Genomic DNA, 72,089 nt, shown 5'->3' on the forward strand with positions numbered 1-72,089 from the left:
TGTTTGCCTTTTCCCCTTGGCTCAGCGCTGAGCGTGAAGCAGACACTTCGCGTTATTGAGTTACACTGCATTTCCCTTTCTGCCCTCGCTTGAACTAATAAAGAGTCCACAGCTCTGAGAAAATTCACTAATTGGGATCATGTTTATTCTGTTATTAGCAACGAACATAATACATTTGTTTAAACTCAGGGCTTGGTAGTTTACGTCCATCATTAATGCATCTCGGTGTAATATGGTTGTTTAGGGCACTTTGCAAAGAATTTGTAGATATTCCATTCTAAGGAAACCACAGGATAATAGTCAAGCAAAAGGGAGTTTGTCCAGAGCCATGGATGCTGGAGTAGATGTAGGTCCCATCCTTAGTCAGGGACTGCTCCACATCTCCCAGCCTCCCTTGCAGGGGGCGTGGCCATGTGCCTGAGTTCTGGCCAAGGGAAGGTGCATGGCCTCAGATGTGGTCTGCACCGTGTCCAGTTCTGGCCAGAAACCTCTTGGGTCATCCCCTCTTACTTTCTATTTTTAGTAATTGCAGGGGATTCAGTGGAAGACCCAGAGGAAAACCTTTTTGTCCTTTTCAAAGGGTCAGATAAGAAATATTTTAGGCATCTGGTCTCTGCTGCAATTACTCACTACTATCATTGTAGCGGGAAATCAGTCACAGATAATGTGTAAACAAATGAGTACGATGTTGCTCCAATAACACTTTACTTACAAAAACAGGCAGTGGTTGGATCTGGCCCACAGGCCAGAGTGTGCGACCTATGATCTAGAGGATGGTAGTAGCACAGGAGGCAGGGGCCTGGGATCCCTGACGCCACTGAGGCATCATGTTTTCAAAAGCAGCTGCCCCTTCTCTCTGACTTTGGAAGCAGGGGGGTATTATGATTCTGCTTTCATTCTATGAGGGGAGTGAGGCACAAAGAGATGAAACAACTGCCTCCATTGGAAACCAGGCCTGTCTTGGACACAATACCATTGTGGGGCATTTTGCAGGCTGGCAGTAGAAATGTTAACACTCCCTTCCATAACACATGGCATTCTAGGGCAGTGAGGGCGAACCCTTTGAGCTCGGCATGTCAGCATTTTGAAAAACCCTAACTTAACTCTGGTGCCGTGTCACATATAGAAATTTTTTGATATTTGCAACCATAGTAAAACAAAGATGTATATTTTTGATATTTATCTTATATATTTAAATGCCATTTAACAAAGAAAAAATCAACCAAAAAATGAGTTCGTGTGTCACCTCTGACACGCGTGTCAGAGGTTCGCCATCACTGTTCTAGGTGATTCTGTGAGGCAAGAGAAGGGTCCTGTGGTTCACCAGGTGTTCCCTCCAGGACTCACGGACTCCAGCAGAGTAAGGAGTCGTGGCTGGAAATGCTGCTTCAGGCATGTGTGTTCCCAGCGAAGCCGGGCCTCAGTGAGAGGGATGGGCCGATGATGGCCCGCTCTGGACGTGCTGACTCACGGCCACACTGAGGCCTCTGGACTAAGGGACGTATGGGAGGATGGGCAGCAGGTTCATAGCTGCTGGAACGATATGCCTCGGTGGTTAATGCGGGACATCGGTGAGCATGGCATTATGGGGAGGTAGTAAGGCACATCCCTGATGAAATCTGCCTTTTCCCCTGAGGCTAAAATTTACCATCAGGACACAGCGGTCTGGGCACAGCACTGTCCAATGGGGGGAACCCAGGAGATGTTGGGCTGGTGACAGTTCTCACCACAATAACAAGCAGAAGAGGCACTGCCGTGAGCTGGCCTCCACCATCCCTGCCTGGGGACCAGGTGGAGGAAGAGCCACGAGGTACCTCCTTCCCTGGGATAAACAGAACAGAATTGATGTGTTGTCTCTATTGTGGTCCCCATTCTCCTGTCACTGGAACTCCATCAGTCGACTTCTGCATACGATTCTTCTGCACACAGTGTCAGAATGTAACTTTCGGTTTTAACAGTAATAAATAATACCAGTCCTATGGTTCCTTCTTTTCCCCATACACAGGCTGTGACTGGATGCTTGGCCTTGGACAGTCAGCCCAACACACTTTCCATCTCTACCTGCTGATGCTTTCTAGCTTTAAGAAGCTCTTCAGTACCAGGGAAACGTTTAGAGACTAGAGTGGGTCCTTGGGAGCTGATCAAGGGCCAGTCAGCTGTGAGTTACCTAAGCGTCAAGGGCTTTCCATTTAGTTTAACCATTATGTACTGTCCGATTCATCCCTGTGCTTGTCCCTTCACTGGAGCCAGTGAAGTAGAGATGAATCACACATGGCCTCTCCCCCAGGGGAGCTCCCAGCCTAGTGAGCAGATAGAAACACACAGGGAAAGAGAATACGCTCAGCTGGACCTGGCAGAGAGGCTATGGGCAGTCAGGAGAGGTCCTTGCCTCTGGCTTTGGGATCAGAGAAGGCCGTCTGGAGGAGGACATGCCTTCATCATGCCATCCATCATACCGTGCATTCATTCATTCATTCATTCATTCCTGAGCCCTTACTGTGCTCGGCTCAGGGTTGGGTGCTAGGGTCACAGCAGCAAACATATCAGACTTGTTCTCTGTCTTCATGGCGTTTCTATTAGAATCTAGAGGAAACTCAAGGAAGAAAGAGGTGATGGGGTGTGGAAGAGGGAATGGCATTTAGCTAGGGAGAGAAATACAGATAAAATAATGCAGTGCTCTTATCCGTGTGTGCAGGGGACTACCATGACTTTTGAGCAATACTATGAATCAACAGACCAGGAATATCTAAATCTAGAAGGAATTTCTGTGACATGCAGACAGGTAAAGGCAGGCTTTTCAACGCCACTAGATCAGATTAGAGACTTTACTTCCTTGTTTCCTATATTTACCCCTGTGTTTAGAACAGCAACTAGTAGGTGGTCAATAAATTCTTGTCGAACCATTCCATGAATTAATGTTGGGCGTAGCTGAACAAAGTCTTTGAATAGACAATGCTACTTCCAACTCCCAGAGAGCAAAGCCAAAAAGTCTTTAAGAATGAATGAATCTCAGGGATGAACACTGAATTAGACCTGATATCAGCCACATGGCTGATGCCTTCCATTTGCATCTAAAATGCTAAATGCCAGCAGAGATTTGTGGAGTTCCATGGTGATGTTTATGGCTAGAGCAGCTGAATGGGTCTATGAGCAACTTTCTAAGATGTCCCTGTGGTCCCAAATATTCAGAGAATGAACAAAAACTCAAGTTGATATCATTCATTCATTCAACAAGCATTTTTGGAGAGCCGTTGTGCAGACGCTATAGTAAGCAGATCCTGTCCTTTGGTGTCCTCCCTCTTTGGGACGTTTCCCTGGACCTCTTATTCCTTCCCAACAAAACTAACCCCTTCGCTTCTGTGCTACTTCTGTGCTACTTCTGTCAGTTTTGATCTCTTTTGTAACTTATATTTTTTCCTTCTGGGTTCCCCAAGGGTGTGAGCTTCTCCAGGTCAGGCTCTCCATCTTATTCAATTTAAGAGCCTCCAGTGGCTTGGTGAAGACTCTGCAACCTTCAACGGAAGAGTCACAACTTGGCAGGGGAGACAGGCATTGAAAGCAACAATGCATCAGCATCTTCTCAGGGCTTTAAGGACTTCCAGGGCATTATGGGAACAGGAACCGAGAATGACTGGGTTTACCTGGGTCATGAGTGGTGTGAAGGCACCACAAAGAGTTAGGAGATGAAGAGGATTTTGCTGGGAAGAAAAGGTCCCGTGAAACAAAAGGGAGTTTTTGAAGGCGTACAGCGGTGCTCACCGTACGCCTGCTGGGTTCACTCCCCCTACTATCTGGTGGGTCTGGGAAATATGCTGGAAGCAGCAGACCTGGAGGTGACATGTTTCTTACTCCCCGTTGTATCTGACAGCCCATTTTACAGGGGAGGCGGGGACCCTGGGCTGAGAAAGGGAAGTACACAGCAGGGCAGAGCTGGATGCCAACCATTGATTTTGTGCGCCTGCCCTCAGATGTAGCTGCCTCCTATCGCCTGTGTTCTCTTGCCAGATGTGGTCCTGGAGTTTCCGACAGGAGGGGAGAGGATTTCCTTTTGGATGCTGTTCAAATGGGTCAGACACGCTGCTTCCTCATCTATTGCTGATGTGGAGGACTGGCCAGCTGGGCCCTTGGATTTCCAAGACATATCTGAACAGCAAGGGAAGACCTAGTCTCCCCTAATCATAAAGATTTCTCTCTCTCCCTCCCTCTCTCTCCCTCCTCAAATTTACATGAAAAGTAGACAAGTTTAGACTGAGTGGGACCGGGCCTTAATATATAGTCAAAGAGACTGGGAATGAGGAGGCTCAGGATGGCTGTAACCGGGAGAATTGTGTCTTCTAGCAAGCTGTTAATCAGGGTCATGGTTGCTCTTTACCCAAATGCATACCTTACCACACACACACACACACACACACACACACACACACACACACACTATACTGCACCTGGGTTGGGTCCAAGGTTGTTCTTGAAAAGTAAATTAATATGCAAATGAAAGTACAAATTGAATTATGCAAACAGATATGAAAATAAGACAGTAAGAAATAATTCACCCTCCACCCTTTACAGAGGTGTTGCATGAGCAGAGTTCTTTGACTCTTATCAAACTCCAAATAAGAATCTTATTTTCAGGTCTTTCCTTTTATCATCCCTGCCCCGTCCTCCCTCTAGAGGCAGGGCCATGAGAGAATGCTTGCCTCCATTAGCTGGGGGGGGGGGGGGGACTTACTTTTTGCCAGATCCTATTCTAGGCATGTGGCATTGTTATCTAATGCAATGCTCACCACAACACAATGAGGAATATGCAATTATCACTGTCGTGGAGGTAAGAAAACAAAAGATCACATTGTTGAATGGCCATTTCCAAGGTCCTTGGGCCATTAAGAGGTAGATCTGGAATTTGTATGTGACTTGATATTAGGCTAAATCGACAAGATCAATACCTCACTTGTCTTTCTATTTTTGGGTTCTGCTTCCACAGTGTGAGGGCTTTTCTCCCCTCCCTCCCTTGATGCTCCTAAGATCTCTGTTAGCTTTAGAGACTATCACTGTCGTTGTCCACATCCAGGAGGAAAGAGAAATCTGCGCACAAAAGGTGAGGGTCACTTCTGTTTCCCAGAACCTCTACCAAACCCCTCGCTGACTGGCTCACGTGCTAATTGGCTAAAGCCTCTGATTGAAAAATGGGGAAAGGTGGATGGTCCGCCTTGGAAATTAGGATTCTGTTAGGGTGAGGAAGGGGGGCCTGGCTGCTGTATAGGCATCCACGGATGCCTGCTCTAGCGTATTTTTAAGACCCCAATGGTGGGAACATACTTTGGGAAATAAATTACAAAGTAGAAGTTGAAAGAGTTCTTAGCTTGCTAGAGTGACACCATATAAATCCAACTCCTCTGAATAAATGAACCCCTTTTTACTAATGTATTGGGTTTTTCACATGACAAAATGTATTCATAATGCCCAGTTTGAGTTCCACAGTATTACTTAGATGTAGGTTTTGCTATCGCCATTTTATGTGATAAGAAGAAAGGGCATTAAGAGGTAAAGTCAGGGATCAGGGTGGTAGGAACCCAAATTGAGGTCTAAAGATACCTTCTTCACCAGTCATCTCACTAAAACACTGACTCCCATATTTAAATACTAGAATTCTTTCCAATCTGTCCAGAGCCATTATAACTGGGTGATCGTGAAATAATCTAGTCGAAAAGCAGTCTGGCCCCCCTCTTCCTGAGTGTCCAGGGCATTTTGAGGGTCAGAGCCGTGTGCTGGTAAGAGCAGACCCCAGCTTCAGAATAGGCCGTGGGTTCTGATCCAACCCAGTGGCTGTGTGATTCCAGGCAAGTTATTCAATCCCTCAGAACTGGGTTTCCTCACCTTGTAGAGTGGAAGTCATCATACCTACCTCATGCTTTGGGGAATGAATAAGTCACATATTGAGAATAAAGAACTCAGTCCAGTGTCTGGTTCATTGTAGAAATTCAATGAAATGTGGAAACTTAGGGTAACTGTCTCACTTTGCTTGGGGCGGAGAAGGTTCCTGGGATGGGGGACTCTCAGTGTTACAAAGCAGAACATTTCAGACAACTGGACTCCTTAGTCACCTGGGTGATATCAGTCCCTGTAATTCCTGGAATGAGATGGCTGGGGTAAAGAAATGCTCCTATTCTTTACTTGAGTGATTTGAATTAAAATAATAAATTACTGTTTAAGCCTGGACACTACGAGGTTTCTCAGCTACATATGGATTGCTGGACTGCAGAGCCATGTGCCCCGCCCCCCCTGCCCCGGCTAGAATCTGACATGTTAGCTGAAGACTCCCACTCAGGGAGCTGGAATCAGTGGATGTCCTTGGCAGGTGTGGACGTTTCCTGACCTGGGAGCAGAACTCTGGATGGTCGTCAGGCTGCTGACCTTGACGGGTCCTTTTCCTTCTCTGAGTCCGTTTCCTTTGTGGAGAAAAGGAACAAAACTGGGCAGCAATAGCAAGATATATTTCTCTGGTTCTTTTAGTTCATGGACACTTTCTTATATCACTATCTCATGCAATTTTCATGACCATTCAGAGGGAGGTAGCATTATTCCCTTTAGCATTTGCTATCCCCAATTTATAGATGGGGAAAATGAGGCTCAAATGAAACAGAGTGTCTTGCCCAAAGCTGCACAGCCAGGACTTGACCTTGATAGAACTCAAGCCTAGAACTTCTGGCTCTAGAGCTCATCTCTTTTCCAGTACATCCCTCTGCCTTGCTGAGCAGAAAGGTCTCTTCTTGCTTCACAATCTTATGACACTGCAGGCCAGATGTTCTACTTCTAGTCTAAGCGATGAAGAATCTCATGACCAATGTCCTAAACTAGTGCTCCTGGGCTACGTGTCTTTTGTGGGGGCCCCGCTCCATTCTCTGTCTCCTCTTTCCAGGCATGGGAGAGAACTGGCAAGGGTTCTTCCCCCATCAGAAGGAAACACAAAAACTTCTCTCGCCTCTGGAGTAAGAAAGCCGGATGGTTTGTGGTCACTGGCTGCTCTGAGCTGAAGTTAGCAGGATGGAAACAAGTTGTGGACTGTGACTTCGGCGAATTTTTAATTTAGCAGAAACCTGACTACTCATGTATGCATGGCACATGTTCCCTCTCTTCCCCAGCATGCGCAGGCATACACACACACATACACACATACACACGAAGCTAATTACGATCCAAGGAATCCCCTGGAAAGCATGGTCAATTGATTCTCAAAATACCTCCGTCAACAAAAGCAGTGCCACACTTGCCCAGGATTCTGAGAAGTCAGCAGGAAGTCTTGTCCACGAATTCCCAGCTGCAAAGTAAACCCTTCCTTCAGTACAACACTTTTTATGGTGCCATAAAAAGGAGGGAGGTCAATAGCTCTAGCTAGTATCAACAGAACCAAGAAAATACAAATTCTACACTGTTGGAAGGGCAGGAATACAAGGAGCCTTGCCTTAATAAATTTCTTGAAAATCTTAGAAGGAGGCCATCTGCTTCTACCCCCAAAAAACCCCCACATATGAGCTTTGCCTATGGAACGCTTGGTACTTCCACTGGGAGGGCCAACCCTGGGAGCCCAGACAAAACGTTTCTGTGAGACAGTAATGAGGTGCCTTGTTTTGTCCATTCTTTTCAACTACGGACCTTTGAGACTCATTCATTGAACAAATAGTTCCTTGTGCAGCTGGTATTCCAGACCCTAGTAGTTTAGTCTGAATAGGGAACGGGGACCCAGCTCCAGCAAGGCTTTCTGAGCAGGACTCCAAGCTTGACAGGTGGGAACCACCTCAGTTTACCTCTGGTTTATATCTACATCATCCCATTGCCACCACCATGGCCATAACTGAACACATCACCATGCTTCCTGAGTCAGCTTCCAACCTTCATTCTCTATACACAGGCAGAGGGATCTTTCAAAAATGAACATGTGGTCACGACCCTCTTAGCTTGAAACCTTTCCCGGTTCCTCATGAACTTCTTATCGGGGGGATTATTTTGTAAGTTAGATAAATGTCTAACCACTATACTGAATCCCCAAACTAATCTACACTAATAAAAGAGAAAAATGGTAATTGGCGTACGGCAATACCTTTTTCATTGGCTAATCAGGGCTATATGCAAATTAACTGCCAACTAAGATTGGCAGTTAACTGCCAACTAAGATTGGCAGTTAACTGCCAACAAGATGGCGGCTAATTTGCATATGTAGGCACAATGCAGGGAGGTGAAAGGGAAAGCAGGAAGAAGCCCCCTGCCACTGACAGTGATCTGAAACCCAGGGGGGAGCTAAGAGCTGGGGGGCAGGGCAAAGGTGGCCCTGGGGCCGCCTTTGCCCTGCCCCCCAGCCATGATCGGAGAATCAGGCACCTTTGCCGCCCTGGCCAGTGATAGCAGGAAGTAGGGGTAGAGCCAGTGATGGGAGCTGGGCACGGTCAAAGCTGGCAGTCCCAGGAGCTAGGGGTCCCTTGCCTGGGCCTAAAGCGAAGCCCACGATTGTGGCCCCCCGCTGCCACTGCAGGTCCCCGCTGCCTGGGCCAGACACCTAGGCCAGAGGGGTTAGGCCTGGACAGGGGTGGAGCCTGCAACCGCGGGGAGCTGGGGGTCCCCTGCCCAGGCCTGACACCTCTGCCGGAGGCCTCAGGCCTGGTCAAGGGGCCGATCCGGTGATTGGTGACTGGAGGGTGATGAGGGTCAACTCCTCTGGCTGAGGCATCAGCCCTGGGTGGGGGGCGGAGCCGGGGATTGGGGGGATATGATGGTCCCCTTGCCCAGGCATGATTCCTGGGCCAGAGGCCTCAGGCCTGAGCGGGGGCCAGAGCCAGTGATCCGGGGGAGATGGGGGTCCCCTGTCCAAGCCTGACACCTCTGGCGGAGGCGTCAGGTCTGGGCAAGGGGCCGATCAGGCGATCGGAGGGTGATGGGGGTCAACGCCTGAGGGCTCCCAGTATGTGAGAGGGGGCAGGCTGGGCTGAGGGACACTCCCCCCCCCCCCAGTGCACGAATTTCGTGCACCGGGCCCCTAGTCTATAATCATAAAGCATAATATGCTAATTAGACCGGACAGCCGAATGACCTTCCCGATAAAGCTGTAGCTGCAAGGGCCAAGCCCCTTGCACAAATTTCGTGCATTGGGCCTCTAGTATAATCTTGAAGTCACAGTCCATAACTTGTTTCCATCCTGCTAACTTCAGCTCAGTTGACATAATCTTGAATGTCAACTCTAATTGAAAACAATGAAAAAAGAGCAAAGCACCAGCTCCTATACCAGCCTGTGCAAGTTGTCCGGCACCTGCTCACCTGTCCAGCCTCATGTCCTCCTTCTCATGTCCCTTCCTTCCACAGCTGCCCTGCTGATCTCCCTGCAGTTCCTGAAATACATCGTGCCAGGTCCTTGCATGTACTTGTTCCAAGGGATGTGACAGCTGTGTCCCTGCAGGTTATGCACGGATGCCTTTGTGGCTGCAGGCATGGGCGTGTGGTGAGGAACAGGGCAAGGGACACTCTGCTTACCAAACCACTTTGAGCCAAACTTCTTTCCCTCCTTCCAAAAAGTATTTCTTGATTCATGTAACTAGGGAGGCAACTGACTTCATGCATAGAGAAGTCGAAGGCCTTCCCTAGGTTGGCTGCATTTATTTACTACTTTTGAGGGTGGATGAAAATGTCATCAATGATTACATTAGAATAACAGGTAAAAACTGAAATAGTCCCAATGATTGGGAAAGTATGTCATCCTCTCCTCTCCTCCCCTCCCCTCTCTCCTTCCTGCCCTTCCCTCTTTCTTCTTGTATGTGTCTCTCTCTCTTTTTAATCTTCACCTGAGGGCATGCTTAGAGAGAGGAAGGGGTGAGGTGGGGGGGGGGGGAGAGAGAGAAACACCAATGTTGCTCAGCACATGCCCCACAAACCAGGTATGTGCCCTGACCAGGAATCAAACCGGCAACCTTTCGGTGCACAGGATGATGCTGAGCCACTGTAGCTGGGCTCCTGTGTCTTTTTGGCTGCATTCTCAGTTAGAGCTCCCACAAGGTGGCAAAATCCTCCTCTCACAACTCCTTGTGTTCTGTGGCCACAGCGAGGGATGCTCTGATTAGCCAGGCCAGCATCCCACGTCCACCCCTGGAATCACCCCACCTGAACGACAAGAATTGTGAGTGGGGGTGGCGTGATTCCTCATCTGGAAATTTAGGTGCTTGTACCCCATTGGAAGGAAAGGGTGCTGACAGTTAAAACTATGCATGTGTGCACACCTTTTACTATCTGTAGGCATGGACTGATGGTGAGGAATACCAAAAGGCATAATACAATTACAAACTAAATGCTGCACATTGGATGCCTTCTATGAAATGGGAGAGCCTTTTGTTTCAAATAAAATATTTCACGTTATACAAAAATTCCAGCCACTGTTAACAGAAGTAGAAACCTGGTGTGGGGTATATAGAAACTGCACTATCTTGGTGATTTTCTTGTAAATCTGAAACTGCTATAAAATAAAAATTTATTTAGAAAAAGTAGCAACCAATAGAAAAATGTTTCTTATTCCAGGAACTCAAAGGCGTATCCCACAGGTGTCAGAGAAACAAAATAAAATGAGGAAGAGAGAGACGCTGTCACTGTTGTTGGCAATAAACTCAGAGCAAACCACTTTTGTAGAGGGTAGTGGGAGCTGGAAGAACTTTCAAAATTCAGTCCAGTTTACTGGAGCGTAGGAAACCCTCTGTTCTGATTCTGTACACTTGTACTTGTCAGAGAAGGCAAAGTAGGACTTCTGTACTTCAGTTTCCTTTGTGCATGGATGCATTTATGTCAGGTGCACTACTTCCTGCAATTCTATTACTTAATTATTACATAGCCTGATAAAGTAAGAGTGCAAAAAGAGAATGGATATATCAACGAAATTTAAGCCAAATGCTCTGGAAAGATTTGATAAAGACAATTCGCTAATAACATTGCTGTTGAATTAGGTGGAGATAACTGTGAATGAGTGGGGGAAATTTATAAGGATGTCCATGGAATCTGTACTCAGATTTCTTTCCAATTTTTCCACTGTGGGGGAAAAACTAGGACTTGCATACAGTGCATTAATGGATATATTACACAAGAAACAAGATTTGATCTCTAATCACTGAACCCACAAATGGAAAACCCTGTCCTCAAATTAAAAGCTTGGTGACTAAATGAAGAATTATATATATTCAACTAGAACCAAACTCATAAAAGCTATTCACCCATTTTAACATATTCTCCCCTGAACCAGCCAACTTTTGGATGAATTCATCCTATATAATAAAAGGGTAATATGCAAGTTGACCCTAGCAGCAGAACGACCAGAACGACCACTCGACCAGTCACTATGAGGCGCACTGACCACCTCTCAGTCCCTTCCCTTGGCCGGCAGGCTCCCATCGCCTGATGGCAAACAGGGAACCAGGGATGGGTGGCGGGAGATGTGGGCGGCACCAGGCCAAGGCCCTCGCCCCGTTGGTCAACCCACACACAGCGGGTGACCCGTGGTAGGGGCGGGGCCAGCAAGTGGGTGGGAACAGCCGACCTCTTGGTCCTTCCCCCTGGCCAGCAGGCTCTGATTGTCCGATGGCAACAGGGAACCAGGGGTGGGTGGCAGTGGGGGGCGAGGCCGGATGCCGGCAGCTGGGGAAGATGGCCCTGATCTCAGGCCAGGCCTAGGGACCATGCTCACGCACGAATTTTATGTGCCAGGCTTCTAGTATTGAATAAAAGGGTTCTATTTTGGGGGTGACTTGCAACAAATAAAAACTCATTGAAGTCTTTCCAGCTTGCAAAATCTCTTCTAGACTTGGTGTATTTTCTCTGACTGCAATCCGCTTAAGGATCGGTGTGTTATTTTGAAAGCCTGAGGCAGTAATTCAGAGAGATACAGAAACTGTTGGCTTATAAACAATACAATTCTACTTTTTTATTTTCCCCCTATCATTCGTTTTTTGGGAAAGTGCATTGTTTCTTCCAAACGAGTCAGTGGAAATGAGAAAACTAGATCATTTGAGCTGATGTGAATGTTAGAGACATATGGACATTGCAGAAAAATCTCCCTGCTCTTATATGTTTTAGGCGCTTCCTACCATGGGCTTGATTCTGGATTTTGAACCACTATGTCTGAAATTTGTTTCATGGATCATTTATCTGCAGATCACCTAACGGACCTGTCTTATGCTCTCTCCTCACCATCCTGACTAATCACTGTGCTGACTCTCTCACCCCCAGCCCCTCTCTCTCACTGAGAGGTCCTTAGAGAATATGCACTTCTTTGAAGGTCTGGATTTGCTGCTGTGAAAATAATGGCACCTTTGCAGGACTGTTTCCTGTGTGTGTACTGTTTGTTTGGCTACAAGTGTTTGCACATACATTATCTCATGTGAGCCACATACCAAACCTCCTTACTTCCCTTTTATAGTTAAGAAAACGGAAATTCAAAGACGGGAAGTAATGTGTTTGAAATTCCTTAATTGATAATCAGTAGACTTGGTATGTGGATTAGGAATTTCTGAGTTCAAGTCCAAAGCGCCTTCTTGAAACACCAACACAAACATGAAGTATTCCAGGTTTATTTGTTCCTTCTGGGTGACTCCCATCATCACAAATATTTGATTGCCTTTTCTTAATTCGTTTAACAAAGACTTTATTGAGCATTAATTGTATGCGTGGCAACTGACTAAAAATAGATGTGGGCTGGGCTTCCCCCTTGAATCTCCCCCTATGTGCTCTCCCCATGCACCCCAGCTAGCATTTGAAGCTCAGAGAAGCATAAATATCCATGCTAGCGTGCTGCCATTGATTACGTGCACAATGGCTGTAAGCAATATGATGGTGTGAACATGGGCTCTTGATAATTGCCACCATTTCCTGTGGAGTGAGGTGTATTTATTTACCACATTATTATTGCAAAAAAATGCACGCTATTTTGCTGGAAACCATGCAATTAACTTGTACCTCACGGTGTTATTTTAGCTTGAGCTGCATCTGGCGACTTCTGAAGAGCTATTAGCAACAATGCAGAGCACTCCTTGTGGTTCTATTGGCGAGAAGGCTCATAGGTTGAGTATATTTGTAGTTGATCATTTTGGTGCCAACTGTTAGTATTAATTTCAATTTACGGTGGACTTGTGCCAGAGAATACATGCCTCAGTGTGGAACACCACTGCTTTCTCTACCGATTCTGCACACGTGTTGTCTGCTCACTCTTTCAGGGTCCCCGTTCAGATATCAGCTGGGTTTGCTCCACATAAAGCACCAGCTGGACCTATCCTTCATAAACTGTGAGGTCTCTATGCAGCTGCAGAAACGCGGGAGGACTCTGTGGAGGAGCACTTTGCACAACCCATTTTTTTAAAGATTTTTTTTATTTGTTTTTAGAGAGAGTGGAAAAGAGAGGGAGGGAGAGAAATATCGACATGAGAGTGAAACATTTATTGGCTGCCTCCTGCACGCCCCCTATGGGGGATTGAGTCCACACCTGGGCATGTGCCCTGACCAGGAATTGAACTGGCGACCTTTGGGTAAACGGGACAATGACATTCAAACAATTGAGCCACTCCGGCCAGGGCTGCGCATCCTATTTTTAAAGAGCTTCTGCATTCCTTGTGTGAGGGACTGAATCATTTTATTCTTCTCTGAATTTATATATTCTTCTCTGAATATATATCTTTATTGATTTCAGAGAGGAAGGAAGAGGGAGAAAGAGATAGAAACATCAACAATGAGAATCATTGATCGGCTGCCTCCTGCACGCCCCCTACTGGCGACTGAGCCCACAACCCGGGCATGTGCCCTTGACTGGAGTTGAACCCGGGACCTCTCAGTCCACAGACTGATGCTCTATCTACTGAGCCAAACCAGCTAGGGCTCTGAATTTATATTTTTAATGTCATACTCCTATCATGTAGAACTTGGGAAACAGAGGGAAAATTTTATCCCTCATTTTGTTTTACTCAGTATCCATTAACATTGGGTATATTTCCTTTCAGCAATTTTTTTTTAAAAAAAACAAACATATGTGATTAAAAAATATATCAGTAATCACAGTAGGCAGAAAATTTGATACCTTTTTTCCCTCACCTTATGGTACATTTTTATTTTCTTGTTCTCCACGATAGTCTTAAAAGAAAGCTTTGGAAATCAAGTGGATTGGCACTTTTCCCCATTTTTTCTGGATGAGTACAGCTAAAAACTCTGGACCTTCTACATAAAACAAACGTAAGCGGAATGAAAGATGGAGGAAAGAGGGCAGACCAGCTAGAGACATCAGGACTCAGTGAGGGGCATTCAGTGGTCCTCTGGGTTTTCTGTTTGCCTCACATCCCAGACTGGGTGCTAGAGAAGCTGGCATTCTGGATGCACCCATGGGTGCAAACCAAAAGGCCCCAAGAACTGATTGTGCTCTCTAGCCAGATGACCAGAAAAGGGCAGGAAGCAGTGGTTTTCGAAGTGCTGAAAGACAAGAACTGTTAATCTAGAATTCTATATCCAGAGGAAATATCCTTGTAGAAGGAAGATATTCTAAGGTGAAGGACAACAAGGAAACTGTCTAAATGAATTCCTCTACACAGAAAGTAAAAGACAAAGAAAAAAGGATTCTTAAAATGTCAAGGAGGAAGAAAGAATAATGGAAGGAGTAAAAACATGTGTCAATGCAATAGAGTTTCCTTTTCCTCCTGAGATTTCTAAATTATGTTTGATAGTTGGGACAAAAATTATAACACTGTCTCATGTGGTTATCAATGTATGTCTAAGCAGGAAGTATTTAAAACTATTATGGTATTGCCCTGGTCAGTGTAGCTCAGTTGGTTGGAGGGTTCAATCCCCAGTCAGGGCATGTGTGGGAGGCAACTAATAGGTGTTTCTATCTTTCTCTCTCACATGAATGTTTCTCTCTCTCTCTCTCTCTCTCTCTCTCTCTCTCTCTCTCTCTCTCTAAAAAAAAGAGAAAATTATTATGTTATTGATGAGAGAGGAAAAAAAGAAGTAATGGTGGGGTGACTATGAAGGGGAGATATTTGTGGTGATGGAATAGGTCTGTACCCTCAATGCAATGGTGCTTACAGGGTTCTGTGCATGTGATAAAATGGCATGGAACCACACACACACACACATCACACTCTTCAATTTCCTAGTTTTGATAAAGTTTGTGATGGTTTGATATAGTTTTATAAGGTTTAGGGACTGGGGAAACTTGAATGAAGGATTCATGGAACCTCTCTGCACTGTCTTTCAAATCTGCCATTTAGATAACTAGGAATGACAGATTGTAAATCTGTAATTATTTCAAAATAAAAAAAAATTAAAGAATGAAATGCATAGCAAATAAACACATTTTTGTGTATCCATACAATGGAATACTACTACTCAGCGGCAACTTGGATGAGTCTCAGATGCCTCATACTCAGTGAAGGAGAGCACAGACATTTATTTACACCATCGTTCCATTTGTACAACGATCTGGAGCAAGAGTCCTATCCGTGGATTCCCGGGGGTTAGGTTGGCTACTCGGGGGAAATTTTGGGGTGATGGGAATGTTCTGTATCAGTATTTGTGGTGATAACACAACTGTCAACATTTTTAAAACTTATACAATGATGTAAATTCCTCCTCCATCAACTCAGTTTAATAACGACGAAGAGGAAGCATAATAATGCAGCCATAACAATGGAATATTCACGTTGTTTTTCATTTGTCACCCTCCCAAAGGGCGCTCATAAATACCTGACAGCAAACAGCTTTGCTTCTGCAGGCACTGGGCATCCTTCCTGCAGCCTGTGTTCCCAGAAGTGGAATTGCAGGAGTGGATGCAGAGGAGGAGAGGGGTACATGTGAGGGACATTTTTACAGCCTTCCAGAAATAATGGCAGACTGACTTCCCAGAAGCATGCTTCCTTTTAACCGGTTTATGCCCCTCGGAGGGCATGGCGGCACTTCTTTCTCCACTCCCTGCTGGGACAGCAGCTGTCACTTGGTTCCATGTGTTTCCGGTATCTCTTGAAAAGGAAAGCGTTTTATTTACTTGAGGCTTTGCAGTGACGGCAATAGGACTGGGTGGACAGAGCTGAACCCCTGCTATTTACAGTTCACGAAAGGTCCCCTCCAACATGCACGCTCATGTCCGACAGTAAATAACGAGAGTGTGCGGTTCTGGTCATGACACCCCATTTTCTTCACCAGAATATGGGTGACGTCTGTAGACAGGGAGGTGTCTCTAGCCTGGTTTTGGAGTGGGAACCCCCTTTTTATCCTTCTTCGTCCTCTGCCTGCTAGTCTCACGTCATCATCCGATTGCATATATCTTCCTCGTGTACATTTGAATGATCCCTTGGTTTTTGGTTTGGGTTGATATATCAGATTAATTCCCACTTTGTCTCAAATACAATTCAATCTGCCACGCACTGCTCCAAACACACACATTAGGGTCTCATATCTTCACCTACTCTTTTCCTATAGGCATAGCGATAGCTTTTCCTGCTTGCTATTGTCGGACATGGGAAACACCCTACCCCAAGGAGATGTGGCTTTCCCTAATACTTTCTTTCTAATTGAATTTATTGGGGTGCCATTGGTTAATAAAATTACACAGGTTTCAGGTGTACAATTCTATAATTCACTACCCCAAGTCAAGTCTTCTTCTCCTATCACCATTTATCCCCCCTTTACCCTTTAATAACCCCCACCTCCCTTCCCCTTTGGCAATCACCATACTGTTGTCTGTGTCTATGGGGCTTTTTTCTTTATGCTTAATCCCTTTACCTTGTAGCTGCCCACCCCACCCCCACCCCTCTGACAGCTGTCAGTCTATCTCTATGAGTCTGTTTCTATTTTGTTTCCCTGATGCTTTTATTGCAAGATGCACCTGCTGCAGTTGCCTTTGGAAGTGCTTTGCCTCTGCAGTGACGGGCCATGTTTCCCAGCCTCTTCTGGCTTGGGGCCGAATATGAACTATTCCTAGGTGAGCCTTACCCTAGAAAACAACCCCCTACTTGAGGAGAAGTCTTCTACTGCCTTTCCATTTCCTCCCCTACCCTAACATAGGGGTATGTTTGCACTTACTTTATCTCATTTCATTTTTAGCTCACTCTCCCAGGGAGATGCTAACATCCTGTTTTGCAGGTGCCAACTCCAATGACCAAGGGCTCCCACACTGCTGGGAAGTAGCCTCTAAACAAGGTGTGACCCAGCTCTCAGGAGAGCTGGCCGGGTGGGCTTCACCTGCACTCAGGGGAGATCCCTGCCGCTGTCCTGCTCTGGCCTTGCCTCACTCCCACATTGGATTTGAACTCAGGTCTCCTGATGTTCATGCCTTCCTTCTGCCACAATAGCACCTATGGCAGGCCAGCTCCTTTCTAGGCTTTTGGTTTGGGTTGCAACAGATTTCTTCCAGGATGACAGAACAGACCATATAGCATAAACATTATAAATTAATAAACTATGTTGTATGTGAGAGGTGAGTGTTATAGAAAAAAAATAAAAGTAGAGGAGAAGGGGCCAACAAGGGTGCTGGGGCTTGTGGTGACTGCAGTGTTAAACGGGCTGGTAATGATGAACTTCACTGAGAAAGTGACATGAGAGTAAACTCTTGATGTCTGTGTGAAGAGCATTCTGGGCACAGGGGACCTAATGCAGAATGTGAGCTGTTTGTGGCTGAGTGACGAGGGCAGGGTTGAAGGAGCTGCAAAGAGGTTAATAGGGAGGCCAGATCACGAGGACTCTCTAGGCCACCTTAGGACAGAAATCCCGTGCCATTCCTCTAAGCCATAGCCAGCAAGTCCATGGTCATGAGCAGCTTTATGCACTATCCTTTACAAGAAAACCATCATTTAACCAGTCAGTGTGGAAGTCGCTGGCCAAATCCTGCTGCAGAAATATTCTAGAAACCTTCAACCTAATTTCTAGCAAGACTTGGCATCATTTTGACGCTGTTCAATCAACCCAGTTATGAATTAAACATTCAAAGTTGTATTAAATATACGAAAGACAGGAGCCAAAACAGTCTATCAAGCAATTGTACATATTTGTGCATTTACGAAATGCATATTCATGAGCGCTATGTAAATATATATTTAGTCATTTCCTCCTCCATGTGAAGAGCCTCCGGTGAACTGCAGATGGTAACTTTCTTGTGTATAATTATGTGGATGACACAGTAAACCATTTTGAAATTGTTCTGAGGAAAAGATCATTATCTGCTTGGACATTTCATGAGTCTGGTGCTCTTAGAACTGGGGGGGAAGAAAGTTCTAGAATATGCCTATCCTTGGGGCAGGAATTTGAGAAGGAAATGACAGTTGTCCTCAGATAAACACTCCCCTGCATCAGTCTTGTTCCCCCAGGGAAGTGGCTTTCACACTATTTTCCATCAAGAGTCGAAAAAAGGAAAATGTTCTAGGGCTATGTGCAGCTCTGATGGTCCCACCTTAGCTAGACCATTCTCTCCTGCTCACACACTGGAATGCTAGGGAGCAAGAATATGAAATTTTGGGGGTTAATATTTAATTCATGTTTATTTAAAAACGTGGCCGACTTTAGTATGGTATCTATTAATAGTCACATGACTGACACTCCATCATAACCGCTCATGACAACTCTTGTGGGTCCTTCTGCCACATTTGAGGACTTTCTGGATAAAAGAGATTGTTCAGAGAATACTCATACTAATCTTGTCTTTGTGTGAAGATTTATGTGGAAATCTTTCTGGGAATCAGTATTTTCTAAAGGGATCTCTATTTTCTATGGTCTTGGTATTCATATAAGCACTCTGCAAAGATTCTGTAAGACCCAATGTATGGGGGTATGTGCACTTTCTCTCAGAAACTCAGTCTCCTCCTATACCTTCTACAAGTATTTTGAGGAAAGGGATATAGAGAGATAGATATAGATATAGATATAGATAGATATAACTGGTTGCCATATCTACATATTCCTGAACCCTGACTAGCTGACTCTACTGCTGTGCATTCTTGACAGAAATAGGCAGAAATTTGACACTGTCTATCACTGGTTATCATTAGATGGGACCTTAGCCGTTAGGCGAATATTTGGTTAAGCCTTGAGAACTCAGGACGACTCTAGAAGCAGACTGAGCATGGGCCATTATTGCTTGGAGTCTCTCTTTGGAAGATGAAGAGATTTTGATCCTGTAATCAGTTAGTGGTAAGAAACCACTCGTGGATTGGGTGAGCCATGTGGTTACTCAGCTTGAGGCAGCCTTTCTGGACCTTCCAATCTCATTCAAAGTACAAGCCAAAGTCCTCATGGTGACTTACAGGGCCCTTTGTGATTGGTCCCCTGAGACCAATGACTTCATCTCTCACTGGTCCTCAACGCAATTGTCTCCACCCCACTGGCCTCCTTGCTGCTCCTGGAAGTACCTCAGGTCCTTTGCATTTGCTGTTCCCTCTGCCCAGCGTGCTCTGTGGGGCTACTTCCCTTACTTTCTTTCTGTCTTTATGAAAAAATGACCTTTTCCGTGGGGTCGTCCATGACCATCCTAGTCAAGATTTCATTTCCCAACTTGATCTTTGCTTCCCAGCACTTACTGCTCTTGAACACACTGTACTTACTCATCTTGTTTAGTGTCTGGCTTCTCACTGCAACGTACATTCCACGGGAGCAGGGACATTTGTCTATTTTGTTCACTGCTGCATTCCTAGCATCTTGGATAGTGCCAGCTGCATGGTAAGGTTCAATATTTACCGGAGAAATCAGTGACTGCATGCCTGAAAGCAAGGAGACTTCATAGGGAAGTGGCAGAAGGAAGCATTGCTGATGAACCTAGGTTGTATTTCCTGTCCATGACCCATCCCTGTAAAAGCCCTCCATTCTTAAGCAGGTGGGTTTGTCTTTTCTACAACCAAAAAAAAAAAAAAAAATCTCTAAGCGAAAGAAACAGAGTCAAACCAGGAGGCTATCATTGTTTTCTCAGGAAGCCTTAGAGGATGGGGTTCCCATGCAGGGAACCGTTTTGTGGGCTCCCTTCTCTGCTTCCTTTCCCAGGTAACTAGGTCACAGACAACTGGTGCTTCCCCAGGTGGCGGAGGGGAGCATGCGCAGCAATCCCCGCCTCCTCCCTCTGCTTTCCGAGCCCTGGGGACCCGCCTCATGATTTCATCTGCTTGGAGGTCTGCTGGCTTTTCCACTCTCAGAGGTGGTGGTGGTGCCGCGGGCTGAAGCCTGCTCCGGCTCCTGACGTGAAACATGCTTTGATGAATTAGTGCAGCCTGGCCAGCCATTTATTTGAAATTTTACCCTTGGTTCTTCCCCTAGCAAACAATTAGGGAGCAGCAGTGGCTTCCTGCAGGGGAAGGCCAATGCCTTCTGTTCTCGGCGGGCAGCTTGGCCTTCTTCCAGATGATGAATGGCACGGACCAGGGGCTCCGGTGCCCTCAGCTTCCAAGCAGCCAAACAAGTAAACATAGAAATGCATAAAATAGAATGAATTGAAACCACAAACGAGGAAATCAGTTGAGGTTACCCCCAAGCCCTGTGACTGACACGGAGGCTGGGACATGCATTCTAAAACTCAGCAATGCCGTGAGCTGAAGAGCAGTGAGTGGCCACATGAGTAATGGGGCTCAGCGACAAGGTAGCACGTCCTCCTCCTCTGGGGGAGCAGCCCAGTCCACCCTCAGAAACTCCTGAGTAAGAGGAAAGCGTCTCTTTAACAGTATTAAGGGACAATTTATTATGTGTCTCCTTCCAAGGAAGCACAATGTCAGCGCAGGCCCATTGCATTTGCATTAGTTCCAGACAACAGTGGCAGCAGAAAGGGACACTAATTTATTTCAGAGCAAGCACAGGTGGATTGAATGTCTACTGGGACCGAGCCAGGGGGGACTTAACCCACGCTGGGCTCTCCAGGCCTCAAAATGGGACCGTGGTTCTAGGAGAGGTCCTACTGGCTTCTTTGGTTAAATTCAGCTTCCCCGAACCCATGCTCCTCAATCACTGGATCACATAAGCTCTTGCAGGGTGGAAGGGGTGGAAAACATTTTGTTTAGAAATAGAAAATCTGGCCCAGCTAGCCGGTGTGGCTCAGTGGATTGAGCATCGTCCCACGCACCAAGAGGTCACTGGTTCGATTCCCAGGAAGGGTACATGACAGGTTGCTGGCTTGATCCCCAGTAAGCGGGGGAGGGGGCGTGTGCAGGAGTCAGCCAATTGATATTTCTTTCTCATCAATGTTTCTATCTCTCTCTCTATTCCTTCCTCTCTACCTAAAAATCAATAAAAACATATTTTTTTTAAAAAAACAAATAGAAAATCTGGTTTTATGTCCTGGCCCAACAAATCCCTTCCTCAGTGACCTGAGCAAATAATTTAGTCCTTTTTTATTTTATTTATTTATTTATTTATTTATTTATTTATTATTGTTTTTAATTTAGTCCTTTTTAGAGTCATTTCTTTTTTTTAAACGAGCTGCCGGGCTTCTCCTGAGGATCCAGTAAGCAAATGTATTAGAGGGTGCTTTGTGCATTGTGTAAATGCCATTGTTTTGGGGCGACAGCAATTTGGGATTCCTAGCAGAGAATTTATCTTAGAAGAATCATTCACACAGAGGTAGCCACCATTCCCCCTTGAGCCCTGGCGATAGTGAATTGTATTGATGTAGACAGTATCTGGGAGGCAGCTCTTCTAAGGTTCTTGTTTCGCACATGGAGGAACCAGGCTTAGGGAAGGACGTACTAGTGGACTGAGCATCATGGGGGAAGGGGTGAATCTGATCTGAATGATCTTTATTCTCTGGTCCTTGTTGGTGTGCTTCAGTAAGTGCTGTACACAGTAAGTGCTCAATAAGTGTTGGTGGAAGTGAGAGAAGTCACTCTCTGTCAAACATGACCAATATTTCTGTTGACAAGAGTAGGTTGGAATTTTTTCTCTTTGATCCACATTCCAAGTATCTCTGATTTACATATCCAACATTGCAGGGAGCGTGGTTACTGGTCACCTAAGTTGTTTTGAAAAGGAACATGGCCCACGTAAGCTAGCAATGTCCTGGTAAAAAGCCTCTAGTTTGAACTTCTGATGGCAATTCCTTGAAGTCTTGATGAGCATTGCATTCTTTTTCAAAAATATTTTTTTATTTTTAAAACTTACCTTTATTATTGAAAGTATTACAGATGCCCCCCCTTGGCCCCCTCTATCCCTCACCCACTGCTCCCAATCCTTCACTATACTATTGTCTGTGTCCATGGGCTATGCATATAAGTTCCCCGGTTAATAACATTTCATTCTTATTACACCATCTTTCAATAACAATTTTCACATACGCAGCAGGACAAATCTACAGAACGTTGTCCAACACATGGCTTTCTTTAATTCTCTGAGGGGTCTGCTGAAGCAGGTACGATTTTCTCCATTTCTCAGAATAAAAACCTGAGGCTCTGAAAGTGAACAGCCTGCTTAGTATTAATGTACAGGAACTGCCAGGGCTGGAACTTGAACCCAGAACTCTGGGTTTTAAGTGCATTTCATTAAAACTAGCCCATAAAACACCAACTAGACACCCTTTGCTTCTGTTTCGCCTCCCTTCCCTTTCCTCTCTTTCTCCCTCCTTGTTTCCCAAAAACTCTTTTGAAGGTGGAGCTAATGACTTCTGCGCACGGAAACAGGTGAGAAATGAAGGGACAAGAGTCGGTTTTTGAAGAGTTGGCAAGAAGGTTTGCAGGTAGAAAGGTCATTCCAGGTGATCTGTGTGAACACTGACTGTGACTGTCGCCGGCCTGCAAGGCTCATTGACAAGCACCCAGCTGCCTGGAAGATGGGAGAGAGAGAGACATCTCTGTCCTGGGCACTGCTCCTGGGAAAAGCCTTCCCTCCTTTCACAGGACCGAGGCTCTCCAAGTCAATGCCTTCGCTTTCCCCTCTCTCCTTGGCGTGATGAATGAAAGATGAGTGTGACACATCCAAGTGGAATTTGCAAATTGCTGATCCTTTAAAATCTACTTTTGTAAATACCAATAAAACAAGTCTGGACACTCATTCCTCAGCTCAGGGAACTCAGTCAACCAGCAGCCCCCGAGGAGGGAAGCTACTCCCTAAGAACTTTTGTCCTTTCTCAGAGCTCACCTGAAACTGAAACCCAGCTCCCCAGTCTTCCCCCCTTCCCTGCCTTGTTTAGATTCCAAGTCAGTCTGTAATCTCTTCTGATTTTCCTTCCTCTGGCTGCCTTCACTCTGTTCAAACAGCAGAATTGGTTATGCTTGCCAGAGGGATTATTCTACTCCAAAGTGTCAAAGTCTGGAAAGAATACCTTACAGGCACTCAGCAAGGATGTGTTCAGTGAATAAGTGAATGGATGAATGAAAGAATGAATGGAGAGTAGCCAGGCTCAATGAATAAATGAGTGAATGAATGAATGAACGAATGGACAACAGCCAGGCTCTAACACTGGCTCTATCATTTACCTGTTACCTGGCCTTTAAGAAAGGTATTTAACCTCTTCACCCCTAGGTTTCTTGTCTTTCCGAATTGTGTGTGGCAACTAAAAATGACTTTGGACGGAAAAGGGTGGGGACAAACAGCAAATCATTCAAAATTCCATGTGTAAAAATAAACACATCTCGTCTGTTCACTGACTTTGTGGAATCTCTTTCATCCAGTTAATGCCTTCCTGTGCTGGAGGAAGCAGAAGGAAGAAAAGCCAACACAAAGAATTTTGCAAAGTCGCTGCCCTTGACTTGAATTTCTTTCCCACCCAGGTTCTCGTTTTGTGTCCCATGCTCTGTTCTGTAGAACGTGGACAGAAACGCCCGGATCACTTTCTACCGAGGCCTCCCCCGCTCTCATAGCACCTTTCACGTATCTCCCAGTGACTCTTCCTCCACTGCAGCCAGGGTGTGGCATGTACCTGCATAGATGGCTGTTTGCTGAATGAACGGAATGGTCAGGGGTGGGTGCTGTGTCTGCTGGCATCCCGCGGTGCCGGCCTTTGCAAAGGATGCTCATGCAGAGAAGGAGAAGAGAGAACTTTAGGCAAGGACACTCTCTCCTGTGCAGTCAGAGCAATGCCCACTCAGTGTGCTTAAAAGGAAGAGTTTGCTGCAGACCAATCTGCACGTGGTGTCTTGTGGTGGCTCCTATATTCTAGTTGGTAGAAACAGCTGGGCTGGCTGGCTAAGAGTCTCTAGAGATTCTGATTCACTAGTTTTGAGGTGGACCCTGGAATAAAAAATATATTCTACATACCTATTATCTATCTATCTATCTATCTATCTATCATCTCCTGTCATCTAATCTATCCATGTATCCACCCATCTACCTATCTATTGATTCATCTATGCATGCATGCATCCATCCTACCCCCACCCCCACCCCCATCTTTCCAGGTCATCTAAAAGTGTGGGCACCACTGTGGAGAGAAAGGAGCGCTAGAACTGAAGCTTGGAGACTTGGGTTGGAGTGATGGAGGCTCGGCCACTGACTAGTAACTGGAACAGTAACTTATTTTCCTTAAACCTCAGGGAAACTGCCTGTAAAATGACCACAATAATCTACCTCCCAAGGCCTCCCAGGGGCACAATTAAACAATATCTGTAAACAAGAGAGACACATGGTAGGTTCTCAGGAAACGTCAGTTGCATCTGAATATGCCTGGGAGGGAAAGTGCAGGGAGCCCAAGGGTTCTGGGCTGTTCATAACCACGATGGAAGAGTAACCGACGTGGATCCAAGTAGAGTGTGATGACTCATAGGCTGTGCTTTAAATTGCCTGGAGTATGGCAACACAGAACGGTTCCTAGCCAGCGAGTCTGTTTCCCAGGGGAATGAGGAAATCCTCCTTTGACACTTGTCAGTTCAAGCCAGAAGTAATAGGATCGGCCCCCAGAGAAGTCACAAGCAGAGAGACCTGTAAGTTCCAGTGAGAAACCCTCTTGCATGGGGAGTGGGAGGGAGACCCCTCCTGGAGGTGCTGCCAAAGGGCACATCCAGGTTGTGGGGGGTTGGGGGGGCGGTAGGAGAAGGCTGTATGGCAGACCAGGGTGGCTGCAGAGAAACAATTAGATGCCTGGGATCCAGAGAGCAGACCTCCCTGTCTGTGTCCTCACGCGGAGCTGCAAGGCTCGCTGTAACCATATGATTTGCAAGAAACAAGTGTTCTATGGCAAAACTGATGTGACTCCATCAGCCAGAAACATTCATTGTGCGCTTGCAATGTGCACATGTGCAAGGAACTCAAAGCTTCTTAGCCTGAACTGGGTGTTCCCCTGTTTTTCTCCCTTTGGTCCCCTCTGGTGATTCTGGGCACGGCTCTCACCTCATTGGCTAGAAATCAGTTGAGTTCGTCTTTTTCGCTAACCTATTTTTTTGTTGTTTTTATTTCTCCAGTACTTAGCACATAATAGCTACTGAAGATGGTCAATTGAAGTAGCCTCGATGGAGCTGACCTGTGACTATGAGCCAGGCGCTTTTAAACTTGCCTTACGCATCCCTGTGGCATCTTAGTGCGCTGGGAATTATTTCATGTTCTACAGTCAACATGGACAGCATCCCAAAAGCGCAACTGTTTTTGAAAAAATTGGTGAACAAAAGGCAAGGAACGTAACCCTGAATTATAAGGAAATATGTCACAATCTTGAAATGAACCTTGCTGGGTTGTAGAGGAGAATGTCAAATTTGCATGAATTTTGAGATAAAAAACATGAAGTCCAAGTCCCCCTTCTTCTCCTGTGACTGCCCGGAATTGCCAGATATGCGGTGTTTCCTGGATTATGTTGGCAATCGTGTGTGGGCAGCGACGCAAAGGCAAGGCCTGTGTTTTGCTCCCTGATGAAACCCAAGCATCAGGCACAGTGCCCGGAACATAGCAGGTGTTCAAGAAAAAGTTGCTAATTATTCTTCATGCAATTACTCTTCTGTGCAAGTAGACGGTAAGCTCCTGCAGGATGCCCCGGTTACCTTTAGGTCTCTGGTGCCTGGCCCTTAGTAAGCTCTTGCTACCTGTCATCCTACGCTTCACTGTATATCCACCGGGCCTGGCACAGCGCTCTGGAAATACCAGGCACTTGATGCATTTCATAAATGACGCCAGCTTTCAGGTCATAAAGAACTGTGATCAAATCCCACCTCTGGTGCTTACCACTCTGCACACCTTTATACTTCATCTTGCCTAGCCTCAGTTTCCCTGTCTGCAGAAGGAGAACAACAATTCTTATTTCACAGGGTGGATGCCAAGCAACAATGATAGTTTTAATGTAAGACATTGACCCATCACAAGTCTTCAGCAGCCGCCAGTCTTCTCTTCCCTGTCGCGTCTGTCTTTAGACAGTTGTTTAGGTGCCGTAGAGTGGACTTGAAAGGGCTACATTTTGGTGCTCGTTCTAAGCTTTGGCACTGGTTCTGCAGAATGAGGTGCTTACTGTGCCTGGTGCTGAGAAAATCCCTAACTGCCTTTGAGGCTTAATTTTTCTGTCAGTAAAATGGGTATGATACTTGCAACTCTTCTCTGCTGGTGCTCTGGGAGGAAGAATGAGATAATGTCTTGGGAGGAGCCTGGAGCTTCAGAGATGAAAGGTGCTACATAAATTCAAAGCCCAGAAGCTCCATGCTGTTAGTCTCCAGTGGTTTGTTGGATTCTTTTGGAGCAGGAGGCTGCCTGACCTGCAGACAGTCGTCAGCTCTGTCTCCTTCCTGAAGGCCCTTTGAAATGATGTGAAGGCACCTACGAGCGGGATTGCTTTGTTTTCTTGCTCTTCCTGCCCCTCCTCTACTTCAGTTGCTTCCGCTGAGGTTAGAGGTAATTGCTTTTGGGGTGGGAGGGAAAAATGCAGCAATCACTTACTAATTGATTGTGAGGTCAGTAGAACTAGGTTCGGGTCCTGACTCTGATTCCCACTTACATTGGGCACATCAAGGACTGTCTCTGGGATTGATCTGAAAACAAGGAGGTTAGACTAGCTAATCCCCAAGTTCCTCACCAGCCTTAAGAATGTGACCCAGATGCCTGTCCAAAGAGCATGTGAGGTGTGAAAGTATAAGATAAAGTACGTTGGCAGCACATAAACAAGAGAGGTTGTTGTTGAGGTTGGAGGAATGGCGGGAGAGAGGGGCTGTGAGCAATCAGATTGGGCAGACCTTTGAAATCCAGGCAGGGAAGTTCAGACCTGATGCCAAACACAGATTTTTCTCCTTCTAGGAGTCATATGGTGACTCAGAAAGAGTGATACCATGGCTTTGGAGCCACGCTGACCTCGGTTTAAGTTATGGCTTTACCACTAATTAGTTATGTCTTCGGACAAATTATTTCACCTTCAGAATCTTGTTTTTTTATTTTGTGTAAAATGGCAATAAAAATACCCACCTTTGAAGCTTGTTATGAGAATTAGGTGATGTTGTACATATGAGCACAGTGGATCATTACTTATGGATTCCATTTCTGTGAACTTGCCTACTTGCTAAAATGTATTTGTAACTCCCAAATCGATACTGGCTGTGTTTTCTCTGTCATCTGTGGACGTGCACAGAGTGGTGAACAGTTTGAGTGATCCAGCTGAGGTTGAGCAAGAAGACCCTTTGCCTTCTTGTTTTAACTCCCACATTGTAAACAAGCATCCTATTTGCAGTTTATTTAGTGCCACGGTTTTTGCATTTTTATGCTTGTTGTTCCATACCTAAAGCAATGCTGAGAAAAAAGAACAAAAAAGGAATCCTACTCCCTGGCTTCAAATTATACTACACAGTGACAATAATCAAAACAGCATGGTACTGGAAAAAGACAGACCAAGGGAGCAGAATTGAGAGGCTAGAAATAAACTCACATGTATTTGGGCAAATAATATTTAATAAAAGGCTAAAGACATACAATGAAGAAAAGAAATTCTCTTCAATAAATGGTGCTGGGAAAATTGGAAAGCCACAGAAAAGTAGACTGCTATTTGTCACCATATACAAAAATTAACTCAAAATGAATTCAAGACCTAAATATAAGACCTGAAATAATAAATTACATAGAAGAAAACATAGGTACCAAACTTACGGACCTTGGTCTTAGAGAGGATTTTATGTTTCTGACTCCAAAGACCAGGGAAGTAAAAGCAGAAATAAATGAATGGGACTATATCAAACTGAAAAGCTTTTTCACAGCAAAATAAACCATCAGCAAAACAGAAGACAACTGAATGGGAGAAGATATTTGCAAATAATGCCTCTGATAAGGGGTTAATATCCAAAATATATAAAGAATTTAGACAACTCAATAACAACAAAACAAAGACAAACAAAAACCACACAAACAGTCCTTTTAGGATTTGGGCAAAGAAGCTGAATGTCACACCTCTCCCAAGAAGACATACAAATGGCCAACAGATATATGAAAAGATGCTCAACTTCACCGCTATCTGATAAATGCAAATCAAACTACAGCTTGTCTGATGTGTGCTGTTCGATAGATGAAGAAAGTGAGGCCCAGGAAAGGGCAGTGCGTGTACAAAACACACATGCATTTGGTCGTCTGGTGCCAGGGCCAGGACAAGAAATTGGATCGCAGTTGATAACCCTTCCTGATCTCCCCTTTATTCCAACACTGTCATTGCTGCTGGGTGATAGAGAGATGGTGATCGTCTAGATCAGGGGTCCTCAAACTTTTTAAACAGGGGGCCAGTTCACTGTCCCTCAGACCGTTGGAGGGCTGGACTATAGTTTAAAAAAAAATCTATGAACAAATTCCTATGCACACTGCACATATCTTATTTTGAAGTAAAAAAAAACAAAACAGGAACAAATACAATATTTGTATTTGCATGTGGCCCGCGCGCCATAGTTTGAGGACCCCTGGCCTAGATTCTTTGACTGCAAAGGGAGGAGTTTTCATTCACCTTTACAGTGGGTGAGGAGATGAAGGTAGAGGAAAGCACAGATGAATCATGGCATAGCAAAAAGATAACTGACTGTGAGTTCAGACAGACTCTACTCAGGAACTGCTCTGGGTCCGGGGGCAAATCATGCATCCTCCTAGAGCCCCCGTGCCCTCACCTACTAGGATAAAATAGTGCTACCACACCCTTTGAGTTACCACTGGTGATTAGAGATAAGGAAAGCACCCCTACACACATGAGGCATAAGATAAGAGGCTGCCATTGCTTTGAGTATGATTGTCATTTTAGACCCTACTGTTTGGGCAATAGGCTTATGGCTGTGAGGCTAATTATACAACTGGACAACCTTTGCGATCCTCCCAGTTCTGCATGGACAGTGAGCAGAATTCTGCTCCTATTCCCTCGCCTAGCAGAGGAGGAGCTGGTGAGCAGAGACTGATATGCCTAGATGAAAGTGGTGCACCGGCCGGGTTAACGCCCCTCCTTTCCTGCGGCAGGCAGGGCCCATCCTCAGCAAGCTGGGTGTCATAAGCCTCTTTGAACTAACCTTCAAGGCAGCTCAAAGGCAGTTTGGCTTTAAAATCTTTATGGAGGTTTTCTTTTTTCCGTTCGCTCTTTCATTATCTTCCCCTTCCTTCTTTTTAATTTGATATGGAAGATTGCATAAATGGCTCACTATTCCTGTTTCTTGTGCTTACAACACACACACACACACACACACACACACACACACACACACACACACGAGTTGTATTTACAGCCAACGAAAATTCCTGGGCTGGCTGGAGACGTTGACTACCTTATAGAGCTGAAGACAAGGTTTCTTCTTTTGCTGTTGATGAAGTTATTAAATCTCTGCAGGGTTTTTTGTTGTTGTTTTGTTTTTTGTTTCCAGGCCATTCACAATAGGATGAGTTAGCAGTCAAGGTGATATACAATGACTGGTGTGAGCCACTGGATGAGATCTAAGTGAATGCAAACATAGCCCTTACAGATCCCAGGTTGACCAGGGACATTTTCCTATTATCAAACAGTGGAAACAGACAACAGAACCATTTCAGTACTGTTAGGTGAAAGGGAATGTACGAAAGTATATTATATCATTGCTGGGTCTTGGAGAGGCTGACGAGCCACCCTTGAAGGCTCTATGGACAAGGACCACTTCCAGACTGCAGTATGAGAAAGAGCTAGGAGAGCCCATCCCTGCCATTGAGCCTGGAGACCACAGCTCACATCCGGACTTCGGATGCCAGAAATCTCACTTCTGCTGTTCTTGAGAGCCAGCCATTTCTAGCCAAAAATTGGTTTCCACCCAGACTCTGCCTTCTCATGTTGCTTACCTCTCCACGGGCATGTGAGTGGTGGGGCTAAGATGGAGCGTTCCAGGGGAGGGTGGGAAGGATATGGGAAGTTTCTCATACATTGGAAACTCCTAATGTCTATGATAGTTTTTAATGCTGGATGACATTTGAAAACACACACAAAACCTGGGAAAGTGTAACTTCTGCTTGGGTCTGGCTGTTAGATGTAGACCGTAGACCAGGGCATCTCAACCTCAGCACTCTTGAGATCTGGGACCAGATAATTCTCTGTTGTGCGGAACTGTCCTGCACATTGTAGGATTTTTGGCAGCATCCCTGGCCTTTACCACTGGATGCCAGCAGCATTGTCCCCACTGTTGTGAAACCCAAAGTGTCTCCAGACACTACCAAATGTCCCTGGGGTGCAAAATTGCCCGTGGTTAAGAACCACTGCTGTGAGGCATGAGATATATGAGTATGGTATCTGTGTGCACACCTTTATGCTAACAGTATTTGGGGGAAGGTTGATTAATTCAAATATGATAGGCGATGTGAAATGGGACTGGGACAGGGGGAGTTGTCATAATTCTTCTACCTGAATATCAGTGTCACAAGTATAAAATTTTGTGCACAGCTCAGATCTCAGTGCCTAGAGCATAGGAATGCTCAATAAATGTCTGTTGAATAAATGAAAAACTAAAAAAAACCCGAGATTTCTTTTTTAAAGCACAATTTCAATTTAGATATAATATTTTGCTTCCAAAAGTACAGTGTCTCTATCCTTAGGGTTTGGACTGGCTGAGGGGAGTGGCAGTCAGATGGGAGAAGCCCAGGTGTCCAAACATCCTGGTTGCCACACACTCAGCACTCACAGTTTAACAATGGACACACGCGTATTCTTCCTGTTTCCCTGCAAACTATGCATAATATGCATCCTGATGCATCCTTTAGCTGAACTTGGGCAACTTTAGTCAAGGAGGAAGTGTGGCAGCCTGAGTATAGTCAAGAGCCTCGAGATGCCTTTTACAGTTTATGTTCAAGCTGAATTGAAATTTCCTGAGGACCTCTGGGTCTCTGCATATTCATCTAGTCAAATGCTGAAAAGCCAGCTCTGAGCAAGACAGATCCAGTGCCAATCCCCATGGAACCTACATTCTGGCAGCAGATAGAGATGATACATAAGTAAATACGTAACTAGGATAACTTCAGACTGCTAGGAGAAAGAGCACTAGGATGAATTTACAAGAGATCTGTGCCAGGTGAGGCCTAACTACTTCAATGTACTATCCCAGTTGAGCCCCACAATGACCCTATGAGTTGAGACCATCACCATCTCCCTAAGTCTCAGTGGGAGAAAGTATCCACCTGACTTATCCTCTTCGGTTGACATAATCTACAAGACTATGTTTTTTTTTAAAAAAATATTTTATTGATTTTTTACAGAGAGGAAGGGAGAGAGATAGAGAGTTAGAAACATCGATGAGAGAGAAACATTGATCAGCTGCCTCCTGCACATCTCCTACTGGGGATGTGCCTGCAACCCAGGTACATGCCCTTGCCCGGAATCGAACCTGGGACCTTTCAGTCCACAGGCCGATGCTCTATCCACTGAGCCAAACTGGTTTCGGCCAGACTATGTTTTGTGTTGAAGACCAGGTCCACCTAAAGGCTTAGCTGGCTCTTGCCCTATTTCAGGAGACTCTGATGGTTGATCCCTCAGTGAAAATGGTATCTTCTACCATTATATTTGCTTTAGCCCTTATCCCTGTGGTTGGTGCCTTGTGAGTGCCCAGGGCATTCATGGCCCTGATTGACAGGCCATGCCTGTGTGCAATGCCACATACATTACCCCATACGTGTTACCTAGAACCAAGTGCAGCAGTGGGAGAGTATGAGGACAATGCTGTCCTGCTTGACGGGAAGTGATTTTCTTGGTGTAGATTGCACATTATGTTTACAACTACATGTGATGATTACAAATTGGAGAGACACCATCTCACAGTGGCTAAGAGTTGGAGCAGGGAGCAGCAAATGCTTCCATAAAGAGCCACATAATACATATGTCAGGTTTTGAGGGCCAAGAGACAATGCTGAGAACTTTATGTAAAGACTTCTATAGCTACTTAACATATATTTATTTAAAAAGATAAGAAATATTTTTAACTTGTGAGCCATCCAAATTCTGGAAGGCTGGCTTTGGCTCACAGGCCAATCTGTAGTTGGCTAATTCAGATCTATAGCTAGGTTATCTGAGCTCAAGTCTACTCTGGTGTTAGCTGGATGGCTAAACTTCATTGGGTTGTTGAACGCTCTGTGCCTCACTTTCCTCATGTGCAATATAAGGGTAATCATGGCAATTGCTGGGAGAATTCAAAGAGTTAATCTATGTAAAAAGCTTAGATGAGTTCCTGGCACCTCACAAAGATGGTATCAGTTGGCTTCCTCTTTGATTGTTTAATAAAGGGTATGTATATCGTAAGATAAACCAGTGCTTTGGGCTCCTTGCTGAAACATGGAGTGTGAGAACCAACGTAATATGAAATTGGATGACTTTTTTACAAAAATTTCTAAATTCAAAAAAATGATACACTAACACAGTGTGGTCACAAGATTCTTCCCTGATATTTTATCAATTCACGTACAAAAGGAAAAATCAATCCAGGGCTAAGTGAGGAGCTTGGTGGGTAAGTTCTTCCATGAGAAAATGAACATTTCAGTTAGTTCCTCTCCCCAGCCTCCCTCCCACCCAGTGCTTTGAGAGCTTTGAGGCACAGAGAGGAGAGGTGTGGGGGAGAGACACTACATATGTCAGGGAGACAGAGGGGACACACCTTATCTAGCACCTGTGACTTCTCAGAGTTCTGCTAGGTGCTTTAAATGTGCAACCTTGCCCTAGCCGGTTTGGCTCGGTGGATAGAGCGTCAGCCTGCGGACTGAAGGGTCCCAGGTTTGATTCCGGTCAAGGGCATGTACCTTGGTTATGGGCACATCCCCAGTAGGGGGTGTGCAGGAGGCAGCTGATTGATGTTTCTCTCTCATCGATGTTTCTAACTCTTTATCTTTCTCCCTTCCTCTCTGTAAAAAGTCAATAAAATATATTTTTTAAAAAATAAATGTGCAACCTCATTTCTCCCTTACTATGCAAGCAGCTGGATGAAGTGGGCTTAGTTAACTCTATCCGGGGAGCAGAAAAACAACAAAAGATTAAGTAACTTGACTAAGGTCGGATAGCCAGTAAGTGGCAGAACTGAGATGCAGATCCAGGCTTGCCTAATTCCAAAGCACCCAAGTCTATGCCTTTTCCAGGGCACGATGCTGCCTTCCCTGGGCAGCAGCCGCAGGACTATGCTTTGGGAAGGTACTTATCTCTGGTGTCTGACCTCCCAACTTCCAACCACTGCCCTTTAATCAGACTAGAGCAGAGTCCAATCCTTCCGTTGCCCGCACTGCTCAGAGGCCCCTGGGACCTCACAGGGGAGGCTGTGCAGCATGAGAGGAACAAGCACGAGAGAATCGCAGCAGCCGGAAACTCCTGGAGTCTTCGGGAAGGCGTTTGGCTGGGGCCTGGGGAGCTGAGCAATGGCCACAATTGGTGAAGTCCTACTGAGAGGCTGGGGTGGTCAGTGGGTTTCTCTGCCTTCCCCAGTCCAGGGTCTCCTTGTCGTGGGGTCTGGACACTATGAAAACACAGACCATGTAGTAAACACTGCTCTTAAGCTACTGCCTCTTTGTGAATCCAGCATTTATACAAAATCCTGTTCACAGGCCTCTTGGTGATATGAAACTAGGTTGCCATCACTCTTTCTATTGGAAATTGCTGTTCTATGGATACAACTTCTTGGAAGTGCCTGCTACAAAAGTGCCTATGGCAAGACATACCCGTGTGAACAAAACCCAGGGCCTGGTAGAAAAAGTTCAGTGTCTGTCCCTTCTCTCTTCTCTACCCCATATACTCAGAGGGCCCTCTCTCTGTGCCTTCTTTGCCTATCTCACAATCAGACATCCTTCCAGCCACAGCTGCAGGATATAGACAACTATATGCTTGTGAAAAGTATTTTTTCATATATATATTCATAGTCTGATAATATAAATAATGATATACATTATAGGATGCTTGGGGAAGAAATCAGAAAAACTATAAAAAACAAAATATAAATGATCTCCAGTCCCATTACAGAGAAGTAACCGCTGGTAGGGTTCTCATGCCCAGCCTTTATGATGAATCTATTACTTCCATTATGCACCTGATATAATCCAAACCTCCATGTGGTCCAGTCTCAACTCATATGCAAAGCATCACCAGTCCATTAGCCACAGATCATTATGGAGGGAAAAACAGGATTTACCTCTGGTTTTCAAATAATGTTAAAATTGGATTCAATTCATAACCCACAGTGAAACTTCCTGAAACTTCAAGTATTCTGCTACGTTTCCATATGCAAAGTCTGTTTAAGAGCCTTCAGATCGGATCAACCTCCCCACCGTTTCCCAAATCATCCACAGCCTCCTTATCGCCCTCACATTCTTATCTCACTCTCTTTGCAGACTGTTTTGATTCAGTCCACTGCAGTTTCTCTGCTCTCCTTTTTATTTATTTATTTGGTAAATTTTTTATCTTCTTTGCTTATTACCTGGAATCTCCATCATAGAGGAGAACATGCAACCATACCCAGCAAGAAAGAAATTTATCTTAAGTTTCCTCCCTTCCACCCCAATCTTTGTCTATCCATTCTCCTGATCCTGCCTCCCATAAATGCCAGAAATCATGGCTGGCAAGAATGAGGGCAATGGAGAGGTAGGAAGGGTAGAAGAAACACAGAAAGGGGAGGGCGAGAAGAGAGAAAATGTAGACACAGTTTGCTTTAGAAGGTGTAAGCACATAGAAATGACACTCTGCACGCTTTACTTTGAATAACACCAACTTGCCAAGGTATTGGGAGCATTTCCTTTAAATCTTTGAGAATATGATTTTTCTTGACTATGTAGTATTCTGTTATATAAATACACCACAATGCACTTAATCCATCTTTACTTGTTGGCTAAAATATACTTTATTGATTTTTTACAGAGAGAAAGGGAGAGGGATATAGAGAGAAACATCAATGAGGAAGAAACACTGATCAGCTGCCTCCTGCACACCTCGTACTGGGGATGTCCCACAACTAAGGCACATGCCCTTGACCAGAATCAAACCTGGGACCCTTCAGTCCGCAGGCCAATGTTCTATCCACCAAGCCAAACCGGTTAGGGCTATTGTTGGCCATTTTGATGAGATCCAATTTTATGTTAATATGAACACTGCATGGCAAATATCTTTGACTGTATTCTCCGTGTCTTTTTAAAAGGCATGTGTATGAGAAATGGCATAAGGAAGATTGTGTGCTATTGACCCATTTGATAATCTATGCCTTCTCCTAGATGTGTTACAGGTATTTTGCTGTTTTACCAATGTACATTCTTACTTATAATTTGCCTTCAAGTAATTTTTATTTATGCCTTTGAAAACAGAATGATCTTCTATTCTCTGTTTCCTGTGAGGATCTGGGCATTTAGTTCACTCCATTGCTTCATGCTATAAGCTAATGGGAGTAGGAAAGAAGAAAACAAGAGCTTTACAAAGGTTCATAATAAGCTTTTACAACTTGACAATCTACTCTGAGCCTAGAACTTTCTCCCTAATTTGCAAAACCACATGAATTTCGGGAGAGACTAATCTGGTTTTGAGTCATTGGCACTAAAGGAATATAAGTGGGTGTTGTAAGAGTTCAATAAGCTTTACAATCTTTTAAATACTCTCTGCTTAAAGGAGAGATGTGTTGAAACTGGTTGGTGGGTTATGGAGGAGGAAGAGGATGTGGGTTGTTGCCACCTTGAATTCGGCTGAAATCTGCAGGAAACTCCGGCAGGGACATTAAAGTTATGGGTCGATTTGTAAAAGAAACAAACAACTCTGGGATCCTGCAACATTTAAATGTCGCAAGAGGATAGATGGGATGAATGTTGAGAACAAATGCTGGCCTCTTGGCCAAGAGCTTTAAAAGTCCTGTTGAGAAGCTTTTTCCTTGCTTCCATCTCTCTTTTACAACTTCCTTTCATTCATCATTCACTCACTCATTCATTCATTGAACACACTCTGTTTCAGGAGCTGAGATTCAGCTGTGGACATATCAGAGAAGGTCCCTGTTCTCCTGGAGTTTTCATTACGATGGGGGAGACAGACACTTCAGGAAGTAAATTAACTCTATGCAGCTAGTTAGAAAGTGGATACATATAATGAGTGGAGTCATGGGTTAAGTATGGGGTTGGTCAGGAAAGGGAATCTGAGAAGGACCTTGTCATCTGAGCCCAGAGGCTGAACAAAGGGGCCAGGAGTGAAGGTGGGGTTGATCAGAGAATTTCCAGCTGAGGGAATAGCAGGAGCAAATGCTCTGAGGTGGTGTGTTAGTTCTATTGCTACGTAACACATGGTCCCATAACTTCATTGCTTAAAGCTAGAAGCATCTATTACCTCACAGTTCCTGTGGGCCAGGAATCGGGGCCTGGCTTATCTGGGAGCGGACAGCGGTCAGCATGTGCAAAGATGCACTGGTGGTGAGCTCAGTGCACGCGGGATGGGGTAGAGGGGCTTTGGGTAGGCAGTGGCCTTTGAAAACCACCATGGCACCATTTTATTCACTGGCTGAAAACATCCTGGGCATGTGCTTTCTGAGCGTGCTTAGATGTGGGGTGCAGGTGAGCAGAATGTTTAACCAGATGGGGGTATATTCAAGACTATTGATAATATCTATCGGCTATGGAGTATACATCCTGTGCCTGGAGAAATGTACACTCATTTCTCAAACCATCTTCATCTTCTAGACCTGTTCCTCCCACTATCTTTCTCCTCAGCGAACAGCAACCTTATCCTGCCAATGACAGGCCAGAAAACTTGCAGTGCTATTCTTGACATCTTTCATCGCCCCCACCCCCCGCCCAAACAATGCATCAGCAAACCGTGTTGGCTCGATTTCAAAATAAAGCCCAATTCCCACCATTTTGTTCCCATCTTTGTCACTATCACCTGGTCAACTGCAGTCAGATTATGGCATTTGTTTATTGATGGCCCCCGATGGCTCACAATTATTCTTAGAGAAAAGTATCTAAGGCTTAGTAATGACCCCTTAAAGCATTTCCTAAGTTTTCTCCACCCTCTGTGCCTCCAGTTACATGTCTTACCTTCTCTCCTGTGTACTTCTCCCTTTCTCACTCCAGTGCAGCCACACGGTCTCCCTGATCTGGGATCCTCCTATCCTCTTGCCTCAGGGCCCTTGTTCCTTCAGCCTGGAAAGCTCTTCTTCCAGATATCTACAAGGCTGGCTCCCTCACCCCTTCGAGATCTTCACTAAATGTCACTTTCTTAGTGACATCTTCCCTGACTGTCTTGTCTTAAAGTGGACCCCTTCCCCCCAGTACTCCCTACTCTCTCTCCCTGTTTTATTCTTCTTAGCATTTATTACCTTAAAACATAATATATTTTACTTTGTCTCTCCTGCCCCACTAGAACATGCCCCACGAGGACAGGGATCTCTGTTTTGTTCATTACTGCATCCCCAGAGCTTAGAACATATAGATGCTAAATAAATACGAATAGAATGAATGAATGAGCTTTCATATGAGGTAGGTACAGTCAGTCCTTAATGTAGGCGATAAGTTCTGCAACTTTAAGTGAAATCATATATAAAGAAATCAACTTTACCACAGGCTAATGGTTATAAACAAGAGTTAAGTTCCGATAGCATCTCATTGATGTCACAATGAAACGATGCTATTCGAGAACCTGCAGTGCTCGCTTCCTCCAGTCACATGTGAAAACTGAGATGGTCTCACATGTGACAATTGGAGAAAACACACATCGTGCCTGCGGGTCACAAGACTGGAAAGTGACAGGATTAGGACTTGAATCCAGGTTTGTTGGACCCCAGAGCAGCCCTCGAGCTATGTGCCCTGGGCCACCTGACACTGTGCCTGTAATGTAAACCTCAATTTTTTATGCACAAAGAGGTGACGGGATATTTACCCCACGGCTTTGCTGTGAGCATCAAAGGGGAAGGAAAGTGTGAAAGTGTTGGTAAGGTATCAGATGGCTTCCTCCCACGAACCATGTGTTTGTTCCTATGGTGGAGATTTTGACTACATGGGCACCTTGAACTTGGAACGCTTCTGATAAGAATGCAGCTCTGCATCAGAGAGAAAGAATCAGGGAGGTTTGGGTGAAAAAAAATAAAAAAATATGGCTCATGCCAGTGTTAGTTTGGTGGCTTGGGCTGCTTATTCAGCCTATTTTCTTCGCTCTCAGAGGATGCTGCTACCTGACGCTGGAGGGCAACTGTGAGGCGCGCGTGGGATCATGCGTGGGAGGTGGGCAGGAGGCCTTTTGCCACCGTCAGTACAGTCTACACTGCCCTGGCCGAGGCACAGTGGGAGTAATTTCCTGTTTCTCCGGGGCCTCCTGGGGATCTCACAGGGAGCCCAGGCTGCTGGTTAAGGAACTAGGCTGGTGGCCCCGGGAGATCCGCTCTGCACCCCTGTCTAATCCTAGGGCCCAGCGTGATGGCATTTCTCGTGTCTTCCTTCAGAGTGAGTTTTCTCATTTGTAATCACTTCTCCATTCAGAGTTTCTGGGGGTACACTCTTATTCTTCTCTAGATGATAAGCCCATCTTGGAATAGATTCTCCTTGCCCCCAAATAATCTTTGACATTGTAATTGTCCTGCAATTATTCTACCTACCTGCTCAGTGAGAAAAGTGCCCCGATTCCACCTGCATCAGTAAAGGGTTTGTCAAAGCCTAAATAAAACACAACACGATAGAGAATTTGCCGCAATGATAGAAATCAATGCCTGGCGAACGCTCCAGCGCCAGGCAGAGTTATTTCTCCCGAAAATGGAAATGATCTTTTCCCGAGCAGCAGATGAGGAACTCATGGTAATGAGTGAAGCAGAAAGCCAGTAATGGGATTCGGGTCATTGACATTCGGGCGGGGCCTTGAGCGTAAGGACACTGGTGTGAAGCAGGCTGCCCGGGGCCACCTGGCTCGCTGCTCCTTACCATGCATGAGGTCTCGCCGAAGGCCGAGGGGACACTGGGGATTGCTTCTGAGGGTGCCTGGAGGTGAGGCGGGCAGAGCCGACTAGGAGGCACATCCTCTCCACGGGGTGCAGAGCGCTAGGCCATGCTCAGAGCGGCCAGGAAAAGAGAAGCAGCTGCTTCCTGGCCCCGCCTAGCTGGGCAGCGCCCTGACCCCCTGACTGGCACTTCCAGAGATGCTGCTATGAATGGGGATCGGAGTGAGGCAGCTGGGAGATGCTGCTCTGCGCCCAGGACTGACCTGTGGGTTCACACGCTCCCATTTCTTTATTTTGCCAAATTCTAGAGCAGGGGTGGGCAAACTTTTTGACTCGAGGGCCACAATGGGTTCTTAAACTGGACTGGAGGGCCGGAACAAAAGCATGGATGGAGTGTTTGTGTGAACTAATATAAATTCAAAGTAAACATCATTACATAAAAGGGTATGGTCTTTTTTTTGTTTGTTTGTTTTATTCATTTCAAATGGCCGGATCCGGCCCAGGGCCGTAGTTTGCCCACGGCTGTTCTAGAGCCTCATACAGTATTATTTATTGCGGTGAGGAGTTATCTTGGCCTCATAAATAGGCTGTCACTGTAGCTTCTGCTGTTGCCTCCTCCTCCTCCTCCTCCTCCTTCCTCCTCCATTTCCTCTTTCTTCTCTTCCTCCTCTCTTCTTCTTCCTCCTCCTCTTCCTCCTCCTCCTTTTTTATCCTCCTCCTCTTTCTCCTTTTCCTCATCTCTCTTCTTCCTCTTTCCCTTCTTCCTCTTCCTTCTCCTCATCTTCCTCCTTTTCTTCTCCTCCCTTTCTCCTCATTTCCCCCCTCCTCTTCCTCTTCTTCCTCCTTCTCCTCTCCTCCTTATCTTTTGAATATCTTTCCACAAAACCTTAGGCTACAATTATAAACTGTTACATTGGAACAGGCCCCAAAGAATATCTTGTGCAATCTCTCCGTGTGCACGGGAGAAACCAACTTGGAGCTCTTCATTTTCATCTGATCCTGGCTCAGCCAGAAGGACATTTTATTCCGATGGAAAGGGCTGGGGACCCCTAGGGGGTGAGTCAATGTCCTTCCTTAGACAGGATGTTTATGTCAAGGTGCAGGGGCATCTGAGGATGATGGGGAAAGCCCTGATGTGGACAGAGCTCGAATGAGTCAAAGAGTGAGAGTGACGACAAAGGAAAACCAAAGCCTCATATTTCTCACCTCAAATCGAATTAAGTCCCAAATCTCACCTGCTTCCACTCTGGACTTTGTCACCATTATTATGTGTTGTTCCTGGGCCACTGCAGTAACCTGCCCAACTAAACCCCTTAATTCCCCTTGAAATTCTGAAGCTTAATTTCCCCACAGCAACCAAGTTGGTCCATTTCAATACAAATCACATCGCGTCAAATCACAGGTTCACAAAAGATGGTGGGGTGGCAACCACTGGGCTCACTGCAGTCCCTCAGCTAAGTGGGTCTTGTCCTGTCCACATTGTTCTCGGCCTCAGTTTCCCCATGTACAGAGGCCAGAGTAGCTTTTGTTGATGCCTTGATGTGAGGTTTCTTAGTAGGGCCAGGCTAGAGAGAGGCGATGGAGGCTCCCAGGATGACATTTAAGGAAGTGCTCATTCCCCAGTTCATATACATGTAAGATCATCACTTAAAACTAAGAGCCTCCTTAAGGTTTGTGCCCTAGCACTGCATTTATTTCACCCCAGTTACTGCCCTGTTTCTTAGGAAATCTATTTGTCAGACAAGGTGGATTCTATCCTTCTCTTTGAATTCAAAGACAAGTTTTCCCTTATCTAAAACACCAATGAATTTCAGGTTCAAAAATGCACAAAGCTTGTTTAAAAAAAAAAAAAAAAAAGACTGCTGTTTGCACCAGGCCCATTCATCTCCCCAATGGTCGTTCTGATGACTTGGATGATATTACGACACAATAGAAAAACATATTACCCATTACAAATGACATTGCATTATAAACTATAAATAATTGATAGGCAATGATATGGAATAATAACCTTCCTGCAGAGCTATTTGTCTGAGGCCTTAACAATTTCACTCTGTTCAGTCACAGACTAACCCCGAAGTGGCAGGTAGAATAGTAGCATTGTGACCAAGCAGAAGGGGAGAAAGGGGGATGGTGGGGACTCGGGGGACGGGTGAGGGGGGAAGGAAGTTGAGCAGGACTCCCAGATTTAGCAAATGAAAACACAGGACAAGCAAATACTGTGTGGAACATACTGATACTAATGAAATAATTTATTGTCTTTCTGAAATTCACATGTAACTGGGTGTCCTGTATTGTAAGTGGCAACCCTAGTGTAGTATTAATTTCTTATTGCTGCCATAAAACATTCCCATACATGTAGCAGCTTAAAACACACATTTACTATATCTTTATAGTCCTAGGGGTCTGATGTCTGAAGTCAGTTTCTCTGGGCTAAAATCAAGGTCACAGAACGCATTCCTCCTGGAGGATCTAGAAGAGAATCTGCTTTCCAGTCTCAGTCCACTTCCAGAGGCCACTTCATTCCTTGGCTCCTGGCCAATATCCCTATGGCCTTTGCTTCTACCATTACATCCTCTTCTCTGACCCTGACCCTCCTGCCTCCTTCTTATAAGGAGCCTTGAGATTCTATTGAGTCCACCTGGATAATTCAGGTTTCATCTCCCCAAGGTTGTTTTTTTTTAAATATATTTTTATTGCTTTCAGAGAGGAAGAGAGAGGGACAGATAGAAATATCAATGATGAGAGAGTCATTGATCAGCTGCCTCCCTCATGCCCCATCCTGGGGATGGAGCCCACAACCCGGACACATGCCCTAATTGGGAAGTGAACCGTGACCTCCTGGTTCATAGGTCGGCGTTCAACCACTGAGCCATGCCAGCCAGGTGAAGATTCTTAACTTGATCATGCCTGCAAAATCTCTTTTGCCATCTAAGGTAACATATTCACAGGTTTGGGAATTAGGACAGTGGCATCTTTGGAAGGGGCATTCTTCTGCCTACCACCTCTCGCCCAGCCCAGGCAGAGATCTCTAGTTCCTGAAATGTGGCCTCAGGATGAACACTCTGCACAAACAACACGGAATGGCCCTCATGGGGAGAGCTTGGTTTCTGGAGTTAGGGCCCATCTGGGTGGAAATTCTGACTCTTCTTTCTCTCTGCATAACCTTGGTAGGTTCTTTCTCTCTGGTTACTTGGAGACCCTTGAAAGGACAAACAGATCAGCAGGCCCCGGGGAGAGCTTGTCAAGGTGCAAATGTGTTGGGATTTTCTTGGCGTTCAGTTTCTTCCCCTGGCAAAGCACCTGGATGTTCCACAATCTGGAGAGGCAGACTTTTCAAAGGAGTGGAACTATTTACTGTATGACAATTACATAGCCTGCAGGGCCGACTGGCTTCCTAATTGTTCCAAAGAAGTCAGTGATCATGAAACTGCCCTTATTTCTCCATTTGTCCTTGACTTCCAAGTTTATCGATGCAGATGGATTAAAAAGAATTGATCCTTTTCTTGGGGAGGGGCTTTCTGAAACCCTTGATCTCCAAAGACATCTGGTCAGTCATGCCGAAAGGGTGGCTACTGTCTAGCTGCTAATTCATTCATTTACTCATTAATGTTCTGTTAGTACTCATTCTGGGCCAGGCACTAAGTAGATAGCAGGAAATAAAACAGATAAAAATCTCCCCTTTAAAGAATTCATATTCTGTCAGATTTATGAATTTATTTGTAATTCGATTCAAATAAAATAAAATTAGTTTTATCCTGTTTAATCCAGTTCAATTTGATAGACGTTTACAGAATACCCACTATGTGCAAGACGATGTGCTAGTCATGCCATCTCTTCACTAGGATTTCTACTTTCATCTCTCATAGTCATGGTTTGGTAATTAGGCATCGCACATTAAACCTTTTTATAATTAGGTAGATGACTATGGTAGGGAATAATACCTCATGACTCATGCCTTTACAGAATAAATCTTATTTCTCAGGCCATTGTAGTCTTGGAAGAGTCAAGGGTATCTAGGACAAACACATTTCTGTTTTTGACTCCAATCTCATATCATCCTTTCATTTATCCATGTAGAATGCCTTGTGCAAGTCCTGCCTGGAAACTGAGAGGACAAAGACAAACAAGACACGGCCCATGCCCTCGGGTAACTGCCATCTAACAGAAAGAGAGTGAAATCTGTCAACAGGTCATTATTATCATATTAACAATGTTAACAATCCCTGTCTTTCATTGACTGTGACTATTTCCCATGTTCCAGAAGATGCAAATGTCACATATTACCTTACGTTTCCTTTATGAATAACCGTAAGAGGCAGGTATATTTTCCTCTTTTTGTAGATAAGGAAACAAAAGCCCAAAGAGATCAAGATCACACCTCTAAGAAGTCGTGGAGTAGGGATTTGAACACAGGCTTGTTTGATTCCAAAGCCCAGGAGTTGTTGTTATTTTCCCTGCAGCTGACTTTATACATGAAATTAAGGCCAGGAACAAGGAATGCTTTTCTTAAGGTCAACCACCATTCTTTCCTTTGGTTCTAAAGCAATAGTGTACCCATTACTAGTGTATATACCTTACATGTACGTTAATGTATGTGTGAGTGTTAGAGCTTCAGATAAGCATTTAGTAACAGTATTAGCATCATGACCGGACAGAAGTTGTTAGAAAATAAATTTAACAAATTGTTATATAGTTATTTATGGACATATAAATATAGTTAGCTTATATCAGATATTGCTCTAGACCAGGGGTGGGCAAACTTTTTGACTCAGGGCCACAATGGGTTCTTAAACTGGACCGGAGGGCCAGAACAAAAGCATGGATGGAGTGTTTGTGTGAACTAATATAAATTCAAAGTAAACATCATTACATAAAAGGGTACGGTCTTTTTTATTTTTAGTTTTATTCACTTCAAGCGGGCCGGATCTGGCCCGCGGGCTGTAGTTTGCCCACGGCTGCTCTAGACACTGGGGATGGTATATGAGGCATAACCTCTTGTGTCAGGAGTTCATAGCCTACCAGAGGCTTTAAGTAAATAAACTAACAATCTTTATAATGTGCTAAGTGTTAGGCTGGAGTGCTTTGGAGACTATAGGAACTAGCTTGTTGGCATCAGATAAAACTTGGGCATAGGGTGGCCAGTAGAGTATTCTCTTGGGAAGGAACCATGAAGTGAAGATCTAAAGGATGATCAAAGTTAGCCAAGTAAATGGGAACGAGTGGAGTGAGCGTGTATTAGTCAGCCTAGGCTAGGCTAAGCTATGCTGTGTAACAAACAGCTCCCAGATCTTGTAAGATTTAACTTGTATATTAAAGGTAGGTTAAGGTTTCTTTCTTTGTCATGCTATTTCTATCATTGATCAGTTGAGGGTTTTACTTTATGTCTCTTTACTCCAGAACCCAGGCTGATGGAGCCTTTACCAATTGGAAAGTGGCAAGAACAAGAGAGAGAGTGAGACAAAAATAAGCACTGGTTCTCACCGCTTCTGCCTGAAGGGTCAAACAATGCTTTGAACTTACATTTCATTGACCAAATCAAACTCTATGGTCACAACTCCATGGTCAAGTGGATGGAGAGGTGCAATGTTATCATATGTTGGGAAGGGAGGGAATCTGAAACCTGATGAAGAGCACTGTGACCATTCCCAGGATAACAAGAGAGGGTGGGCATTCCAGAGCAGAGATCTCACCCTTGGAACTGCAATGTCTCAGAAAGGTTGAAGCCCAATACACTTGACCTTTTAATTATCCGTAGCATCCCATATACAGCCCATCATCTCCATCTCACTAATACCTAGCACTGTGTCTGCCACAAAATCCTTGAAACAGAATCGAGCATCTAAGTCCGAGTTGATTATGTCTGAGCCCAAGGATGGAGGGCCTGGCCTGCCTTTTGCAGTGAGGCCCACATTCATCACACAGGCCTCTTTCCACTCCCCCACACTCACTAAGTCAGGGCAAAAGGCATTTACCTTTTTGGCCAGACAGGATGGTAAAATATAATTATTATTTATTTAAAACTCATTACTTTCAAGCCCTTTGCATGGAACCAATTAAGAAAGCTCTTAAAGAAAAATAAAATATTATCCTTGGTGTAACACAGTTTTTCTGGGCCCTTCTAATGTGTGAGAAACCCCCACAGGTCTTGACAACTTTTTCATCTCTCCCTTTAGAAAGTGTGGCTGCTGCCAAGGAATTTGGCTGCTGGTGATAAATGCTGGTTGTGGTTTTTCCCTGGAATAAAGTTATGGACACATTGAAGGTGGGGGTGAGGCAGGGAGTGGGACTTGGGAGGGAGTGTGGGCACTTATGTCAGTTCAGGTGTCAAATTTTACATGTCTGGGTTTTGTTTCCTCCAGGCCCAACTCTCTGCAGTCACTGTTCTGTTATACCCGCTTACTGGAAGGGCTGGCTCTGTTTCCAAGAAATCTCTGAATCGGGGACATCAGATTCTGAACGTAGCCGGTGGGAGGGCCAGGTTTAGATGGAGCCAGCAAAGGTGCTATGATTTGAAAGAGCTGGGAGAGGAAACCACGCTCCCTCGGACTCAGCAGCCTGGAGATGGAGGCCCAGGGAAAAGGGTGAGCGTTTGGTCAACCCTGGGGTCAACCTGGGATGGATCTCTCTAAACTTTGATTTTTGTGTCACTGACTGGACTCCATGACCTTTAAGGGATGAAAGTTCCTTTCTGCATATAACATGCGTTGAGTGTAAGGACATCCTTGCAGGCATACCAGAGTGTCCCCATTCCTACACTGGACAAGTCATCTGTGCAGACTAAGATCTTGTTTTCAGAGAGAGTAGCATTAATTACTCGCCTGTAGCAGCTGTGTGTACACCCCAGCACAATATTCCTTAGCAGTGCTCTGTGGGAACATAGTTCAGGTATTTCATGCCTGTTATCTCACTGTGCTTTATACAGAGGCAGGCCCATGGAATACCCACGGCTACCTGATCCTGGGACCGATCTGGACGGGATGCAAAAATCCAGACCCCTAGGGCCCACGTCACACCCATGCAATCTGAACCTCTGAGGTGAGGCTTGGAATTTTCTGTCTGACAAGCTTCTCAGGTGATTTTCATGTGTAGTCAGTTTGGAAACCACAGCCCAAGCATAGCTGAACCTGGACCACTGCATGGCATTCCCCACCAAGAGATGCAGGATGGGGATGTGGGAGAAGCTGGGCCATAGAGGCCCTCCCTCTGGTGCCAACTGCTGACTCTGCCCCTTGCAATTGTTGACAAGAAGCAACTCACTGAACTCCACCGAGCTTTGGCTTCTTCATCTCTAACATGAGACTCACAGCCCAGAGGGTCATCTCAACAGTCACAGATGTTGACGCGTGTAAAAGTCTAAGCACAAAGCCTGGCCCCAGAATGAAAGTTTCCTTTTCCTGCCAAATATTTGCGAAAAGACTTTCTCAATTGTGAGGGACAAGGCAGAAAAGAGAGTGGTGGGCTCTGAATAGTTCTAGACCAGCCGTGGGCAAACTACGGCCCGCGGGCCGGATCCGGCCCATTTGAAATGAATAAAACTAAAAAAAAAAAAGACCGTACCCTTTTATGTAATGATGTTTACTTTGAATTTATATTAGTTCACACAAACACTCCATCCATGCTTTTGTTCCGGCCCTCCGGTCCAGTTTAAGAACCCATTGTGGCTGGCCCTCGAGTCAAAAAGTTTGCCCACCCCTGTTCTAGACACATAATACATTCGTTTGGGGTTGGATCTTTGCTTTCTTGCGTCATGTCTGAAACCATCATGGTTTCTACATGCCTCTAATGTTTCTAGAGGTATGTCCACTAACCTCTGCAATCAGCCATCTGAAACGAAGTTGTCTGTAAATAAAAATCTTTTCTAGAACACTTAAGTCCTCGATTTCTCCTGCTTGAGTCCAAAATCAATAGAGTGGTCGATTTTCTTCTAAATATCCTAAAAGAAGGGAAACCTAAATGAGCCCCTTTGGGCTCTATGCCCACTGCAGGGAGAGTCCGTGTAGGTTCACCATCCTTTAATGGGCATCTTTTTTTCAGACTAAAGAGGCTAATCTGATAAGCTCTAGTGGGAGGTGTAACAACTCCAGCTGGGCAGAGATCTGGACTTTGTAAAATTTGTGGAAAATGTCATAAGGTTACCCAGGTTGAGGAAATAACTCCATTAGTTGTAAATGGCAATTTGTGCTGCCATGAAGCCTCTCACAGAAACTACACTATGCTGTAAGGAGCTCAATTATTTTCTGGTTCCTGCAAAAATGACTTCTCACAGTAATAATATAAAATAAAATGTTTTCCAATCATGACTTGCTTCCCCTGTGACTTGGCTCCAGGAAAGGAATCACACCAGCTCAGACCACACCAGCTGAACATTCAGTCTATTTCTTTTTCCTACGAGAAATGCATGAACTGACTTTTTGGTATGTCTCTTGGCCTCACGGGCACCTGGGTGAGCCCGAGTCAGCCTGACCTCTGCCTACTGACAAGATGACTTTCTTTCCAAATACCCTCCCCGACATGATGCCAAGTTCTTTAGTTCACAGTCTCCCAAATGATCTCAGTTCTGGGCAGCTTGCATTGTGATATGTCTTGCTGGGGATATAAAAGCAGAACAAGGCATGGTCCCTTCCTTCAAGGAGCTTGTAGTCTCGTTGGAAAATAAGTATTAGCACAGAAGATACATTTCAGAATTGCACAAGACAAGATGCTGAATGGGCTATATCCAAATGAGGTTGGAGAGGTAAACTGGAGCCAAGGAAGGGGGTTCTTGTAGAAGTGGGTGGTCAAGGGAGAGGTCGTTATTGTCTGGAGATGTTTCCCTGGGATTGGCCTGTTGATATAAAGAGGCAGGGAGGAGAGAAGGTGGCTTGTCATGCTGGTAAATGACTCAAGCGGAGGGTACAAGAGTGGACCTGAACATGCAATGCCTGAGCTCAGACAGGAGGTCCTCTCCTCTCTCAGGGATAAGTGGGTAAGTAACATCCCTGTAAAATAATGGGTGGTATCAAATCTGAATATGACATAGTGTCTTCCATGATGACCAGGCCCTCAAAACTCTCTCTCCTCTACTCCAGTCCAGTATAACCTTCCCCCGGAAGCTGGGGAGCAGTTCTCTGAGATTATAAGCAGGGATATGCCCTGTACTTTTCCACTCATAATTAAACAAATATTTGAGTAATTACTTGTTTAATGGCTGTCTCCCCTACCAGACAGCAAGGTTTATTAAATGAAAAAATAATTAGCATGGTGCCCGACTCCTGACAAGGACTCAATAAATGTTGTCTATTTTTGCGACTTGAGTTCCATTTCATGAGTGCAAAGCCTGTTCTGTCTAGTCATCACTGCCTTCGCATGATGCCAGGCACAGGAGAGAGCTTCAAATAACACATTTATTAAATGAATGAATTATTGATTTCTCCCCCCAAATTACTTCTGTAGTCTGCCCAACCTCAGTAAATGATAATTCCATTCTAGGAGTTTCTCAGGTCAAAAACCTGTCAACCTTGACTTTGTTCTGACTTCAGCATTTATCATTAATCAATGCCCTCTCAAGACTTCCTTTCCAACCATAGAAGCGACCACGACTTCCCAGCTGCATTATCACTGTAGCCTCCTAACGTATCCCCTTGCTTCTGAACTGGGCCCTCTTGTCTCTTTTCCACAGTGTAGCTAGAGTCATTTCTCCTTCTTTTTAAACCCTCACCTAAGGATATTTTGCCATTGATTTTAGATAGAGTGGAAGAAAGAGGGAAAGACAGAAATATTGATGTGAGAGAAACACATAGATTGCCTCTTGCACATGCCCTGACCAGGAACAGGGTGCGGGCCAGGGAGGAGTCTGCAACCAAGGTATGTGCCCTTGACCAGAATCGAACCCAGGACCCTTTGGTCCACAGGCCAACACCCTATCCACTGAGCAAAACTGGCTAGGGCTAGAGTCATTTCTTAAAAACTTAGTTCAGAGCATGACATGTCTCTGTCTACCATATCCCCAGTGGCTTCCTGTCTTCCTAAAAAGAAAACTCAAATTTCTTAATCTGGCCTCCTAAGTAGCTACCCTTAGCTACTTCTCTGCTTTCTCTGCTCTGGCTTCTTGGCCTCCTTACTATCCTCAAGAGGCCAAGTACCTCCCGTCCCCTTGGCCTTTAGATTTTCAATTTCCTCTGTTCGGAAGGCTCCTCCCCAGACATCTATATGGTCCCTTTCTTCCAGGTCTCCATTCAAATGCTGCCTTCTCAGAAAAACATCTCCTGACCTCCCTCTCTAAGGTAGCACACCAGCCCCTCCAATGCTTCTTATCCTATTGCCTGGCTTTCTTTTTCTTCTCAGCTAATATTGGCACCTGTCATTGCATATATTTGTTTATTGTCTGTCTTCACTCTAGAACACAGATGGAGCTGTATCAGTTCTGCTCCTTGTTTACACATCTGGCACCTACATTAAATCCAGGCATTTTGTAGACAAGATACTTGTTGAAAAAATATATTCGAATAAGTGAATAACAAGTGTGCATGTGCATGCGCGCGCGTGTGTGCGCACACACACACACACAAACACACATGCCCTACACATGTAGATGGAAGTATCTTTAAAAAATAACCACTGTGTCCCGGGAAGCATGATAGGAGTGGACCCTGTGCTTACATGATGCTTTTTTTTTCTTTAAATATACTTTATTGATTTTTTACAGAGAGGAAGGGAGAGGGATAGAGAGCCAGAAACATCGATGAGAGAGAAACATCGATCAGCTGCCTCCTGCACACCCCCTACTGGGGATGTGCCTGCAACCAAGGTACATGCCCTTGACCGGAATCAAACCTGGGACCCTTCAGTCCACAGGCCGACGCTCTATCCACTGAGCCAAACCAGCTAGGGCTACATGATGCATTTTAAGCCTCACAACAATCCAATAACTTAGACATTGCTAACCACATTTACAGAGGAGAACCAGAAGCACACTGGAGAGTCTAATTGGATTTGGGTGACCCCAGAGCCACAACTTTCACTGCTCCAGAAGATTTTGTCCTGATAGGAACACTGAAGGCATGTACTGCTGCCTTGAGGTCTCTGGGGGGAGGTTTCAGAGAGTGATGTTGAAAGAACACACTTGCATGTCAGTCATGGAGAGTTAGGCTGGAGCAGTATTTACTGTTGACAAGTCAAAACGGCTCACCCTTGGTGACTAAACAGAAAACCTACCTTCAGATTTTCCCTTTAGGAGGAAAAGGGAAGCAGAGAGGGAGAATGAAGGGAAAGCAGTGAAAGGTTTCTCTGGCAGGGAGCCAGACTTTCCTGTCCAGACATTTCTGACTCGCCCCTTGGAGGAGTTATTACTCACATGGGGAAGGATGAGTCGTATGGCACAAAGTCTTGGAATAATCCCAAGTGAGGAGCCAGGGGAAGAGGGGACAGAATCAGCAATGGCTGGGCTTCAGGTTGGTTTGGAGAACTTAGTTTTGTAATTACAGCTTTCTTGGGAGGCAGAATTATAAGTCATCTACAATGATGTACTGAATTGGCCATTCCTAATATGGGATTTGAGATGCTCTTCCTATCCTGAAGTTCTCAGGAATAAAAGGGGGTTGGACTATGGTACTGGGGATGACAAGATTCTGAGGGCTGAGTGACGGCTGAATCGGAGATCTGCTTGGGGATAGAAGTCCAGTATTAATGGGCGGTAGACTTCTGACCCTAGGAACTGGAAATATTGCATGCCTTAGTGAGTCTAAGAGTTCCACTATGACAGGCCACTGAGGACCCAGGCACGGAGGCTGAAATCTGATGGTGTGATTTGTGGAAGCATGGCAGGTGTCCCTGAAATCTGGCCTGTTGCTTTCCCCTTCTAACTTGGTTCAGGAAGTGTGTTTGAGTCAGAGGACCAGAGATTTGCAAACTTTTGGATGTTAACTCTGCTAGTAGAGCTGCTTAGGATTCTCAGGGAGGGTAATGTGTTCTTTGAGCAAATGTACACAGTTTGGGCAAGACAGCCATTTTTGACTAGCTACCAATAACCATCCCAATGTTGGTACTCTACGTACATGTGTACTCTAATCACATAAGTTCAAAGAGCCTGAGCCAGATTTACGCTGTCTCAGCCTCTTTCGCAGCAGGGCAGTCATGTGACCCAGTCTGTCCAATGAAATGTAAAGGGACATCTTCTGGGGACTGGGAACAGAATGTTTTTCTCATCTATAAAAGGAGAGATACATGGGGGCTGCTTTCCTCCCGCACCCCAATGAATGTCTTGGTAATCTCCTGCTTCTTGCTTTAAGTGTGGTTATGTAAAATTGTGTTACCTACAGATGGAGCAGACAATTTGATACCACGGGGAAAGACTGAGATAAAGTAAGCAATGTCAATCTAATGGTTTGAAGTCACAAAGCTACTGAGCCAGCCTGGAACTCCTACCTCCAGACATCTTGCTAAATACATAATACCTTTTCTTTAGGTTTAAATCATTGGTCTGATTTCTCTTCCTCTGAACATTTTTCTCCTTAGAAGCATCCTCATCTTTCATGTGAGGATTATTCAAAACAGCTTTGACTTTGCAAGTTTCTGCTGGAAACTGGCACAGGTTAAGGGTTAGAAGTTCTCCAGATTGTGGACAGAGAGGCTGAAAAGCCCAAGTTGGGGAAGCACCATGCATTTATATTCCCTCTCAAACCCAGGCTCACACAGGTTAGGGTGTATTGCAATTGGTCACTTGCGGATCCAATAAAATCTGCTAGATTGAAAAATATTTATGGTCAGGGACTGTGGTTTAATTGTCTATGTGTACACAGGCCCTGGGGCATTAATATGCATTTAGTAAATACTTGCTAAGGGTCACTGGTTTGGGGTTTGGGAAGTTTTAAGTTCTAGACCTAGTTTTATCAACTTACTCTCTGACCTTGAGCAAGGCACAAGACTCTTCTTGGTCTTACTTAGCTTCTTTAGGGCAAAGAGAACTTTGTGTGAGATCATCTCAGTAATCCTATGACTATAACCAATGAGAGATGCAGGTGCAGTTAAAAGCCTCAGCTCTAGAGGCTGATGGTCATCTACTTTAGACAGGTCAACATGCTTTATTTTCCAACCAAGTAGACTAGGCACAGTAGAAGTCAAAGTAATCATAAGATGAACCAATGCATTAGAAGGTATAGCCCTGACTGGTTTGGCTCAGTGGATGGAGCATCGGCCTGCGGACTGAAGGGTCCCAGGTTTGATTCTGGCCAGGGGCATGTACCTTGGTTGCGAGCATATCCCCAATGGAGGGTGTGCAGGGGGAAGCTGGTCGATGTTTCTCTCTCATTGATGTTTCTGGCTCTCTATCTCTCTCCCTTCCTCTCTGTAAAAAAATCAATCAATTTATATATATATATATATATATATATATATATATATATATATATATAGTATAAAATGAGAACTTCATAAGATTTATGAGTCATTGAAGAAAGCTATGGACTTGTCTCCCTAGAAATGAAACACACACACACACATCCACACATCCACAATTTATATGCAATTTCTTCTTTTAGTAAGGGGTCCCCAAGCAAAGGCATAGGTAGGAATATACACTTTGTGGCCAACAATAAATGAGGACTTTCTTGAACTGGAGCTAAGGATCCAGTTTGGCTGGTATCCTCAGAATGTTAACAAGGTACTGAACAGAGAAGGTTCTTGATACATTTTTGGTGATAAAGCGGGTGGTGATTACTTAGGCCTGATGGAATCAGATTCCAGACTCAAGGACCAGAAACAGTGAAGTGTGAGAGCACTAGAGTTGAATGGCCTGCAGCTGAACCTTGGCTCTTCTACTTGCTAATTGTGGGACCCTGGTCAAATGCATTAGTCAGGCCTCAGTATTCTCCATTGTCAAATGGAATATCTTTTAGGGTTATTGATATATGAATTATGCTTAGTTAAGTGCCTGGCATGTAGATAAACACTCAGCCTTAAAGATTAGTATTTCGGAGAGCCTTAAAGATTGTGCTTGGTGTCCAGCCTTACACCATAGGACAGCCATTGGAATTTCTCACTTAGTCATTGCCATTGGCTGTAAGATAAAGATTCTGATGATTTTAAATGACAGCAGGGATGTGGAAGTAGTGCTGGGTTTGGGGACTGGATCTTTATCCCTGATATTCCAAGATACTTGAATATCTTGCTTAAATCCTAACCAGGGAATATATAAGGAACACTATAGTCTTGTCTGGGGGAATGCAGGAATTCAATAAAGAATAAGAATTCACCCTTTCTAGACCATGAAATGACAGACATGCAATAGGGGAAGTAACTCAAGGAAACCAAAGTCAAGGACAAGATGAGTAGTAGAAGCAGTGAATGACAAAGACATTTTCTTATTTTTCTACCATCTGGACCACCCAGAAATTGAGTTTGTCATGCTGCAATACTGACCCGGGCACTTCTTTCTTAAACCCTTCAATGTTTCTCCCCCTTTAGGCTTATGGGAGAGATGCTAAGCTCCGTGGTACAGTAGGAAAGCCGTCCATGGTTGGGACCTGCTGACATCTCCAACGCATCGCTGTTCACCCTCCGCTTCTATCTTTACAGTTTGCCCTGGTGGAATGCCCGTGCTTTGTTGTCACACTGTTCCAGCCCCTTGTCTTTCCTCATCGCATTTGCTCTGCCTGATTGCCTTTCCCAACATCTTTGGCTTTTATTTACCTTTGAGTCTTAGCCAGGTGTCATCTCCTCGAACTGCCCTTCTGAGCTCACAACTGGGCTCATTGTCTCTCCCTTTGTCCCTAGATTACCTTGTGGGCTATCTCTCTCAGCATAATGATCTGTGTGTGCACCCATCTGTCCCTCCAGCCGGGGACTCTTTGAGGGTAGGGTCCATGTTTTCCATTAATAGGCACTCATCAAATGTTCCCTTGAAAGTGGATGGGACTGGTGGATTTGCTTCCATTTTGGCTATGGCTGACTCTTTTGCTAGTTGCCAAAGCTGCAAACCTAGGAATCATCCCAGACTCCTCACTCTTCTTCACATCGCATGACATATCCGGCCCACGGCATATCCAGCCCATGGCATATCTATCAGCAGATCCTGACAGCCCCAGTGAAACATATCCTCAATCTGACCACTACCACCTTCAGATATACCTCTGCAGTCTGGTTGTCATTTCTTACCTCCTACTCAGTCTCTCTGCTTCTACTCTTGTCAATCCCTTCCTCTCCCCTTCTGCCCCATCCCTCTGCTGCTAAAAAAAGGTTATTCTGTACACAATCGATAATGATCCTTGTAACAAAGGAAAACAAAGAAAAAAACAACAACCAAACAGACCACAAATTTCCTCTGCGCACTCCCCTCCCCCGGCAGTTTTCTGTTACTCTTAGAACACCATTCAAACTTTCTAGGTCTTGACCTACAGGCTCCATAAGCCATGGAAACACCCCAGGCCACTTCCTTATCTTATGTCCAACGTTCCCATTCCAGCCCCACAGCCTTGTGCTATTTTACGAGTTGCCCCAAACCATCCAATCTCAAGGCCATTTGTACTGGTTGAACGTCAGGCCTGTAATATTATTCCCTCAGTACTTACCTGGCCCACTCCTTTTCATCACTCCGGGTCTTTTCTGACCACCTGTCTAAAGTAACATGTCCCTCTCCCATGTCAGAACAATTTCCAACATACCACCCGAATTTGATTTCCTTTACACCACTTATTGCCACCGGTGATCATCTTGCTTCTTTGCTAATGCATGCCTTATCTCTCTACCACAGCACCAGCCTAGAGAGCAGGGACCACTTCACTGCTATGGCCACAATATCTCACATGCAGGGAATGGCGAGATCGATAGGATCATAACTATGATAATCCAACAGTGCTTGAAATTTCTTTCCCTAACACATTTTTTTCCCATCTGAACAAAACAGTATTAGCAAGAGTGCCATAGACATGACCGGCAAGCTGAGAGCTTGTGATTTGTTACTTACTGAGGTAGGATTCACACACAGTTTTTAAACCTTGAAAGAACATCCATGTCAGCATATTTTTTACACAAATCCCCCAGGTTACTCATTTAGGGAAAAATTACCTTCATGAAGCATGTTCATTCTCTAAATTCCTGGATCATTGGAAATGCCTACAGAGTGGAAAAAAGGCAAAGTCAACAGGTCAATACTTATTGAGTGGTGAATCTGCAGCTTTACAGAGTGATGCAAAAAGTTCCACTGTCTGAATTCTCAGAGGGTGTGTGCTAACTCTATAAAACTCACACACAGTGGAGAGAAACCCACAGAGGTGTGAGTGGGGAGAGGGACCTGCAGTCTGGGTAGATTGTTGATTCAGGATATGTGGGGTAGGTTCTAAATTCACTGGAAGAGGCACACAGGATATATAATAAAAATTACCCTTGATATTTCTAAAAGGGAGTATAAATCATAGAATGCATATTATTTTAAAATAGATTTTTATTGATTTTTTACAGAGAAGAAGGGAGAGGGATAGAGAGTTAGAAACATCGATGAGAGAGAAACATTGATCAGCTGCCTCCTGCACACCCCCCACTGGGGATGTGCCAGAAACCAAGGTACATGCCCTTGACCGGAATCAAACCTGGGACCCTTCAGTCCTCAGGCCGACGCTCTATCCACTGAGCCAAACCGGCCAGAGCAGAATGCATATTTTTGTACTTATAATCTTATTACTGTAATATTTATGATTAAATACATGTATAATATGTATGCATATATACAATAAAAAGGGGCTGATAGAAAAATGTGTTTCTTTAAGTGGTAGAATCACAGAATCATGTGCAGTGAGCATGTAGGCTCTGAAGGGCAGGTGCTCATTGAGATAGGCTGAGGGAGCAGCAATGGCATTGACCATCTCATGTTCTTCCAGAGTGGATGCTCTCTTGGGGGAATCATGGGCTGAATCTACCACATTACTTAAATTGTTTTCTCTCTATTTCAGTGATGGCGAACCTTTTGTGCTCGGCGTGTCAGCATTTTGAAAAACCCTAACTTAACTCTGGTGCCGTGCCACATATAGAAATTTTTTGATATTTGCAACCATAGTAAAACAAAGACTTATATTTTGATATTTATTTTATATATTTAAATGCCATTTAACAAAGAAAAATCAACCAAAAAAATGAGTTTGCGTGTCACCTCTGACACGCGTGTCATAGGTTCGCCATCACTGCTCTATTTGTTCTGGCCTCTGAAGTTTAATCGTTGAATCTTATTACCTGATGCACATATGAGTACACGGTGTATATATCATGAACTAGAGAGATGGGTTTTGAATGGGAAAGCTCTGGATTCCAGCCTGTGCTTTCACACCCACTTCTTGAAGGAGACACTGACCAGCTCTGTCCCAAACCTTTTCCTTTATCCTCTAGGACACGCCTTCTCTGGGCCTCTTATAATTGGGCAGCCATGTGATAAGCTTTGGCCGATGGGATATGAGGGGTAGAGAGGTCTGCCACTTCCAGGCCTGGCACACAACCTTTGGTATTCGATCCTTCATACCTTTTCTCTTCTGGGTTGATGCTGATAATCGGATTGACCTTGCAAATCACATGTCGAATATGGCAGAGGTGGGAGTTGGAAGGAGTCAGGTTCCCTGAATCACCACTTGGAGGAGAGCCACCTGCCACTCAGGTGTTGGACTGTGTGAGTGAGAAATTAATGTATTTTGATTGAAGTCACTGAGATTTAGGGGTTCATATGTTATAGCAATTAGCATTGCTTTAGCTAACACCCTATTGTGTGACTTAGTGCTAGCGATTTAACCCTTTTGTGTCTTGGATTCGGCATTAGCCAATATACTTAAAAGAGGCAATTGAGGCAGTTCCATGACAGGACTATTTACAAAGATGCAGACAGAGCTAGGGGACACTCACAAGGGACAGGGAAGCATCCCAGAGCTGGTGGCAGCAGACAGCCACTATCACTCTGAGCCTGGCATTGAGGATGAGGAGAGGAAGCACGTCCCGGAGTCTGGAGAGAGGTTACAGCTGTAGGTAAGAGCTGCCTGGCGGGAGCTGTAACTTCCAATGGAAGATTGCAGCCGAGCTACGTCCTGGCAGGAAAGGGTTTGAAGCAATAAAAAGCCAGATGTCCTTCTCCTACCTTCCAACCTCCCTGCTGATGGCTCCTATTGACTAAACCCAACTGGAAGCCAGAAGGCGAGGAGCTCACTGAGGTAGTCCATGAACGCCAGTTTCCCAGGGTGTCAGCCAGGTGTAAAAGACTGAAGGGGCAAAGGAAGAATTTCCAGCACAGTTTCCATATCTAATTCCATTCCAATTGGGAATCCTAATGGCCTACCTTACAGAGGCTGCCCCGGAGCCAGAGGGGTCTATATAAGAAGCTCTGAATAAAATACTGCTCTTATTTCCGTTGACCATCTGCTGCTGAACCACTGTCCATAGTTTCTTTAAAAATTGATATTTTCCTCACTGGTTATTTTTGTCAATGTTATTGTTTGGTTTGTTTTAATCTTTCAGAAATGTTGACCCGCTGCCTGATGCCAGGCGATGTCCGGCATGAACTTAACTCTGGCATTTCCTGCATGTTGGCATCCTCACTTCTTCGCAATTTATTTTTGGTTATAGGTGGGGCTTGGGAAAATATCCAGTTTCAGGGTCCTTGGAAGATTCTTCCTTCTCAGTTTCAGCCACTCATTGTTATTTTCAGGGTCACGTTGCCAAGAATGTTCTTGCTCCGCACCCCAGGCAGCAGCCGTGTGTAAAGCCCTGTGCCTGGGTCTCATCACGTTTCATGTCAGCTTTGGTTTACTGGATAGAATGAGTGAGGAGTGGACATTTCCAAGCAGGTGACAGGAGATTAGCATCTCTGTGAGGCCGGCTTGGTATAAGGAAGGGAATCCAGCAGCCTGGGGTTCGGGTCCCTCCTCTGCTTCTTACTTGCAGTATGACCTTGAGGAATTCCATCCCTTTCTCTGACCTTTATTTTCCTCATTTGGAAGATGGGACTCATTGCACCTGTCTCACTAGTTAGATGTGAGGGGATAGTGAAATGTGCTTGCACAGAAGCCCAGACACTTTGCTTCACACATAGCGGGCACTCAGCAATTCGTATAGAAAAACATTCAAATCTTTACATTCCAGTGGGATTCTCAAGTTCTGATTATACTGGAGCTAAAAAAAAATGGAGCTGAAAACATTCTCTGGGCCCACAAATATTCAGTCCTGCCAGGCTAAAAGTATACTCTTTATTCTAGTTGACATGCTTTTTTTTTTTTTTTTTTTTTTTTTTTAAAAAAAAAAGCCTTACTCCATTTTTTTTCTCCTAGGGCAAATGGAGTCCAGAGATATCAAGCCTATGTTCTGAGATCGCACAGTGGTAAGATGGGCAGTGAAGAAAAATCATATTAAAATCACATTTAAAAATCTTACCCAAATCATACGAAAATAATATTAAGATACACTTTTGACTGAATGTTGTTTTCTATGTTCTATTCTTCCATGTGTGATATATGACGTCAGCTTTTTCTTGAGTATTTCTGGAATAGCTTGTCATTTGGTGAGTCCGGGATCCAGAATCACTTTGGCTATTGTGAAACCCAATGGGGAGCAGTGAAGAGGAGTCCAAACTGCCGCCACGACTCTTACTCTGGGAAAGTTACTCAACAAACCTTTTGTGGCTCTGAAATAAACATCAGGACGCCATTATCTCAGAGATTGCTTGAAAATTAGAAAAATAATGTAAACAGAGTCCAAAGCATTGCCTAAGAAAGGCTGCTCAGCAGTGGTAGCAGCTATTATCAAAAAGGGACAATTATCATGTCACTTTAAGATGTAGGAAAAAGGCTATGGAACCCATTGCTTTTACTTGATGTCTGAGGAAACAGGGGCGCAGGAAGGGAAAACATAACCACCCCATTGGCTCATAGAACCCAGGTTTCCCAATGTTCACTTGATTTCCTGGCCATGGCACCACCATTTCATATACAAGTGTCACCAGCAGACAAACAGCAGAAAGCTAAGCCATCGGGAGATGTAAGCAGTCTTCTGACTTAGATGCCACCTGCAGAATCCTGACAATTTGAGCCTACCTCCCGATTGACACTGATATGCCTACTCACTGCTCCCCATTGGCTTTCATGGGAGCCTGAGGATCTTGTTGCCATTTGAATCATCAATTATCTATGTTTTTGGTGATGTCCTCTCAGAGCAAATTTGGAAAGACTTATTTTTCATCCTCTCTTCCAGGTTCTTCCAGGAGGCGGGTCCACAGTGACTATGTATACATCCTTACTGGGTGGACTTAAGTTCCTAATATTCATTATAAATAATGACTCTAATGTCAAATCTTAGGAATGAATTAAAAAATCAATATTATGCCCTTTTAAAAATAAAGTATCTGGATTAGGGATAATGGTTATTGTTCAAGTGTTTGTAGAATATGCCAAGAAATGGAGGGAGACTGTGACTATGCTTTTAGTGGTCAAAGAGGTTCTGTCCCAAGACAAATGGCATGTCTTGAAGAAAAACTACCACCACCACTACTACCATCAAGTAGGACCCTAGGAGTAGATAAAAGGGAGGAAAACACAAATATTTATTGAGAACCCAGTACATTCCACTCATTTTGCCATACTTAAAAATATATTACTTGATTGTGTTTATTTTCCTCTAAAAGATCTGTGAGGGTAAGGCTCTGTCTGTGTGATTCTCACCAGTAATCAACACATGGCCTAAAACATTGTTAAGTGCTTGTTGAATAAATAAATGTACTAGAACTCTCAATCTATAATAATAAAAGCATAATATGCTAATTAGACCAAACATCCTTCTGGACGACCTTCCAGATGAAGCCGGGGCTGTGAGGGAAGCCTGGGTTCCAGGTGCCAGAGGGAAGCCAGTGCTGGCAGCGAGGGGAAGGAAGGCCTACTCTTGCACAAATTTCATGTATCGGGTCTCAGTAAATAATATTTTTACATCTTCATAATCATCTTATAAATTGGAAATTATTGTCCCCACTTTGATAATGAGAACAGCAAAGATTTAGAGAAGTTAAATAATGTGCTCTTTGTATCAGCCACAGATCTGAATTCCATTCAAGGGGCCAAGATTACTGAGCCCATTCTGTTTTCTCCATAACACGCTACGAGGTTCTTTATGAAACACATCCCTACTTGGGTTTTATGCTATTGGCTGGTGGGTGTTTCTTTCCAATTTATCATTTCCTGTAGATTGAAGGGAAATGGCTCTACCATTGACAGCCATAAGGCAGAGGTATCTGAGACAAAAGGAACTCCTTGACCTGATTCTTTATTGTTGGTAGCCAGTGTGGTAGAGTGAGGGAAAGAACATGGCAAGAGGACTTAGGGGTGCTGGTTCCACCTCTTCCCCGATCACTTTCTTGACTGCTGGATGGGTGTATTAGTTATTGATCATGTGTAATAGATCTCCCCAAAACTTAGTGGCTTAAAAAAACAAGCATCTCCCAGGTTTTGTGAACTAGGAATTATTGAGTAGCTTAACTGTCAAGGTTTCTCATGTGGTTGCTGTGGAGATGTCCACTAGGATGTGGCCATCTAAGAGCTTGATAGGGGCAGAGGATGCATTTTCAGAAATGGCTCACTTGCCTGGCTGTTGGAAACGGCCTCAGTTCCTTGCTGGCTGTTGGTAGGAGGCTGTTTTTCTAGAAGGCTGTTGAGTGCCCTCACAATATGTCAGCTGGCTTCCCCCCAGCGTGACCTAAGAAAGAGAGAGCAGAGTAGAAGCCACAGTGTTTGTTATTATTGAATCTCAGAAGTCACACACTTTCATTTTTGCCATAATCTGTATATTAGAGGTGAGTCACTAATCCAGCCTGGACTCACATGGAAGGGATTAGGCTTCACCATTCAAGGGGAGGAGGACCATAGGATAGGTGGATGTATTTAAAAACGACCACAATGGGTTAGATAGGCCATGTTTTGTGCCTGCCACTCAAATGCTGTATTTCCATTCCTCACAGATATTGTCAAAAGTTAAGGGGCTTGGGAATCAGACAGACCAGCGTTTGAAACCCGGGTTAATGTTCAATATCTTTAAGCCTTGTTTCTCAACCATAAAATGAACATTATATCAAACCAATATCACAGGTTTACTGGGTGAATTACAGGTAATAGAGATAAAGCTCTTAGTACATTGCCTAGCACCAAGTCAGTGTTCAAGTAATGGGCTCATTTCTGTTCCATCATAAGGCAACACTCCCTCATAAATGTCTGAGTCAGGATACTGAACACACACACACACACACACACACACACACACACACACACACGCCTGAGTGCATTCTGTTTCCACCATGCCATCCCGCCAGCTTCTGCATGGGCTCATCTTTACTTCTGCACTATGGAATATAGTTCCTTGTCCCAAAATCTTAGATTCCAGAATTGAGATATGAGTTAGAAATGGAGCTTAAATGTTCTCCAAATCTTGCCCAAATTCTCATGCTTATTTGCTGTTCTCAAGTATCTCCAGTAAGATAGACATGGGATTAAATCTAGACAATTTCATGTGTCATCCTAATGGTCCCTTTTCTCTCTTAAAACTATTACTTGATTGTGTTTATTTTCCTCTCAAAGGTCTGCGGGGGTAAGGCTCTGCCTGTGTTATTCTCACCAGTATTTAACACGGTGCCTAAAACATTGTGAAGTGTTTGTTGAATGAGTAAGTGTGCTAGAGCTCCCAATAAATAATCTTTTCTTAAGGTTATGAGCTCCTTCTCAAATATGTTGGGAGGTTGAAGTCAGATAAAGTGTGTTACTCTCTCAATAAACAGTTGCCATTTCTCCCACTGTGTTTATGGTAGCTTTAGTTCCTTTAAAGTCTAAGATATCTAAAGTACCATCTGGAAAAAGTGTGTGTATTTTGGAGGGTGGGTAGAGGCATATGAGTGATACCTTTTCTTAAGAACCATAAAATGTGCTTGAACCTTTATATAGATTGTTTTATTCATTCCTCACAAAAATAGAGTGAGGGCTATAGTATTATCCCCAGTGAGAAGATAAGGAACTAGAAGGTTAATAGGTTGGCCTGAGCCTCCCAGCTGGCAAGAACAGGTACCTAGACCTTAACTTTCAGAAGTTATTTGAGACGATGCTCTCCTTTATGGCATATGTTTGGACAAGGGCTCACAGGGTGGCAGAGTTTTGTGACTTGCATAACTGCTGAGTTGACTGTACAATACAACTAAGCATTAACAACCCACTGGATCATGTTTAATTTAGTTTGGTGAAATAATAACTTCTGGGGATCCTGGGGCACAGAGAGGTCAGAGGGGTCAGAGGGGGATACTGAGGCAGAGGAAAGGCATAAAGCCCATGACCATGTTTCTTTTTGTCTGCACATAATGACAGACAGACAGACAGCCCAGTGAACTAGCTGATGGATGGAAAGGTAGCTGATGTCATCTAGGCACCCATTGGTCGTAAACACCAAAGACTGGCAGGCCAGGCTCTTCGACATGGATGGATTCCTAATGAAAATGTTGGGGGATGATAGAGTTGATCCGCTTGAAATCAAGAAATCATGGCGGAACAATTTCCCTGGTTCTGCCGTGTCATTTATCATCACTGTTTGTCTTCATTGTTGGTATTAACATCAATTATTTATCATAATGCACATTTTCCTTCTGAGCCGCTCTCCTGTCTGACATGTGGAATCTCTTGCTGTTAAATTGCGGGGCAGGAGGAAACTGCTTCTTTTGAAGTAAGAGCCTTTTCAGGGGGGCAGGCAACCTGCAAAAAGCCATTCTGAGCTGAATAAAGACGGTTTTCCTTGCTCGGTGCACATGCTTCCAGTTGTCATTTAAGTTGCTATTCCTCTGGGGTTTGGCCTCAGCTAGAACAATGACAGTTGCAATGCAGAAGCAGGCAGGTGTGTGAAGTCGAAAGCAGCTAGAACAGTGCTTGGAATGGGAGAAACAACTCGCCGCTTCCCAAGATCTGTTCTCCCTTTCGGCCTGAGTAAATAACCTCGTGTTCTCTGGGGTAGCAGGCCACCCAGCTATGAGATTATATACACTAGTCTGCCAAGGCACTACGTGATGGCCAATGAAAATGAACAGGAGTGCAATGTGAAATTTGGGGGGAAGGTTGATTAAAGGAAACTGAATGAGCTGGAAGTGCCCCTCCATCCTACCGCTTTGCCCTTCGCCTTCTTCTAGGCCCGTGGTCAGCAAACTGTGGCTCTTTGGCCCCTTGAGTGTGGCTCTTCCTAAGCCTTAGGAGTACCCTAATTAAGTTAATAACAATGTACCTACCTATATAGTTTAAGTTTAAAAAATTTGGCTCTCAAAAGAAATTTTAATCGTTGTACTATTGATATTTGGCTCTGTTGACTAATGAGTTTGCCGACCACTGTCTAGCCTACCACACGGATGTGATGGGGGGCACTCCAGTGGACATCCTGGACATTGGGATGGAGCTGCAATAAGTTATATGGTGAGCAAATAAGACAGCTTGAATCCCTGAGACCATTATACCACCCTGTCGAGCATAGATTTCCCACCTCAGGAAGATAGTTCAATAGCTGAGCTACTTAAGTCATCGCGTTTATTCGTTTGCTTATGTTTTCTGTAATATGCAGCTGATCTTAATCCTACCCAAAAAATGTGGGAGTGAGGAGATGGGAGGGAGGGTTGGAGATGGTGAGGGAGAGGGAAGAATCAAAGATGACTTCCAGGTCCTTGGCTTGGGTGACCACGTGGGTGGTGGTCCCATTCACTGAGAAAGGACACACAAGAGGAAAAACAACACTGTAGAAAGAGGAGATATGTTTGGTCTTGGACATGGTAAGCCAGAGGGTGTAGTAGTCTCACATGCAGATAGATAGTATGTGTTAGTGCTATGAAGGGATATTAAAGAAAAAGATACAGACTTGGCCATACCCAGCATGTAAGTGATATTTAGAGGCACTGGAGGGGGTTAGATTGCCCAGGGAGGCCCAGTCGGTGTGGACAATTAACACAGAGAAGGGGAGTGAGCTTCCTGGTGGATAACTGAGGGCCATTCAGATATGCAAACATACCATTATGATTCCAGCAGGATGTGGAAAATGCACTACCAAGGATCCATGTTGTGACTCTCTCTCCCACCCCCCCTCCAGGTCATCATACTTTGATAAAGCGCCAACTAAACAGAACTTTTAAAGTAATTAGTTTCTCGTTCTCATGAATCTGAGTCAGATGCTGCTGCCAAGCACAGGTTCTGATGGGTGTGAGAGACCTGGTGTTGCCAAAGCACGTTGGTAGAATTTCAGCCACGTCAAAGTCTTGTGATGTCTGGATGCATGCATCCTAATCACACACAGATAAGTGATTTTTCCAGTAGGGCTGTCAAATATTGAAACAGACCAATGGCTTTCCTATGACACCTTCAAGGAATCGTCAAACAGTGGGAGGAAATCAGTCCAGGCTGGGTGAGTATGTCAGCTCTACTTTCTATCTAGACTACCTCACGCCTCAGCTCCGTTTCCTCAGAGGAATGTCTGAGAAGTAGGAGATGACATATTCAAAGCATCGAAACAGTCCCTGGCATACAGGAGACTCATAATTTTTCACCTCATTTGGTTATCAGGAAACTGAAGCCCCTGCAATCTGGGGTTCATTTTATAGATGCCTCCAGTCTGAAGGCTCCATTCCCAGGGGGTTTACTTGACCAAAAGCAAGAGAACTTGAAAAGAAAATGTAATAAACTGTGACAGAGCTTGTCCATTTCATCACCCCACAGGATGCCACTGAAACTGATTTTATGCAGAGTGCCTAGCGGAGTTGAGCAGTGCACCTCTTTGGGAGCTGCCGGGGTCCAACCCCAGCAGGTCTAGGGGTCCCCAAAGGTGTAGACGGAGTCGGCAAAGAAGGAATGACACGGAGACAACGTTCAGTTGATCAGCAGCCTAGCCAGGATCTCCAGCCAAGTTCTGGTTTGGATCTCCAGAGAGGTTCTGCTTAGGATCTCCAGCCAGGTTCTGTGTCCATGTTCTCTTGCTAGGTTCTCCAGGTTCTCCAGCCAGGTTCTGTAGCCATGTTCCCTCGCTAGGTTCTCCAGCCAGGTTCTATCCAGGTTCTCCAGCCAGGTTCAGTCACCAGGTTCTAGTCAGGTTCTCTTGCCAATTTCTGTAGTCAGGTTCAGTCCAGGATCTTTTGCCATGTTCTCTCCAGCGAAGTTCTTCTGTCTCTAGAGAACGTTCTGTGTAGGTTCTGTGCCAATTTCTGTCTCTCTCTCTGTCTCTTACATCTGTATTTATACCAGTTGATTCCAATCCTATCAATCTCTATTTCAAAGGTTAGGGCGTTTCTTATCTCCATTCCAGGGAGTAAAGATTATGTAGCTTAAGCATGATTGTTCGTAGTTAAAGTGATTAATTACCCACCTGGCACTTAGTTAAGAGGTTTTATTCCCTCCCTAACTTCAGGGGAAATTCCCTACCTGGGGAAACAACCTTTCTCAGAGACCTTGGTTAAAACACATAGTGCCTAGAAGGTGAGCAAACATATTAAGAACAGTATGCCATATATGCCAGGTCCCTAGGAACAGCAAGCATGGACCAGCTCCCGGCAGGGAGCCACCTCTTAAACTGCCCGATGTCATTGTTCCGGGTGTGGTCTCGGTTCCGGGAGTTTTCAAAGCTCTCCAGGTGAGCCCACCGTGCAGCCAGGATTGAGAGTCGCTGCTGTAGAAACGAGGCAGGAAGGCTCAGAGAAGGCAAGTGATGAGCACAGATCTGCTCACTTATTTTCCCAACTTCAAGTCTCACTTAAGTTAGAGGCTCACTTATTTTCCCAACCCCAAGTCTCAGTGCTTCCTCTGCTATAGCGTCTAGCTTCATTCTCCTCTGACAGAATTCTAGAGGAGCCTTCTGGACGGACCAAGTTTCTTTTGTTGTTGTTTTCTAGTTTTGTCCCCACTCTGGAAGCAATCACCTTGATACCCCCGAGTGAAGGTAACACAGGGACTGCATTATAATTGCTTGTTAATATCAAGTTGAGGGCCGATGGATTTGCCATCTGCAAAGGGCTTGCCTTTAAGGGTCAATGCCTGGCGCACGGGGCTTGCAACTCTCCTGCTGGAGATCAATATTCTATTATGGAAGCAGCTGGCTGGCATACGCCACAGGGGCTCACCTCTTGCCTTAAGGCGCACTGGCTCTGCGAAGAACTCAGGTCAGATTCGTGAGGGCTGTGGCTGAGGGAGCCACTAATGAGCCCACCAGAGCCCACACCTCCACCGCGGCAGGTGAGCGTGCAGGGGCACAGCGGTGCAGCCATTGTCCTGCACATTAAGGAGCCCTGCAGGCCAGGCTGTCTGTCTTCCCATCACACCCACTTAGTCACATCTTACTCTGAAGTCAGCCTCAAACTTGCCTACAAGAGACCGCTGAGAAGCAAAGGGGAAAAAAGAGAGAGTTCACAGACACTACCCATTCCTCTGCCTACCTTCCTCCCTTTCCTTCTTTCTCTCTGAATTTATTTCACTCCAGTGGAGTGAGTGGAGGGCAGCGAGCAGCAATAGTGATGATGATAAGAAGCTTTGTTTACTGAGCACTTTCAATGTGCCAGAAAGACTGCTAAGTTCTCTTATTCATTTTCTCACTTAATTCTCACAACAACACTGGACGCTGGGGCTGGAGGAAATTTGGGACCAGAGAGGCTATATGACTTGTTTGAAGTCACACAGCAGGATGAGGTGGAGCTGGGATAAACCTGGATCTGTCCCTCAGCAGTGCTCTTTACAACCATGCAGTTTGGTCTCCTAAAATGGGTGTGAGGGTTCTCAGAGTCTCCATGGGAGAGGCAAAGTGCTGGAGACTCACATTGTAAGACTATGCACATCTCACTATAATATTCCCTTAGATTTTAGAAAGTTGTGGTACAATTTATATGCATGCCTTGTATCAGTCTTAAAGATACCATTTGATGAACTTTTTTTTGCAGCTGATTATACCTGTGTGACCACACCTCAGTTCAAGATAGAGAACACTTGCATCATTCCAGAAATTTCTTCAATGCTCCTTCCTAGTCAGTCTCCTCACCAAGAGATAACTAATAGCATGATTTCTATCAGCATACTTTCGTTTGCCTGGTCTTGAACTTTATGTAAATTGAATCATGCAGTATGGACTCTTTATGTCTGGTTTCTTTGCTTAATTTATTTTGGAGATTCATGCATGTGGTAGCGTACCAATTTGTTCCCTTGTGGCCGGATAGTATTCCATTGTATGGGTCCATCTCAATTTGTTTTCCATCATCCTGTTGAGCATTTGGGTTGGTTCTCCATCAAACTGTAAATTCCCATAGGGCAGGGCAAGATTTTATCTGCTAGTGTGTTCACTCCAACTCAAACTCCAATACTCTTCACGATCTCACTCCACCCAGTTGCTAGCACAGTATCTCACACAGGGAGGGCTTAAAACATGTTTGTTGACCGGTGGACTTGCTGAGTGAGAGTCTAGTATCTGAAACCAATGCCCATGAGCTTCCTATAAGTAGCTCCTTAAAAAGACTATCAGTCCATAATGGTGGCTATAATATAACACCACAGACCAGGTGGCTTATAAACAGCAGAAATGTATTTCTCACAGCTCTGGAGGCTGGAAAGTCCAATATCAAGGTGTGGGCAGACTGGGGGTCTGGTGAGGGTCCACTTTCTGGTTCAAAACTGGTGTCTTCTCTGTGTCCTCACATGGAGGAAGGGGTGAGGGGGCATTGTAAGGGCTCTGCCTCTGTAACCTAATCATCTCCCAAAGGCTCCACCTCCTAGTACCATCACATGGAGGATTCGATTTCAACATACGAATTTGGGGGTGGGGGAGGCACAAATATTCAGTCTATAGCTGAGATCATCCTTTTACAAATCTATTCCTCTCAAGGTGAGCTAGGACGTGGACCTGGGACCAGTGGCATTCATGGCAAGGTAGTCCAGGGACTTCTAATGGAGTCCAGGGACACATTTTCCTTGAGCTTTGTGAACTAGGATGAGTTTTCTCTGTTTCCTCATCTGGAAAATGAGGGTAATTTGAACAGCTCTGCTCCAAACCACAGATCCTGGTAGAGTAGTGGATGTTAAAGCAAATTGCCTCCTAAATCACAGTCGACCTTTGCCGTTCATTACTCTGGTAAACTGAATCCTCAAATCTTCCAGCAAAGAAGCATTTCTCAAAGCACTTTCCTTGACATGCTCAGTAGATGTGCTGCAATCACATGAATTTGGGAGTTAGTTGCTGCCCAATGGAGGCAGCGCCAGGAGCATCCCAATGAACCCCAGTTAGCATGTTAATGAAGGTGAAGCATTTTTCCCTTGGGAAACAACTGAGCTGTGCATCTTCCATTCAACTCTCTGGATACCATCTCCACATGCTTCCACCTACAGATATTTCCCAGGAGACTGACTGACCTGTAGGGAATCTGTGAACAGGTTCCCCTGCCCCTGGTGTCGAGGGGCTCAGACAAGTGTGAGCACTAAAAGAAGACTGGAGGGAGGAGGGAGAGTTGAGTTGGTATAATTGTTCCTCTGGCTTCCTGACTGCAGGTTCATCTTGTCCCCTTTGACCCAGGTTTCAATAAATATTCTATGCCTTTGAGTCTTCTGACTTTGGGATGTTAAGTCTATAATTAATCTGGGTACTGCAATATTTTCTAGATACTCTATTCACATCTTTATAAACAGTGTCTTTTAAAAGCTCTCTTCAAAGCACCCTAGTTTGAGTGTGCCCTCTGTTGCCTGTTGGGACCCTGATTGAGACAACACCTTGTACAACTTGCAAAGCCCCATGTTTCCCAAACATGCTCGATGATGACTTCCCTCCCTTCATTTTTCTTTATTAATCAAGAGAAGCTGATGAATTAGTGGGGAACTCTGGGGATTACATTCTCTTTTTCCTGTCCACCAACTCTGGTGCTTGCTAACCCAGTTTTCACAGAATTCTTGAACTCCGCAAAGACTGGGCAACAGTCTGTTATACTGAAAAGTAGAATAGAAGATGATCATGGACATGCTGGAAGGCTGCACTTGAAGATGGCTCTCCTGGTTCAGGGATGGAGTCCCACAAAGTATCTGCCCCGGCTGGGCTGGAGGTTAGAACCTTGGCCTCAGGATTATAGCCGTGGAGAGCCAGGACTCAACCAGGTCTTCCTACAGCAAGGTGCCACCATTTCAACCATTTAAGGAGGTCAAAGCTCACACGTGATGAACCACATAAATGATTTAAATGATAAAACTAGATACCTTCAGAAGAAAATGTTCCCAATCAAGTATTATTTTGACAAAGCTCTTATCACAGAAGGATGAGAGTATTCTGGCTTTTTAGAGAAAAAGGACTTAAAGATATTTAATTGTACTAATAGAAGCCATCTTTTCCTTCTTTCTCCTTCTCTTCTATCCCCATTTGTAAAATTGGTCCCCAACCCAAGCATCTTTTACCTCCAAAATGTATTCAGTCTCTTTTCTTTTATCATTGCCAATGGCCTAGGTCAGGGCCCTATCGTCTCTTTTAATTAATCTCCCAGTCTCCCTCCTCTAATTCATCCTCCCTAATGTCACCAAGCATCTCCTGAATCATAGAACCAACCATGATACACACTTTTTCAAATACTGGTGATCTAGAGCTTACAACAGTTCTTATATTCCTTAGCACTACCTTTGAGGCCTCTTTCCCTGGAATGCTGCTGTCCTGGAAACAATTCCAGCCCTCTTCAGTCATCAAAGAGGTGGGTGCATCTTTATTCTGTGACATCCTTAATTTAAGATAGTAGACAGGATGTAACCGGTACAGTGGGGTAAGACACATAAACACAGATACACCCAGCGAGCAATTGCCCCGTTCATGGGGTCATGCAGGAGGGAAGGCTTAATGTTACTTATAAAATGTTCTCAAAGTTATTCTGCAATTTAAAGCAGAGGTATCTCAAAGGTGGGTCTGCATAGGGGAAATCAGATCCAAATAGGTATTTGATAGTGTGAGACTATTCCCACAATAGTCTCACACTGTCATCTTTTGTGGAAAGTATTATTCTCCCATTGAATTGATGAGAAAACTGATGTGAAGAGTGGGTAGATAACCTGTGACTTTGTAAGCGCCTTTGTAAGCAAATTCTAAGTACCTCAAATAAACGGAGATTTTCATAAGATGAAGACAAAGGGATGAGGGAGGAGAGAACAGTATCTTTGTTTCAATCCCTGCTTCCCTTAGACCTGTGGTTTGATTTCCATGCCATGTGGCCAATGGCTATTTGCATGTCAGTTTTATGTGTGGGTTCCCGGCCAACCTGAAGAACTATTTAGCCATATGCATGCTGGGTTTCCAAACACAGGAAGGCCAAACTACTCAGATGTGTACCTTTCAACTTGGTGCACAAGCACAGGTGTTTGCGGAATGTGGAAGGCCAATTCTTGGTCGAACTATCCAGTTCAGAACTAACATGCAAAGTCATCTGAAGTTCAGAAAAGTCAGATAAGGCTGGTTTACGGAGGTGATGAAATCAAAGATAACATACTCTCCTCCTGGGCAAAGAAAGGCAAACACTTTCTTCTTTGCAACTTCCTGCTCTTGCTTGGCCCCTTCACTCACTATATATTGAATGACTAATGCATACCAGCCTGAGAGCTGGGCACCGAGATGAAAAAGGCCATTCATGTTTCCAAGGAACTTACTAGCTGCCCAGTGAGAAGGGCACAGACAAATTACTGCGACGCGGTGTGACTGGCACTACAACTGGTGGGCATATACGGTTCTCTGGGGTGCGGAGGAAGCATGAACGAGAGGAAATGGGTAGTATTTCTGGAATGTACTGAGTCACAAATATGGTGCTCCTTGAATTCTTGTTTAATAATCACAGGACTGCAGAAAAGGCGATGTCATTCCCCCTCTGATTCTCAGAGAGGGAAAGCAATTTCCCCTGAGTTACACAGCTAGGATTAAGAATTCTCCTTAAAGTTGCATTTGTCTGGTTCAGAAGCTTTGGTTCTTTTTTTTTAAATATGTTTTTATTGATGAGAGAGAGAGAGAGAGACAGAGAGAGAGAGAGAGAGAGAGAGAGAGAGAGAGAGAGAGAGAAAGAGATATCAATGAGAGAGAAACGTCAATCAGCTGCCTCCTGTATGTCCCCCACCAGGGATGAAGCCCACAACCTGGACACGTGCCCTGATGAGGAATTGAACCGGCAACCCCTTGGTGTATGGGATGATGCTCAACCATCTGAGCCACACTGGCCAGGCTCTTTTGTCCAGCCTTGCCAGGGGTCTGGAACAGCGCCCATTCACATGGAGACTGAGTGCTGAAGTCTGAGCTGGGATTTTCCAGCCTGCGAGGGGTGACAGGCATTCCAGGCAGAGCAGGTCCAGGCTGTGTGAAGTCAAAGCAGCCAGGAAACATGGAACCTTTGGAAAATGACCGATGGTTCTCTGTGTCCAAAGAGTAGATCCACTGGAGGGAGATATGGGTGTAGCAGAGAGTGGAAAAGAAGATGTGAGACAAAGAACTGACAGTGTAGCCAGGGTCTGCCGTGGCATCCTTCCTGTGCTAGGAAGGCTTAAGTCTTGGGATTTTTGTCTGTTTGTTTTGTGTTAGCAGTTGACTTATTATATGTACCTCCCAACATTTAACAGATAAGGATATCATGAATGCCCAGAGGCCAACGAGGCAAGAAATGCAGTACAGCCCTGGCTGGTGTGGCGCCGTTCACCGGGCATTGTCTCATGCACTGAAGGGTTGCTGGTTTGATTCCTGGTCAGGGCACATGGCTGGGTTGCAGGCTCAGTCCCTGGTGGAGGGCATGCAAGAAGCTGTCGATTGATGTTCCACTCTCACACTGATGTTTCTCTTTCTAAAAATCAATAAAAAAATCTTAAAAAGAAGAGAAATTCAGTATAATGAAGCAGCCCA

The sequence above is a fragment of the Myotis nattereri genome, assembly GCF_964212035.1.
Source record: "Myotis nattereri genome assembly, chromosome: 17".
NCBI classification, from domain to species: domain Eukaryota; kingdom Metazoa; phylum Chordata; class Mammalia; order Chiroptera; family Vespertilionidae; genus Myotis; species Myotis nattereri.